This window comes from Erythrolamprus reginae, chromosome 1, assembly GCF_031021105.1.
Source record: "Erythrolamprus reginae isolate rEryReg1 chromosome 1, rEryReg1.hap1, whole genome shotgun sequence".
In the NCBI taxonomy this organism is placed as follows: Eukaryota; Metazoa; Chordata; class Lepidosauria; order Squamata; family Dipsadidae; genus Erythrolamprus; species Erythrolamprus reginae.
This window is the reverse complement of record NC_091950.1, coordinates 9805331-9875034: the sequence shown is the minus strand read 5'-3', so window position 1 is coordinate 9875034 and position 69704 is coordinate 9805331. Positions and strand designations below refer to the sequence as shown.

General features: G+C 42.4%; 3 protein-coding genes and 1 pseudogene across 8 annotated transcripts in view; 1 reads left to right on the top strand and 3 right to left on the bottom strand.

Moving 5' to 3' along the window:
• The window catches only part of TNFAIP8L1 (TNF alpha induced protein 8 like 1), a 23682-nt gene extending 2519 nt beyond the window's left edge, over window positions 1-21163 (top strand). Inside the window, exons 1-3 of one of the 4 annotated variants that reach the window (XM_070744433.1) lie at window positions 10002-10019; window positions 16715-16748; window positions 20375-21163. In XM_070744433.1, coding sequence (XP_070600534.1) covers window positions 20380-20940 — 561 coding nt within the window. In that variant the 5' untranslated portion in view covers window positions 10002-10019; window positions 16715-16748; window positions 20375-20379 and the 3' untranslated portion in view covers window positions 20941-21163. Of the gene's footprint in view, window positions 1-10001; window positions 10020-16714; window positions 16749-20374 lie in introns of those variants that run through there. The other 3 variants (XM_070744443.1, XM_070744459.1, XM_070744450.1) reach the window with 3 other exon arrangements.
• LOC139158033 (dynein heavy chain-like) lies at window positions 10103-20367 on the bottom strand (annotated as a pseudogene).
• A 16728-nt stretch (window positions 21164-37891) lies between the features above and the next one.
• Window positions 37892-51827, bottom strand: MYDGF (myeloid derived growth factor). Its single transcript, XM_070732091.1, has 6 exons — window positions 51575-51827; window positions 47943-47993; window positions 46931-46992; window positions 41334-41415; window positions 39389-39461; window positions 37892-38471 (listed from the first exon to the last, which is right to left on the bottom strand). The coding sequence occupies exons 1-6, from the start codon at window positions 51740-51742 to the stop codon at window positions 38392-38394; spliced, it is 516 nt and encodes a 171-aa protein (XP_070588192.1). The 5' UTR covers window positions 51743-51827; the 3' UTR covers window positions 37892-38391.
• A 3916-nt stretch (window positions 51828-55743) lies between these two features.
• On the bottom strand, window positions 55744-68735 carry LOC139156447 (cathepsin L2-like). Of its 3 annotated transcripts, none has more exons than XM_070732061.1 (8): window positions 68569-68735; window positions 68057-68194; window positions 66685-66810; window positions 63567-63725; window positions 62045-62269; window positions 59931-60099; window positions 57725-57839; window positions 55744-55972 (listed from the first exon to the last, which is right to left on the bottom strand). In XM_070732061.1, exons 2-8 carry the CDS (start codon window positions 68183-68185, stop codon window positions 55876-55878), a joined length of 1020 nt encoding a protein of 339 aa, XP_070588162.1. In that variant the 5' UTR covers window positions 68186-68194; window positions 68569-68735; the 3' UTR covers window positions 55744-55875. The 3 variants fall into 3 exon arrangements, with proteins under 3 accessions (XP_070588162.1, XP_070588170.1, XP_070588179.1); XM_070732069.1 differs by having other exon boundaries at window positions 68529-68599; XM_070732078.1 differs by lacking the exon at window positions 68569-68735 and adding an exon at window positions 68410-68427.
• Window positions 68736-69704: the final 969 nt, after the last annotated feature.

Here is a 69704-nt window from a genome sequence, read left to right as displayed (position 1 = left end):
ACCCACCCCCGTGGAGCCCAACATTTCTGTCACTAAGCAAGACCTTTTGTGAAGTTAAGTTTGCCCCGCTTCACAAGTCTTTGGAGAGGGGGCGGCATATTCATTAACTTATTTATTTATTTATTTATTATTAATTGGATTTATATGCTGCCTCTCTCCGAAGACTCGGCCGCATGATTCGCTTAACGACCACAGCCTAATCAAATAAATAAATAAACAAACAAACTTTGCCGCTGTTGTTAAGTGAATCCCCGCTGTTCAGAAGTGAGTCACATGGGTTGTTATAAGGACTTGGTGATCAGGTTGCAAAATGAGATTGGGCGACACACACACCGTCATAAATTCGAGTCAGTGTCCAAGCGTCCAAATTTTGATCACAGGATGGTGGGGATGATGCCGTGACAGTCAATAAGTCGTGAAAAAAACGGTCGTACATCTCTTTTTCCGGTGTTGTCGTGACTTCAGACGGTCACTAAGCGAACTTTTGTAATTAGGCATCCGTTTGTGAGTCCTGATTATTATTTTTTTAAAAAAATATTAGAAAACAGTAAATTTATATACAAATATAAATAGCACACAAAAATATATACACAACTTTAAAAACAAAAGAGATGACGTTGCTCTCTCTTTCCTTACGTGTTTTTACTTATACATTTCTAAATTGTTTGCAGATTTTCATATTGTTATCGTACATGCTTATACAATTTAACTCTATTCATTGTAATAGTAGAGATAATAACTTTAATTCATAATACTTAATTGTTAGCAGCAGATAAAAATCATTCTAAATCAAATAAATGTGTCTTCCCTAACCTTGGAATGTCTATCATGTAACTTAATCTTACCTATCGATATTCTAGCATATCTAAAAAACCTTTTCATCTTTATTTTCATAAGATCTCCTGTATTTAAGTTAGTTATTGTCCTTCTTGTTCTTTTTTACAACCAATTGTACCATTTATCCCAAATTTTGTAGAAGACTGCGTCTTCTTTCTCTTTTATATGCATAGTTAATCTATTCATTTCTGCCAATTGCATTATTTTGTTTTTAATATGTACACTGGTGGGTGTGGAGTCTTTCTTCCAATTTTGGGCGTAACGAATTCTTGCAGCTGTAATCAAATATATAATTAAAAATCTATTGTCTTTTTAAAATTTTGTTAGTCCTGATGGTCCAGCCTCACTCCCCTCACACACACACACTTTTAAATGCATGAATATCCAGAACCCTCATCCCCAGCAAAAGATGGGAACTGTAGTTTAATCTCCTGGTGCACCAGTTGCGGCCCTATCTGGACCGGGATTCACTGCTCACAGTCACTCATGCCCTCATCACCTCGAGGCTCGACTACTGTAATGCTCTCTACATGGGGCTACCTTTGAAAAGTGTTCGGAAACTTCAGATCGTGCAGAATGCAGCTGCGAGAGCAATCATGGGCTTCCCAAGGCATGCCCATGTTACTCCAACACTCCGCAGTCTGCATTGGTTGCCGATCAGTTTCCGGTCACAATTCAAAGTGTTGGTTATGACCTATAAAGCCCTTCATGGCACCGGACCAGAATATCTCCAGGACCGCACGAATCCCAGCGACCGGTTAGGTCCCACAGAGTTGGCCTTCTCCGGGTCCCGTCGACTAAACAATGTTGTTTGGCGGGACCTAGGAGAAGAGCCTCCTCTGTGGCGGCCCCGACCCTCTGGAACCAGCTCCCCCCAGATATCAGAGTTGCCCCCACCCTCCTTGCCTTTCGCAAGTTCCTTAAAACCCACCTCTGTTGTCAGGCATGGGAGAATTGAAAATTTTTTCTCCCTTCCCCCTAGGCTTATAGAATTTATACATGGTATGTTTGTTGGTATGATTGGTCTCTTAAATTGGGGTTTTTAGATTACTTTTTAATATTAGATTTGTTACATTGTTTTTTTTAATTGTTGTTAGCCACCCCGAGACTTCGGAGAGGGGCGGCATACAAATCTAAATAAACTAAACTAAACTAAACTTTTTCTATGGGAACCAGCTCAGTCAAAAAATCTTCTTTGCAACAAACGCTAAAGAGGGAGAACCCGCTGGGGGTTTTTTCTCTTACCGGGAAATGAGAGAGAACGAAAATCAGCCAAACAATAAAAACTGCAGCAGGATTCAAACTTGTTAAAACATGCATGAAATTCTTTGGAACCGGAGCCGTAGGGGTCACGGATCAAAAGTAGACGCCCTTTGGATATGAATTCTTTCGCAGCCTAGGAACGACCTGTTCCAATGTACCACAATCAATCAGTGAGAACCGAGCTGGAAGTGGGACCTTGAAGGTCTTCTAGTCCAGCCTCCAACCCTATACAATTTTTAAAAAATTTAATAAATTTTATTATTTTTTAATAATAACAGATACACACTACGTAAAAGACCCCACCACCCAACATCATTCTTTCAGACCCTTCCACCAAAATGAGGGTGTACTTTTTTATATTTTAAAACAAGAACATTACCCGATTTACAGATAGAAACATAGAAGATTGACGGCAGAAAAAGACCTCCTGGTCCATCTAGTCTGCCCTTATCCTATTTCCTGTATTTTATTTTAGGATGGATCTATGTTTATCCTAGACATGTTTCAAAATGTTAACTAACACATGTTTTTGCTAACACATGTTTTAGCAAAATGTTTTTGCTAACCCATGTTTTGTGTTAGCAAAAACTTCAGAAGAAAAGGATTTAGGGGTAGTGATTTCTGACAGTCTCAAAATGGGTGAACAGTGCAGTCAGGTGGTAGGTAGGTGGTTGGGGTAGGGAAAGCAAGTAGGATGCTTGGCTGCATAGCTAGAGGTACTGTATAACAAGCAGGAAGAGGGAGCTTATGATCCCGCTATATAGAGCGCTGGTGAGACCACATTTGGAATACTGTGTTCAGTTCTGGAGACCTCACTTACAAAAAGATATTGACAAAATTAAACGGGTCCAAAGACGGGCTACAAGAATGGTGGAAGGTCTTAGGCATAAAACGTATCAGGAAAGACTTCATGAACTCCATCTGAATAGTCTGGAGGACAGAAGGAAATGAGGGGACATGATCGAAACATTTAAATATGTTAAAGGGTTGAATAAGGTCCAGGAGGGAAGTGTTTTTAATTGGAAAGTGAACACAAGAACAAGGGGACACAATCTGAAGTTAGTTGGGGGAAAGATCCAAAGCAACATGAGAAAATATTATTTTACTGAAAGAGTAGTAGATCCTTGGAACAAACTTCCAGCAGACGTGGTAGATAAATCCACAGTAACTGAATTTAAACATGCCTGGGATAAACATATATCCATCCTAAGATAAAATACAGAAAATAGTATAAGGGCAGACTAGATGGACCAGGAGGGGTTTTTCTGCTGTCAGACTTCTATGTTTCTATGTAATTCAGTGACTGTAGATTTACCAACCACTTCTGCTGGAAGTTTGTTCCAAGCATCTACTACTCTCATTCAAATAATATTTTCTCATGTTGCTTCTGATCTTTCCCCCAACTAACCTCAGATTGTGCCCCCTTGTTCTTGTGTTCACTTTCCTATTAAAGACACTTCCCTCCTGAACCTCATTTAACCCTTTAACATATTTAAATGTTTAAATCAGGTCCCCCCTTTTCCTTCTGTCCTCCAGACTATATAGATTGAGTTCATGAAGTCTTTCCTGATAAAGCTTTGTGCTTAAGACCTTCTGCCATTTTTGTAGCCCGTCTTTGGATCACTGTTTAGCCACAGTGAGGGTTGTTTAGACACTAATTATGTCCCTCAATGCAAACCGCAGAGCCATGTTGAGCACAGCTGGTCCTTGACTTACGATGGCTCATTTATTGACCGTTCAAAATAGTCCGTACTATCACATGGATGGCTTTGTAAAGAAGCGAATATATTTTTGGAATAAGATCAAGAGGTGGCTAGAAGAGATACCAGTCTGGGATACAGAAATGGAACCAGAACTGTTCCTACTCAGAATTACTAATTAAAAATTATGGGAATACATTTAATAACTGCAGCAAGATTGATGATGATGATGATGATAATAATAATAATAATAATAATAATAACAACAACAACAACAACAACAACAACAACAACAACAACAACAGAGTTGGAAGGGACCTTGGAGGTCTTCTAGTCCAACCCCCTGCTTAGGCAGGAAACCCTACACTACTTCAGACAGATGGTTATCCAACATCTTCTTAAAAACTTCCAGTGTTGGAGCATTCACAACTTCTGGAGGCAAGCAGTTCCACGGATTAATTGTTCTGTCAGGAAATTTTTCCTTAGTTCTAAGTTGCTTCTCTCCTTATTTAGTTTCCAACCATTGCTTCTTATTCTACCGTCAGGTGCTTTGGAGAATAGCTTGACTCCCTCTTCTTTGTGGCAATCACTGAGATATTGGAAGGCTGCTATCATGTCTCCCCTGGTCCTTCTTTTCATTAAACTAGCCATGCCCAGTTCCTGCAACCGTTCTTCATGTATCTTAGCCTCCAGTCCCCTAATCATCTTTGTTGGTCTTCTCTGCACTTTTGCATCGTGGTGACCAAAACTGAATGCAGTATTCCAAGTGTGGCCTTACCAAGGCTTTTTAAAGTGGTATTAACACTCTTGATTCTATCCCTCTGTTAATGCAGCCTAGAACTGTGTTGGCTTTTTTTGGCAGCTGCTGCACAGGGCTGGCTCATATTCAAATGGTTGTCCATTGATATACATACAATATTGGAAAACCAAAAAAATCCCCAATGGAAGAAGAAATAATAGAAAAAATATTGATATGTACAGAAATGGTGAAATTAACACTAGAATTGAAACACAAAGGAGAAACTGAATACTGTACTATGTAACATGGGACAATTTTTTACCAATAGATAGAAAGGAAAAAACAGTCAAATAAGTTAAGAGCAAAAATGAGGGGAAAGGATGGGAGACAATTTGGATGATGTTGAATAATGACAAGGGAGGCACGTGTATGATTTTTAAAAAGCAATGCTTTCTGAAAAATAATGCTATTTACCATTATGGAAATATTATGTAATGGAATGATGCACCAGGATGGTCACAAAGCGCCCAATGTTTTTTAAATATTTGTCAATTGTTTGTTTTTATGTAAATAAAAGAATGTTTTATTTTTTTAAAAAATAGAACCCCACTAGAATGTGATTAATAACACATATAAATGTGCAGAAAGAAATAGATTAATAGTTGGCTATAACCGGAGAAAGAACAAATTGAATATTATAAGACATGGGAGCTATTTTATGGATGGTTGGAGAACAAAAACAGAAGTTAGAGATAAATGGAGATGAATGATATATATAGAAAATATGTTAAGGCAGAGAGGTAAACAATATGATGATTCTTATAATTACAACAGACTATTGTGTTTAATTTTGCTATTACAGTATATTCTTATTGGAAGATATGTAAAGAGGGAGAATGAATAGGTTTTTTATTATGCTGATTATTATTATTATTGTAAGATTAGATAATTAATATCAATTTAATGAACGCTGTAAATTCCGATTGCAGACGTATTCGTACCCAGACGACACACTCTTTAAATGGAAGATGAAATGTTTAAATTAAAACGAAACAAAATTAGAATGGCACTGAAAAATGGGATTTGCAATCGTTTTTCACAACCGTTCCAACCGTTTCCTGTGGTCATGTGATCAAAATTTGGTTGCTTGGCAACCGATTTGTATTTATGATGGCTGCAGCATCTCTGGGTTTGCTTGATTCCCTATTGCGATGTTCCAATAATTAAAATAACGGATGGAGGGGGAGCCGGATTCACTTTATGACCAGGTGACTAGCTTAAAAATTGCAGCGATTTGTTTAATGAGGGCGGCAGGAAGGGTCGTTAAAATGGGACAATGTTCTTGGCAGCCTTTGATTTAGAACAGTTTATTTAGTGATCTTTCAAAGTTACAGCAGCAGAGGGGGGAAAATAAAGGGACGTTCAACCATTTTTTGACATGCCACATCACGTGATCAAATCCAGGTGCTCTGGAAACTGGCATGTACTTATGACTGTTGTAATGTGAATTATTTTTCTTCCAACCGGGGGAAGCCAGATTCATTGAACAACTATGTTATGAGCTTCCCAACAGCGGTGATTCGCTTAACAATGGTGGCAAGAAAGGTCATAAAAACAAAAATTTGTGGCTTGATTGTGGCAGTAAGACGAGGACTACCTATATCCCAAGGAGCCTTCTCTGTGGCGGCCCTGGCCCTCTGGACCTCCCCCCGGAGATTAGAATTGCCCCCACCCTCCTTGCCTTTCGTAAGCTCCTTAAAACCCACCTCTGCTGCCAGGCATGGGGGAACTGAGATATTCTTTCCCCCTAGGCCTTTACAATTTATGCATGGTATGTTTGTTTGTATGTATGTTTGGTTTTACAAATAAGGGTTTTTTAATTGTTTTAGTATTAGTTTTTAGTATTGGATTTACATGATGTTTTCTACTATTGTTGTTAGCCGCCCCGAGTCTACAGAGAAGGGCGGCATACAAATCCAATAAATAAATAAAATAAATAAATTGTCTTACTACACTGGGGAGGGGAGAATTTTTGTGTTCCCCCACCATCTGCCCCTGAGGAGAATTTCCTAGTACACAGATGGCGGAACTTTTTCCCCCTCAGGCGCTGATAGCGCATGCGCATGCTATTACGCATGTGCGAGTTCCCACACTCATGAAAATGGCCTCCCCTGCCTCGGCAGAGGCCCTCTGGAGGCCAGAAACTACCCATTTCCTGAGTTCCTGTGGGCCTGGTCAGCCTGTTTTTCGCCCTCCCCAGGCTCCAGAGGTTTCTCCTGCCCACCCAGAGGCTCCCTGGAGGCTGGAAACACCCTCTCAGATCCTCCACTGGGGAGGAGATAATTTCTGTGTCCCCCACCACCTTAACCTGAGGAGAATTTCCTAGTACAGAGATGGTGAACCTTTTTCCCCTCAGGTGCTGAAAGTGCATGCATGTGCACTATCATCATCATTATTATTATTATTATTATTATTATTATTATTATTATTATTATTTATTGGATTTGTATGCCGCCCCTCTCCATATGTCCGAGTTCCCACATCCATAATTCAATGCCTGAGGAGGGTGAAAATTGCCTCACGTGCCATTTTCCGACTTCCGGTGGGCCTGGTAGGCCCGTTTCTCCTGCCCCCCCCCCAGAGGCCCCCTGGAGGCTGAAAACACTCTCCCAGAGAGTCGCTGGGTAGGGGAGAATTTTTGTGTCCCCCACCTCTTTAACCTGAGGAGAATTTCCTAGTACAAAGATGGCAAAGCTTTTTTTCCCTCAGGTGCTGAAAGCGCACGCATGTACACTATCACACACGTCCGAATTCCCACACCCATAATCCAATGCCTGAAGAGAGTGAAAATGGCCTCCCCCACCCCAATAGTGGCCCTCTGAAGGCCAGAAATGACCCATTTCATAGAAACAAAGAAACATAGAAGACTGACGGCAGAAAAAGACCTCATGGTCCATCTAGTCTGCCCTTATACTATTTCCTGTATTTTATCTTAGGATGGATATATGTTTATCTCAGGCATGTTTAAATTCAGTTACTGTGGATTTACCAACCACGTCTGCTGGAAGTTTGTTCCAAGGATCTACTACTCTTTCAGTAAAATAATATTTTCTCATATTGCTTTTGATCTTTCCCCCAACTAACTTTCATTTCACGACTTCCGATGGACCTGGTAGGCCCGTTTTTCATCCTCCCCATGCCCCAAGGCTTCTCTTGTCCCTTCAGAAGTCCCTTACCAACTTATAGATATCTGGACTTCAATTCCCAGAATTCCCCAGCCAGCATTCGCTGCCTGGGGAATTCTGGGAGTTGAAGTCCAAATACCTTCAATTTGCCAAGGTTGGGAAACACTGCTATGGAGGCCGTAAACACTCCCCCAGAGCCTCCACATGAGCTGAAAATCAGTTGGCTGACACGCAGATACGCGCTGGAGCTGAGCTAGGGCAATGGCTCGCATGCCAGCAGATATGGCTCCCCGTGCCACCTGTGGCACACGTGCCATAGGTTTGCCATCGCGGCCTGGTAGGAGGAATCTGGCCTCAGAGAAGTTGTGACCGGACATAACCGCAACTGGCAAAACCACCTGGCATCTCCACCCAGCAAATAAAGGGTGGAGAAAAACCCAAAGTTTACTTACCCACACGGAGTTTTAGGGCGGTCGTGTAATTTCAGGCGTGCCGTTCCAGAGTCACAATTAAAAAAGATGAAGAGTGATAGGCAAACAAATGCAGGCAAACAATAATTATGACTTTTGAAATGAAAGAAAGGCAGAAGGAACATCAGAAATAAATCCTGAGCTTACGACTATTTCGTTTAGTGACTCTTGCAGAGGACATAGGGCTGGTTTCCAAGGCTTAATGACTGTGGTCACGGGATCGAAATTCAGACACTTGGCAACTGGCATGGACTTATGACAGTTGCAGCACCCTGGGGGAGGATTTTTGTGATCTTCTAACTTGCAAAGTCCATGGTGGAGGATTCCCTTTAACAGCTGCATGACTATGGAAATGACGGCAGCGGTTCGTTCAACCAGGGTGGCCAGAAATGGCATAATATGAGTCCAAACTCAGATTCCTGCAGAAATTCTGGGTTCAATTGGGGTCATAAATCAAGGACTACCTATAGAAGTTACAAAATAAATGTGAAAGAATCGTAATGGGTGGGTAAGTGGGTGGGGTGTGTGTGAACGGATAGATGAAAGATAGATGGATGGATAGATAGATAGATAGATAGATAGATAGATAGATAGATAGATAGATAGATAGATAGATAGATATTCATTCATTCATTCATTCATTCATTTATTTATTGGATTTGTATGCCGCCCCTCTCCGCAAACTCAGGGCGGCTAACAGTGATAAAAACAGAATGTAAAAATCAAATATTAAAACAGCTAAAAAACCCTTGTTATAAAGCCAATCATACATACAAACATACCGTGCATAAATTGTAGAAGCCTAGGGGGAAAAGAATGTCTTAGTTCCCCCATGCCTGACGGCAGAGGTGGGTTTTGAGGAGCTTACGAAAGGCAAGGAGGGTGGGGGCTGTTCTAATCTATGGGGGGAATTGGTTCCAGAGGGCCGGGGCCGCCACAGAGAAGGCTCTTCATCTGGGCCCCGCCAAACGACATTGTTTAGTTGACGGGACCCGGAGAAGGCCCACTCTGTGGGACCTAACTGGTCGCTGGGATTCGTGCAGCAGAAGGCGGTGCCGGAGATAATCTGGCCCGGTGCCATGAAGGGCTTTATAGGTCATAACCAACACTTTGAATTGTGACCGGAAACTGATCGGCAACCAATGCAGACTGCATAGACAGATAGATAGATAGATAGATAGATAGATAGATAGATAGATAGATAGATAGATAGATAGATAGATAGATAGAGACTGACAGACAGACAGACAGACAGACAGACAGACAAACAGACAGACAGATAGATTTAGACAATAAGTTTAATAGACAGATCAATGAATGATAAACAATGTTTAATGGTTGCCCATCTTAAATTTAATGCTTTTGTAGGGATGGATTTTTTAAAAAAAAAAAATAGTCAGTTGCCCAGAGTCCTACATAGATGGCATGTAAATTTAATGAACAAATTGTTTAATAAATTTCGGAGACCACAACCCAGTTGGGAATTTAGCCTTAGAATTTCAAATCAAGTTGTGAATCTTTGCATGCATGGCTGGCTGGGGAATTCTGGGAGTTGAAGTCCACCCATTCTTTCCACGGCCAAGGTTGGAAAAATTGCTTTCGGACTCCTCCGAGTTCTCTTCTCCCTCCCCCAGGCAGGTCTGTAAATTATTAAGAGAATGTTTTGCTATGTCTCCATGAAAAATTCATTCCGTCGGTGAGGCCGTGCTGCAGGGTTTATGTTTCGCAGGGACCAGAGCTGGGGGGGGGGGCTGTTTTGCAAAAACTTGGAGAAAGTGGTCGATCGATGTGTAAAACTCAGGAGGATGGAATTAGGGAAAGGGAGGTGAGGAGATGGGATGGAAGAAAGGGGAAGGGACCTGCAGAATAAAAAAAAGATTTGTGGGTCATTATGAAAGGTTCACCGGTTCAATGCCTGAGGGAGAAAGAGGGAAGGGAGGGAGGGAAACAAAGAAATTGTAGATAGGCAGAAGATGTAGGTAGGTAGGTAGATGATAACGATAGAGAGAGAGAGAGAGATGATACAAAGATGATAGGATAGGAGAGATAGATGATATATAGATGACATAGATGATAGATAGATAGATAGATAGATAGATAGATAGATAGATAGATAGATAGATAGATAGATAGATAGATAGATAGATAGATAGATAGATAGATAGATTAGATAGATAATGTGGATGGAGAGAGATAGATGGATGGAGAGAGAGAGATGATAGATAGATGGAAAGATGGATATATAGATAGATGGATGGATGGATAGATAGATAATATGGATGGAGAGAGATGGATGGATAAATAGACAGTAGATAGATAGATAGATAGATAGATAGATAGATAGATAGATAGATAGATAGATAGATAGATAGATAGATAGATAGATAATATGGATGGAGAGAGAGATGGATAGAGAGAGAGAGATGATAGATGTATGGATGGATAGATGTATGGATGGATAGATGTATGGATGGTTAGATAGATAGATAGATAGATAGATAGATAGATAGATAGATAGATAGATAGATAGAGAGAGAGAGAGAGAGAGAGAGAGAGATAGATAGATAGATAGATAGATAGATAGATAGATAGATAGATAGATAGATAGATAGATAGATAGATAGATGGATAATATGGATGGAGAGAGATAGATGGATGGAGAGAGATGATAGATGGAGAGATGGCTGCCTGGCTAGATGGATGGATGGATAGATAGATAATATGGATGGAGAGAGATGGATGGATAGATGGATAGATAGATAGATAGATAGATAGATAGATAGATAGATAGATAGATAGATAGATAGATAGATAATATGGATGGAGAGAGATAGATGGATGGAGAGAGAGAGAGATGATAGATAGATGGAAGGATGGATGGATGGATAGATAATATGGATGGAGAGGGATGGATAGTTAGAGAGAGAGAGAGAGAGAGAGAGAGAGATAATATGGATGGAGAGAGATGGATGGATGGATAGATAGATAGACAGTAGATAGACAGATAGATCCCTTTCTCCTTCTCTTTTCTTTCCTTTTTTCCAATAACTAAGGGGTTGCTCCAAAGAAGAAGGGGTCAACTGATTATCCCTGAGAACGATGCAGGCTCTCCTGCTTGAACAAGTGGCTTGGCTAGAAGACCTCCGAGGTCCCTTCCAATTCTGTCATTCTGAGATGGGCCGATGCTTTGGCAAGAAGCAGCACTGATGCCCAGCTGAATTCTGGATCCAGCCAAATTGCAGTCTGACCACGACCGCTATAATTATCGGGTGGTTCAGATCAGAGCAGAATCTGAGTGCTGGGAATTGGGTTTGTTTGCTTATTTTTAAGCATGCAATTATCTAGCGGATGCCAGACTGAGTCAAACTGATTGCCCGTTTGAGGAAACCTCAGCTGGTTTGGATCCTCGCTGGGCTGGGTGAGCTCATCAGATCGTGGCTTTTATTTCACGGAACCCGGGCTGACCACAACGCGCATCCCTGTGGGTTGAAAAATGTTGGTCGGCTTCTCCTTTGCAAGGCGATCTCTAAGCCCTGCGGTGGTCAGAAGGTAGTATTGCAGGCTAATTCTGCCCTCTGTCAGCTGTTCGATCCTGACGGGTTCAAGGTGGACTCAGTCTTCCGTCCTTCTGGTAAAATGGGGACCTGGATCGTTGGAGGAAACAGGCTGACTCTGTAAACGGCTTAGAGAGGGCTGTAAAACACTGTGCAGTGGTGTATAAGTAAGTTCTATCTATCTATCTATCTATCTATCTATCTAATCTACCTACCTACCTACCTATCTACCTATCTACCTATCTACAGCATCTATCTATCTATCTATCTATCTATCTAATCTACCTACCTACCTAGCTATCTATCTACCTATCTACAGCATCTATCTATCTATCTATCTATCTAATCTACCTACCTACCTATCTATCTATCTATCTACCTATCTACAGCATCTATCTATCTATCTATCTAATCTACCTACCTACCTATCTATCTATCTATCTATCTATCTATCTAATCTACCTACCTACCTATCTATCTACCTATCTACAGCATCTATCTATCTATCTATCTATCTATCTATCTAATCTACCTACCTACCTACCTACCTATCTATCTATCTACCTATCTACAGCATCTATCTATCTATCTAATCTACCTACCTACCTACCTATCTACCTATCTACAGCATCTATCTATCTATCTATCTATCTATCTATCTCTACCTACCTATCTATCTACCTACCTATCTACCTATCTATCTATCTATCTATCTATCTATCTACAGCATCTCTCTCTCTCTCTCTCTATCTATCTATCTATCTATTTATCCATCCATCCATCCACCCACCCACCCACCCTTATTTTTTTAATTTTATTTATTTGTTTGGTCAAGTACATATTGGTGGTATACAAAGATATAGCATTGTTTATATACATGATACTAGTAAGCGGGGGTGGGCTACTGCCCGGAGGGGGGGGGGCAACTCAGTGGGGTAGCGAAAATGGAGCTCCACCCCAGAGCCCCCAATTTGCACTGAAAGAGGTTGAAAGAAAATACAGGGCGTCCTGCATAAGCCACGCCCACAATGTAGTGGTCAAAATGTACGTAGCCCTTCACTGCTAGTAAGAGAGAAAAAATAGGACAGGGGACGGTAGGTGCACTTATGCACGCCCCTTACTGACCTCTTAGGAATCGGGTGAGGTCAACAGTGGATAGTCTAAGGGTAAAGTTTTGGGGGCTAGGTGATGATACTACAGAGTCAGTTCCATGCATTAATTACTAAAGTCATATTTCCTGCAGTCGAGTTTGGAGCAGTTTACTTTACGTTTGTGTCTGTTGTGTGCTTGTGTATTGTTGTGGTAGAAGCTGAAATAGAAGGATGTTGTAGTAGCAGATGATTTTATGGGCTACGCTTAGGTTGTGTTTAAGGTGATGTAGTTCTAAGCTTTCTAAACCTAGGATTGTAAGTCTAGTTGCGTAGTCCCAGAGTATTTTAGCTTATTCATTTTCAATTTTTTTATGGTCCCGCCAGATTGCCAGCAGACAAATATTATTTCTTGCAGATCGTCCAATGCACCATTTTTGCTACTTTGTCCCGCCGTTGTTTGTGCAAACTTCTTCCAGGGGGATAACCAGTCAATCCCCCTTTTTCTTCAGTTTCTTTACAGCAATACTTAGCCCTATTGTCATCTTTTCAACCCTGGCTTGGCGTGCATTTTATTTATTTATTTTATTTATTTTGTCCAATACACAATGAGGGTTTTAGTGGGTATATATATATATATATACACACATAGTAAAATACATGATGAAGGTTATAAAGGAGATACTCATACTAAAATATATCTAAGAAATAATAGAAAAGAAGATATAGTAATAGAACATATCAATGAAAGAATAGAAGAAGAGACATAGGAATAGAAGAAAGGTATAGGAGATATAGGGGAGCAATAGGACTAGTGTACTTGTACTCGCCCCTTACTGACCTCTTAGGAATCTGGATAGGTCAGCCGTAGATAATCTAAGGGTAAAGTGTTGGGGGTTTGGGGATGACACTATGGAGTTCCACGCTTCGACAACTCAGTTACTGAAGTCATTTTTTTTTACAGTCAAGTTTGAAGCGGTTAATATTAAGTTTAAATCTGTTGTGTGCTCTTGTGTTGTTGTGGTTGAAGCTGAAGTAGTCGCCGACAGGCAGGACGTTGCAGCATATGATCTTGTGGGCAATACTTAGATCTTGTTTAAGGCGTCTTAGTTCTAAACTTTCTAGGCCCAGGATTGAAAGTCTAGTCTCGTAGGGTATTCTGTTTCGAGTGGAGGAGTGAAGGGCTCTTCCGGCTGGATGCCCAACAGGGGGGTGAAAAAGGGGTTTTGATATGTGTGTAACGCGCCATTTTTCTTCAGACTTTGCTTAATGTCAAGGCTGCCAGTCAGAATTCAGACAAGTAAAACTCAGAGTCCTTTGATAAAGTTCAAAAGTGAATTTATCAAAATCAGAACTTGAAGCATCGAAAGAAAAGTGTGCAATAGGGTTGATATTCTTGGAGGGGTCTGTAATATGGTAAATGATTTAGCTTTACTAGATAAATGGTCAAAGCAATGGAAACTGCAGTTTAATGTTTCCAAATGTAAAATAATGCACTTGGGGAAAAGGAATCCTCAATCTGAGTATTGCATTGGCAGTTCTGTGTTAGCAAAAAATTCAGAAGAGAAGGATTTAGAGGTAGTGATTTCTGACAGTCTCAAAATGGGTGAACAGTGTGGTTGGGCGGTAAGAAAAGCAAGTAGGATGCTTGGCTGCATAGTTAGAGGTATAACAAGCAGGAAGAGGGAGATTGTGATCCCCTTATATAGAGCGCTGGTGAGACCACATTTGGAAACCTGTGTTCAGTTCTGGAGACCTCACCTACAAAAAGATATTGACAAAATTGAACGGGTCCAAAGACGGGCTACAAGAATGGTGGAAGGTCTTAAGCATAAAACGTATCAGGAAAGACTTCATGAACTCAATCTGTATAGTCTGGAGGACAGAAGAGAAAGGGGGGACATGATTGAAACATTTAAATATGTTAAAGGGTTAAATAAGGTCCAGGAGGGAAGTGTTTTTAATAGGAAAGTGAACACAAGAACAAGGGGACACAATCTGAAGTTAGTTGGGGGAAAGATCAAAAGCAACGTGAGAAAATATTATTTCACTGAAAGAGTAGTAGATCCTTGGAACAAACTTCCAGCAGACGTGGTTGGTAAATCCACAGTAACTGAATTTAAACATGCCTGGGATAAACATAGATCCATTGGAAGATAAAATTCAGGAAATAGTATAAAGGCAGACTAGATGGACCATGAGGTCTTTTTCTGCCGTCAGTCTTCTATGTTTCTATGTTTCTAAAAGCAAAGTCTGAAGGAAAATGGCAGGTTACACACATATCAAAACCCCTTTTTCACACACCCCCGTTGGACATTCGCCCAATCTCCATTGTCCAGATGCATCAGGTGGCCCAAATTGCTCCTCCCGGACTCTTCAGGAATTTTCCATCTAACGGTCTCCGCCTGGCACCTGGGAAATCCAAACTTACTCTCCTCCTGCACACTTCCCAAACACCCCCCCCCCCCGATCTCTACCCCTCCCCGTCTCTATGACAACCAAACGAAAGAATGCAGCAGGATAGCGAAGGTTGACAGTATCTTTGGACATTTTCAAGGGTGTTGATGTCTGAGATGCGATATGGGTTCCAAACGGATGAGCTGTATTCGAGGATGGGTCTGGCAAAAGTATTATTTATTATTAAAGTACAGTGATACCTTGTCTTACAAACTTAATTGGTTCCGGGACGAGGTTCTTAAGGTGAAAAGTTTGTAAGACGAAACAATGTTTCCCATAGGAATCAATGGAAAAATGATTAATGCGTGCAAACCCAAATTTCACCCCTTTTGCCAGCCGAAGCACTCGTTTTTGTGCTGCTGGGATTCCCCTGAGGTTCCCCTCCATGGGAAACCCCACCTCTGGACTTCTGTGTTTTTGCGATGCTGCAGGGGAATCCCAGCATCGCAAAAATGACCGCTTTGCTGGCAATGGAAGTCTGGAGGTGGGGTTTCCCAGCGAAGGGAGCATCAGTGAAATCGCAGCATTGCAAAAACACTGAAGTCCTCGAAACCCCACCTCCAGACCTCTGTGTTTTTGCGATGCTGCAATTTCACTGAGGCTCCCCTCGCTGGGAAACCCCACCTCCGGACTTCTGTTGCCAGAGAAGCGCCCATTTTTGCACTGCTGGGATTCCCCTGCAGCATCACAAAAACACGGAAGTCCAGAGGTGGGGTTTCCCATGGAGGGGAGCCTTAGGCGAATCCCAGCAGTGCAAAAACGGGTGCTTCGCTGGCAATGGAAGTCTGGAGGCGGGGCATCCCAGCGGTGGCGGTGGGTTTGTAAGGTGAAAATAGTTTGTAAGAAGAGGCAAAAAAATCTTAAACCCCGGGTTTGTATCTTGAAAAGTTTGTATGATGAGGCGTTTGTAAGACGAGGTATCACTGTATTATTAATTATTCTTAGCCGCTCCGAAATTGTTGCTAACTTTTCTCGCCAACAGAACAGCAGATCTGTTGGTCTTCAAGTGTTATTTTTTACAAGAATTCTTGAGGGGGTGGGGGAGAGAGAAAAACAGCAAGATAAGCTGACAGCAGGACAAGAGTTTTGGTTAATCTTTAGAAAGAGAGAGGAATTTGCAATATGAGGCTGCCAAAAATATTTCATTCTCTCTCTATCTCTCCCTCTCGCTCCCTCTTTCCCTCTTCCTTCCTCTACCTTTCCTTTCTCCTCCCTCCCTCCTTTCTTACTGCCTTTAAATCAAACTTGACACCTGGCAAGAATAAAAATGAGGTTTGAGGTATCTTTCCACTTTGGGGTATGTTTGTAGACTTAACCCTCTGGGGGACATGCCAGTAGAAAATTCACTGATGCCGAACAAACCCTTTTTCTCTGAATTTCTGCCGTTTTTCACTGTCTAATCTTACATTTTTGTTTCCTAGGAAGATTTGCAACTTCCTGGGGAGAAAGAAATAGGCAAGTGTTTTTTCTTAACGTATCCATTTTGGAACAAAAATGACACCTCGATATAAGTAGCTCCCAAGACAGGATCAATGCCTAGCTTAGAAACGTACATTCATTAAGAGCCTTGCTTTGGCATGTTTCAGATGTGTGGACTTCAACTCCCAGAATTCCCTAGCCAACGTATGCTGCATATGTAGAATTTATTATTATTATTATTATGTCAACACAATACAGCAAACGAGATCACTATGCTGGATTTCGTATTTCATCACCAGTCGGGTGCTTCCCAAGCATTATTATTATTATTATTATTATTATTATTATTATTATTATATAATTTTTTGCACTCTGGGGCTTCAGGAAGCTTCCCTGAAGGCTCCGGAGGGCGAAAAACAGCACAATGGACAAACCGGAAGTCAATTTTTCTGAACTTCCTGTTTGCCCATTGGGCCATTTTTTGCACCTCTGTGGCTTCAGGAAGCTTCTCTGAAGCCCTCAGAGGGCAAAACGGCTTTTCCCAAGGCTGAAAATCAGCTGGTTACTGGACACATGCACACTGGAGCTGACACAGGGCAACACCTCGCGTGCCCTCCAATATGGCTCCGTATGCCACCTGTGGCACGTGGACCATAGGTTTGCCCTCACAAGCATAGGAAGAATAGTTGCAGGAATTGGGTTTAGCTAGTCTACATAAAAGGAGGATTAGGGGTGACATGATAGCAGTATTCTAGTACACTGGTACCTCATCTTACGAACGCCTCTTCTAACAAACTTTTCGAGATACAAACCCGGTGTTTAAGATTTTTTTGCCTTCCAAACTATTTTCACCTTACGAACCCAAGCCATTGCTGCTGGGATGAAGGGGTTTCTTTTTTTTTCCTTTTTTGAAGAAAGAAAAGGGAGGGGCGGCTTGGAGGGGGAAAGAGTTTGCATTTTAAAAAGTAGGAGAACAGTGTGCTTGAACAGGCACTGAAAGGGTGTCTTTTGAAGAAAGAAAAGGGAGGGGCGCCCCCCTTGCCTTTCTTCCTTCCCACTCACCCTTTAGCCTAGCCTTGCTTCTTCCACCCGCCCCCTTTAGCTGCTCCGCCCTTTCCTCTGTTCGCCTCCCTTCTACAATTTGGGATTTTCCTGAAGGATTTGCAGGCATTATTTGCTTTTACATTGATTCCTATGGGAAACATTGTTTCGTCTTACGAACTTTTCGCCTTACGAACCTTGTCCTGGAACCAATTAAGTTCGTAAGACAAGGTATCACTGTATTTGAGGGGTGGTCATAAAGAAGAGGAAGGGGTCGGCTTATTTTCCAAAGGACCAAAAGGCAAAACAAACCATGGATGGAAACTCATCATGGAGGGAAGCAACCTGGAACTGAGGAGACATTTCCTAATGGTGGGGATGATTAGCCAGTGGGACAGCTTGCCACCAGAAGTTGTGGCTGCTCTATCACTAGAGGTTTTTAAGAAGAAACTGGATAGCCACTTGTCCGAAATGGGATAGGGCAGGGTAGGCAAAGTTGGTAGACCTCAACTCCTAGAATTCCTGAGCTAGCATGATTGGCTCAGGAATTCTGGGAGTTGAAGTCCACAAGTCATAGAAGAGCCAACTTTGCCTACCCCTGGTATAGGGTCTCCTGCTTGAACAGGGGGCTGGACTAGAAGACCTCCAAGGTCCCTTCCAGCTCTATTATAGTTGGTTGGTTGGTTGGTTGGTTGGTTGGTTGGTTGGTTGGTTGGTTGGTTGGTTGGTTGGTTGGTTGGTTGGTTGGTTGGTTAATAATAATAATAATAATAATAATAATAATAACAACAACAACAACAACAACAACAACAACTCTCTTCGGAGAGGGGCGGCATATAAATCTAATAATAAATAATAATAACAGTTGGAAGGGACCTTGGAGGTCTTCTAGTCCAACCCCCTGCTCAGGCAGGAAACCCTACACTACTTCAGACAGATGGTTATCCAACATCTTCTTAAAAACTTCCAGTGTTGGAGCATTCACAACTTCTGGAGGCAAGTAGTTCCACGGATTAATTGTTCTGTCAGGAAATTTCTCCTTAGTTCTAAGTTGCTTCTCTCCTTGTTTAGCTTCCACCCATTGCTTCTTGTTCTACCCTCAGGTGCTTTGGAGAATAGGTTGACTCCTCCTTCTTTGTGGCAACCCCTGAGATATTGGAAGTCTGCTATCATGTCTCCCCTGGTCCTTCTTTGCATTAAACTACCCATGCCCAGTTCCTGCAACTGTTCTTCATATGTTTTAGCCTCCAGTCCCCTAATCATCTTTGTCGCTTTTCTCTGCACTCTTTGCAGAGTCTCAACATCCTTTCTGCATTGGGGCGACTAAAACTGAATGCAGTATTGCCTTAACAAGGCCTTATAAATTAGTATTAACACTTCACTTGATCTTGATTCTATCCCCCTTTTAATGCAGTCTAGAACCGTGTTGGTTTTTATGGCAGCTGCTGCACACGGCTGGCTCATATTTAAATGGTTGTCCACTAGGGCTCCAAGATCCCTCTCAGAGTTACCACTGTTGAGTAAGGTGCCACCTAATGTACCATTGCTAATGCACTATGGTATTTTATTATTGTAAGCCGCCCTGAGTCCCAGTTGTTTGTTTGTTTGTTTGTTTGTTTGTTTGTTTGTTTGTTTATTGATTGATTGATTGGATTTGTAGGCCACCCCTCTCCGTAGACTTGGGGCGGCTAACAACAGTAATAAAGACAGCATATAACAATCCAATATTAGAACAGTTAAAAACCCTTATTATAAAACCAAACATACATACAGACATACCATGCATAGAATTGTAAAGGCCTAGGGGGAAAGAGTATCTCAGTTCCCCCATGCCTGGCGGCAGAGGTGGGTTTTAAGAAGCTTTCGAAAGGCAAGGAGGGTGGGGGCAATTCTAATCTCTGGGGGGAGTTGGTTCCAGAGGGCCCGGGCTGCCACAGAGAAGGCTCTTCCCCTGGGTCCCGCCAAGCGACATTGTTAAGTTGACGGGACCCGGAGAAGACCCACTCTGTGGGACCTAACTGGTCGCTGGGATTCGTGTGGCAGAAGGCGGTCCCTGAGATAGTCTGGTCCAGTGCCATGTTTGTTTGTTTGTTTGTTTATTTGTTTGTTTGTTTATTTGTTTGTTTGATTGATTGATTGATTGATTGATTGATTGATTGATTGATTAATTGATTTTTTTAATGCCACCCTTCTCCTTAGACTCAGAGCGGCTTATAACATGTTAGCAATAGCACTTTTTAACAGAGCCATCATGTTGCCCCCAACAATCCGGGTCCTCATTTGACCCACCTCGGAAGGATGGAAGGCTGAGTCAACCTTGAGCCGGTGACGAGATTTGAACCACAGATCTAGCAGTCAGCTTTAGTGCCCTGCAGTACTGCACTCTGCCCTCAGCTCATCACCCATGGGGTTGGGTGGCATATAAATCAAATAAATTAAAAATAAAATTTAAATTTAAAAAATTATTAAAATTATGTAAAGCCCACCTCTGCTCTCAGGTGACATCCCAACCTGCTTGCCTCGATGCTGTTGATGATGCAATAATAAGAGGGTGTATGATGAGGATGGGGATGATAATGATGCTGGTGATGACAACAGATGCTTTCTCTCCCATCTCTCAGGGAAGATGGATACCTTCAGCACTAAGAATTTGGCTCTCCAAGCTCAGAAGAAGCTGCTGAGCAAGATGGCCTCCAAGAGCATGGTCAGCATCTTCATCGATGACACCAGCAGCGACATCCTGGACGAGCTCTACCGGGTCACCAAGGAATTCACCCACAACCGCAAAGAAGCCCAGAAGGTCATCAAGAACCTGATCAAGATCGTGGTGAAGCTGGGCGTCCTCTACCGCAACACGCAGTTCGGCGTCGAAGAGTTGGTATTGCTGGACCGCTTCCGCAAGAAGCTCCACACTTTGGCCATGACCGCCGTCAGCTTCTACCAGGTAGACTTCACCTTTGACCGCCGGGTCATGTCCAACATGCTCAACGAATGCCGGGACCTGCTCCACCAAGCCGTCAACACCCACCTGACTAGCAAGTCCCATTCTCGCATCAACTACGTCTTCAACCACTTTGCGGACTACGAGTTCCTCTCTGCGCTCTACAGCTCTTCGGAGCCCTACCAGACCCACCTGCAACGGATCTGCGAAGGGCTGAACCAAATGTTGGACGAAGGCAACATCTGAAAACCAAAAGCGTCTCTCCAAAAGACTCAGCTGTGGGACTCCTTGGCTTTGGTTACACCAGCTCCGGATCTACTTTTGATGTATTGGAGTGGTTATTTTAAGAATGAGATTTCGGGGTGCGGCTGTTGTTCTTGTTGTTTTTAGTTGTGGATGGCTTCGCTTTGGGTTTTTCCACTGTCTTGTGTTAACATTCACCAAAGAATGAAAGCGGGTTTATAAAGGGTATAGAGTTCTGTAATGTCTGTATAGAGCGCTGGTGAGACCATATTTGGAATCTTGTGTCCAGTTCTGGAGACCTCACCTACAAAAAGATATGGATCAAATAGAACGGTTCCAAAGATGGGCTATAAAAATGGTGGAAGGTCTTAAGCATAAAACCTATCAGGAAAGATTTCATGAACTCAATCTGTATAGTCAGGAGAACAAAAGGGAAAGGGGGGAGTAGTAGATGCTTGGAACAAACTTCCAGCAGACGTGGTTGGTGAATCCACAGGAACTGAATTTAAACATGCCTAGGATAAACATAGATCCATCCTAAGAGAAAATACAGGAAATAGTATAAGGGCAGACTAGATGGACCAGGTCTTTTTCTGCTGTCTATCTTCTATGTTTCTATGAATGAAAGCGGGTTTATAAAGGGTTTTGGCGGTGTTCTGTCTCACATGGCAACCAACCAGCAATTAGCTTCCAATTAAGGCTCAGACACAAGGTTTCGAAATGAAAGTATTTACAACAAAGTTTGTTGAGAAGCACAAATTAGAACCAAGGAATGTCTTTCACCTGCCAAAGTTCAAGCGGGAGGCAGAGCTGATAAGCTACATTTTCCAGGCAAATGGTTTCAAAGCCAAAATTACTCACAGGATTCCTTAACCCTGTAACTGTCCAGAATTGCAGCAAGGTGTGTCTAAACAACAAACAAAAACTCTTAACATGCTCTTTTCCTTCAAAGGATCAAACATTGATTTTTTGAAAAGGGAATTTCCAAACTCCTCTCCCTTATGTACACCCTGGGAGAAGAGACTGCACAAGTCCTCCTCCTGAGTCTGCGTAACTGTTCTTACCTCCCCTGCATCCTTCTCACTCTTGCATCTAGGATCGGATCCCTCATCTCCTCTTCCTCGTCAGACCCAGGCAAAGCACCAGTTGGGGGTTCTATAGCCTCTGCAGAACCCTCACACCCAATCTCTCCCTCCTCCTCACTGTCCGAATCCTCTGATAGCCACACAGTCTGACCATGCCCAGATGGACCCAGTTCGTCTGGCTCAAAGTATGTTATCAGAGGGCTTGGCTGCGATCCAACCTCAACAAATGGAAGGCAACCAGGGCCAACTCTGATGAAGACCACAATTGAACGCCATCTCCAGATTTGCTTCTGAACAGAATGGCAGATTTGGAAGGGATCTTGGAGGTCTTCTAGTCCAACCTCCCCTTGTGACCAAACCCCTGGATTTTTATCTTAAATAATGAGGGTGTTTGTCTCCAACCCGAGTTATCGCTTCACCCTGAAAAAGCTGAAAAGGTGGGGTTACACAGCAAGCTATTTCCAGACCCACATATTGCCTTGGTCTCTTCAGCCTTGAAAGATGGCGTTTAAAGAGGTGATTTGATCAGACTGTATAAAATCATGCACGGGATAGAAAAGGTGGATAGAGAAAAATTCTTTTCTCTATCACACAATACTAGGATGAGGGGGCACTCCCTAAAACTTATAAGAAAGTGAGGACAAATAAAGGGGAATATTTCTTCACCCAGAGGGTCCTTGGTTTATGGAATTCGCTTCCAGAATAGGTCGTGACAGCTGTCAGCCTGGATAGCTTCAAGGCAGGATTGGACAGATTCACAGATTCAATTCAGTTCAATTTATTAGATTTGTATGCAGCCCCTCTCCGAAGACTTGGGGCGGCTCACAACAACAATAAAAACAATATTGTAGTGAAAACAAATCTAATATTAAAAAGAACATAAAAACCCTATCATATTAAAAAAGCAAACAACACATACATATCCAAACATAAATATAAAAAAGCCTGGGGGAAAGGTGTCTCAACTCCCCCATGCCTGGCGGTTTAGATGGGTCTTGAGTAATTTACGAAAGACAAGGAGGGTGGGGGCAGTTCTAATCTCCGGGTGGAGTTGATTCCAGAGGGCCAGGGCCGCCACAGAGAAGGCTCTTCCCCTGGGGCCCGCCAAACGACATTGTTTAGTCGACGGGACCCAGATAAGGCCAACTCTGTGGGACCTTATCGGCCGCTGGGATTCGTGGTCTTCTAGTCCAACCCCCTACTCAGGCAGGAAATGCCAAGTGTATCGGTGGTTATTGAAATGGATGTTCAAGTGCTGCCTCTATGTTGGTTGAGGCAGGCAGGGTTCCCTTGGGTACCATTTGTTGGGGGTCAAGGGAAAGGGAGGGTCTTGCCTTCTCTTTCTGCTCAAGATCCCCATGTACACCTGGTGGGCCACTATGTGGCACAGAATGCTGGACTCGATGGGCTTTGGCCTGATTCAGCATGGCTCTTCTTATGTTCTTGCTAATAAAGCATAACAAAATAGGAAGGGACCTTGGAGGTCTTCTAGTCCAACCCCCTACTCAGGCAGGAAATCCTCTACCATAGCAGACAAATATGTTGTACAACCTTTAAAACTTCCAGGTTTTGGATCATTCACAACTTCTGGAGGCAAGTAGTTCCACTGATTGATTGTTCTCACTGCTAGGAAGTTTCTCTGCAAGTGTTTTGAGCCCGCTTGTTAGCTCTTAATGATAAACAAATCCCCCCCCTTTCCCCCCCCCCCCTAAAAAGACATGGAGATCTTGGCAAAACTCTCTCAACGGTTTTTCTCCCAATTTGGTAATCCTGAAAAAAGCGCCACCAAAAAACCATATTTTTCTCTCCGAGTTGACTCCATTTCCTTGAAAGGCTGGAAGGGAAGGGCGGGTGTTTGGTTGGTTGGTGAATGTTTTATTTTTTGATTCTTTGCAGAAATTAGCGCGAAGGGCAGATGGGGCTGGTTTTCGTGTCGTTGTTTAAACAGTTACAACCCTGCTCCTCCAAGCTATTCAGCTTATTTGTTTGAAGTGCAAACTTATTGCCAAGAGACAGAATGCCAGATCTCGTAACGTTCCCGACTCCACCCACACGCTGGAAGAGAGGAGGAGGAGGAGGAAAGGAATGTGTGTCTAAGGATTTAATCTCTGTAGTAGATCCCTCTGGTCTGGAATCGTCTCTGCACGTGGTAAACCGGATTCTGTGTTTGCTCGGAGCACGGAAATAAAATCGGGAGGGATTTGGAAGCATCATATTTTTTTGGAACGAATTTTCTTCCGACTTCACATTAGAACCACTAAATCGGAGGCATATTTAGCGATAAAGGGGGTCCTCGGCTTACCACCAGGAATTTCTGTCCTTAAGCAAGGCGGTCATTAAGTGAGTTTTGCCCCTGTGTACGATGATCCTAAAATAAAATACATGAAATAGTATAAGGGCAGACTGGATGGACCGTGAGGTCTTTTTCTGCCGTCAATCTTCTATGTTTATGTTTCTATGACAGTGTTTCCCAACCTTGGCAACTTGAAGATATTTGGACTTCAACTCCCAGAATTCCCCAGCACTGTTCTATGACACTGGTGTTTGTTTGTTTGTTTTCCTCTGGTTTACCAGGTTTTATAAGTAGCCCAAACTTGCTCTCGTTAAGCGAGGCACTTGTCCAGTGGTGTTTTTGCCCAATTTTATGACAATGCTTGCCACAGTCCACATTCAGTCTAGAACTATGATGACTTGCCACAGTCCACCTGAAGCCCTGGAGGCAAAAAAAATTCCCCAACGGACAAACCGGAACTTTAAAAAAACGCACTTCCGGTTTGCCGTTGTGCGCAGCACAATGGGCAAACCGGAAGTGTGTTTTCCGATCTTCCGGTTTGCCTCTTGTGCTGTTTTGTGCACTCCCGAAGCTTCCCTGAACCTTTCAAAGTGCAAAAAACCAGCACAACGGCAAACCAGAAATGCATTTTACTGAACTTCCGGTTTGCCCATTGTGCTGTTTTTTGCACCCACCAGGCTTTAGAAAGGCCTGTGCTGGTTTTTTGCACTTTGAAGGGTTCAGGGAAGCTTTCTGAAGCCCCAGAGTGCAAAAAAAAACAGCACAATGGGCAAATCGGAAAACACACTTCCGGTTTGCCCATTGTGCTGCTTTTTTTGCACTCTGGGGCTTCAGGTGGACTGTGGCAAGTCATCATAGTTCTAGAGTGAATGTGGACTGTGGCAAGCAATGTCATAAAATTGGGCGAAAACACCACTGGAGAAGTGTCTCGCTTAATGAGAGCAGGTTTGGGTTCTATTGTTGTCATAAGTTGAGGGCTACTTATAAAACCTGGTAAGCCAGAGGAAAACAAACAAACAAACACCAGTGTCATAGAACAGTGATCCCAGTTTATTCTTGATACCTTGCTCTTGAATTCTACTAGCTGTATAACTTCTAACCCTGTCCCATCATCCCATTAGTTTCTGCATTTTATTTTCATTAATCATATTCATCTTTTATCCATAATTTGACACCCCCTCTTCTTTGGGGCAGCCCCTCAAACCCTGGAATATTGCTCTCATGTCTCCCCTAATCCTCCTTTTCTCTAGAGCAGTGTTTCCCAACCTTGGCGACTCGGAGATATCTGGACTTCAACTCCCAGAATTCCCCAGCCAGCATTCGCTGGCTGGGGAATTCTGGGAGTTGAAGTCCAGATATCTCCGAGTCGCCAAGGTTGGGAAACACTGCTCTAGACCAGCCAAACTGAAATCCTGCAACCGTTCCTCTTATGTTTTAATCTCTTTGCCTTTAATCGTCTTGGTTGCTCTTCTTCTAAGAAACTGGTGTTTTGTGCACCCAGCCAGCCAATTTTTGCAGGCCCAAACTATTAAGAGCAACCAGGAAAGCCCGCAGGATGTGGCTTTAAGGAAAGGCAATACATGAAAATTGCAAACCTGGATGGTTATGATGGAGGCTCTCCCTGGTTTTGTGTTGTTTTGTTTTTAATCTTCATGTATATAATTACATCCTTTCTTGGTTGATTTGATCGCCCTTGTGTAGATACCTCTGGCAACAACCACAACACCGGATCTAATTCTGGTTTGTTTGCTTCTGTTTTTCTATCATCCCTGGATCTGGCTTAGCCGTGATGGAGACAAGCCTCATTCCTGAGGTTTACAGGCAGTGATGGGCTACCAAAATTTTTACTACCACACTGTGGGCGTGACTTATGCATTTTGTTTCAACATCTTTCAGTGGAAATTGGGAGCTCTGGTGTGGAGCTCCAAATTTCGCTACCGGAACTGCATTCCTGACCGTTCCCGTAAGAGCCCATCACTGTTTACAGGTAGTCCATTCAATTAGTGAGCGTTCGAAGTTACGACAGCATGGAAAAGGGGATTTAGGACCACGTTTCACACTTACGACCATGGTAGCATGGCATTCCATGTGGTCATGTGATCCAAATTCAGACGCTTGGCAATCGCAGTAAATCTTTGACTTACGATGACAATCAAGCCTCAAATTTCTGTAGCTAAATGAACGAAGGAAAGAGGAAGGAAGGAAGGAAAGAAAAATGAAAAAGGAAGGAAAGAGGAAAGAAGGAAAGAAGAGAAGGAAGGAAAGAAAGAAAAAGGAAAGAAGGAGAAAGAGGAAAGAAGGAAAAAAGAGAAGGAAGGAAGGAAGCAGGTAGAAGGGAAGAAAGGAAAAGGGAAAGAAGAAGTGAAATAGAAAGGAAGGAAAGAAAATGAAAAAGGAAGAAAAAATGAACAAAGGGAGGGAAGAAAGGAAGGGAAAAATGAAAAGGGAAGGATGGAAGGAGAAAGAGAAAAGAAATAAGAAAGAAAAAAGAAAGGGAAAAGAAAGAGGGAAGGAAGTAGGGAGAAAGGAAAGGAAGGAATGTAAGAAAAGAAGGAAAAAGGAAGGAAAGAAAAATGAAATAGAAAGAAAGGAAGGAATGAAAAATGAAGGAAGGGACACATCACAGTGCTTTTACAGCCCTCTCTAAGCGGTTTACAGAATCATCCTCTTGCCCCCAACAATCTGGGTCTTCGTTTTATCCACTTCGGAAAGGCGGAAGGCTGAGTCAACCTTGAGCCTGGTGAGATTTGAACTGCCAAATTGCAGGTAGCCGGAAGTCAGCCGAAGTAGTCCTGCAATACTGCACAGTCTCTAACCACTGTGCCACCACAGCTCTTAAGTGAGTTTTGCCTCATTTTACAACCTTTTCTTGCCACTGTTGATAAGTGTTAAGGGAAGCGCTTCACTTGTTAAACTCATCAACACAGCTGTTAAGTGAAGCTTGGTCCCCTCGTGGACTTGGCCTGATGTGTATGGGAGGGGTGATTTTCATGAGGGAGCGGATGCAGCCACAAAGCATTCTTTCGAGAAGTTCAAGGCTATCCTATGCCCATCCACCTGGGCGGAAGTGGAAGGAGGACTTGCCACGCTGGCACAACCTGAGTGGGCAATGCGACAAGTTTGTGGGTGGCGGGCAAGGCATGTGAACTTTCAACTGGGTGGATGAGATTCGGGTTAATTGTCATTAAGGGAAAGAAACAGCGAGGGAGACAGAGAGAGAGAAGGGAAAAAAAGAAAGAAAGAACAGAGGGAGGAAAGAAAGAACAGAGGGATGAAAGAAAGAAAAAAGAAAGTAAGAAAGAGAAAGAATGAATGAAAGAAAGAAAGAGAAAAAACAGGGAGGAAAGAAAGAAAAAAGAAAAAGAAAGAAAGAACAGAGGGAGGAAAGAAAGGAAGAGGAAAGAAAGAGAGAAAAGAAAAAGAAAGTAAGAAAGAGAAAGAAAGAAAGAAAAGGGACGGAGGGAGGAAAGAAAGAGAAAAAAGAAAGAGAAAAAGAGAAAGAAAGAAAAGGGAGGGAGGGAGGAAAGAAAGAGAAAGGGAGAGGAAAGAAAGAGAAAAGAGAAAAAGAAGAAAGAAAAAGAAAGATAGAAAGAAAGAAAGAAAGAGGAAGGAAGGAATGAAGGAAAGGAAGGAATGAAGGAAAGGAAGGAATGAAGGAAGGAAAGAAGAAAGAAAGGAGGGAGGAAAGAAAGAGAAAGGGAGAGGAAAGAAAGAGAAAAGAGAAAAAGAAGAAAGAAAAAGAAAGATAGAAAGAAAGAAAGAGGAAGGAAGGAAGGAAAGGAAGGAATGAAGGAAAGGAAGGAATGAAGGAAGGAAAGAAGAAAGAAAGGAGGGAGGGAGGAAAGAAATAGAAAGGGAGAGGGAAGAAAGAGAAAAAAGAAAGAAAGAGAGAAAGAAAAGGGAGGGAGGAAAGAAAGAAAGGGAGAGGAAAGAAAGAGAAAAAGAGAGAAGAAAGAAAGATAGAAAGAAAGAAAGAACAGAGGGAGGGAGGGAGGAAAGAAAGAAAGAAAAAAAAGAGAAAAAGAAAGAAAGAAATGTAAAAGAAGGTCAAAACATTGAATGGGCACTCAGCCAAGCCCAGCTGGTGTAGGCTGTCTTGGCACGCTGTCCGTTCAGAGAAGGGCTTGCTTTCGTCGGCAAACAAGCATTCCTGCAATCCCACATCGGAACACAATCGTGACATTAAAGCGGTGGAAACAGAAGACCCTCCAGTGGGTAGCTGTAGGCATTCAGACATGCAGTGGTTTTGATGATGGTCAAATGCAGGCTGGGAGTTGAACCAGCCTGAACCACATCTGGTTGGGGACTCAGTTCATAAATTGTGCCTAGCTATAATGCTACGAAACGTAGTTTACTGCACTAAATCACAATTAATTAGGTTTCTACTTTGCATTAAACTGACATCTAAAGAATGATAAACATTCTTGGGTAATTCTTAGGCTAAACCATACTAGTTTCCTGAATAATCTATAATTACCGTAGCTGTGTTTCTGTTTCACATTAAGCCAATATCTGGAAAAGACACAATGTGGCTTAGCCTGATGGATAATTTTGGGGGTAAGACATACTAGTTTAATCAACTCTCATTAGCTTTGTTCTGTTTCCCATTAAGCCAACATCTGGAGAAGACACAACATGTCTTAGTGTGATGGATAATTTTGGGGTAAACCATACCAGTTTACCGCATTAAAGCATAATTTGATGTGTTTCTACTTTGCACTAAACTAACATCTAAAAAAGACACTATGTGGCTTAGCCACATTGGATAATTCTTAGGCTAAGCCATGCTAGTTTCCTGCATAATTTAAAATTAGTTGTGTTTTTTTCTGTTTCACATTAAGCAACATCTGGAGAAGGCACAACATAGGTGTGATGGACAACTGTTGGGCTACATTTACTGCATAAACTATCATTATCTGTGTTGGTTTCACATTAAACCAACATGCGGAGAAGACACGAAATGACTTAGGGTGATGGATGTTATGCTAAACTATGCTAGTTTATTGCACAAACTACAATTAACTATGTTTGTTTTGCATTAAGCCGACATATGAAGATGAAATGTGGTTTGCAGTTATACATCTCCACCCCATGTCCAGTCAACGAAGCAGTGGAAGTGATGTGCCGGTGCCTGGAGGCTGTTGGGGCCTGGATGGGTGTCAACAAACTCAAACTCAATCCAGACAAGACGGAGTGGCTGTGGGTCTTGCCTCCCAAGGACAATTCTATCTGTCCATCCATTACCCTGGGGGGGGAATTATTGACCCCCTCAGAGAGGGTCCGCAACTTGGGCCTCCTCCTCGATCCACAGCTCACATTAGAGAAACATCTTTCAGCTGTGGCGAGGGGGGCCTTTGCCCAGGTTCGCCTGGTGCGCCAGTTGCGGCCCTATTTGGACCGGGAGTCATTGCTCACAGTCACTCATGCCTTCATCACCTCGAGGCTCGACTACTGTAACGCTCTCTACATGGAGCTACCTTTGAAAAGTGTTCGGAAACTTCAGATCGTGCAGAATGCAGCTGCGAGAGCAATCATAGGCTTCTCTAAGTATGCTCATATCACTCCAACACTCCGCAGTCTGCATTGGTTGCCAATCAGTTTTCGGTCACAATTCAAAGTGTTGGTTATGACCTATAAAGCCCTTCATGGCACCGGACCAGAATATCTCCGGGACCGCCTTCTGCCGCACGAATCCCAGCGACCGGTTCGGTCCCACAGAGTTGGCCTTCTCCGAGTCCCGTCAACTAAACAATGTCGTCTGGCGGGACCCAGGGGAAGAGCCTTCTCTGTGGTGGCTCCGACCCTCTGGAACCAGCTCCCCCCTGAGATTAGGATTGCCCCCACCCTCCTTGCCTTTTGCAAACTCCTTAAAACCCACCTCTGCCGTCAGGCATGGGGGAACTGAAACATCTCCCCCTTGCCCATGTTGTTCTTGTGTTAGATTGATTGTGTGCTTGTTTTTTTAATATTCTGGGGTTGTTTTTTATGAATTTTTTAGCTTAACATTGTAATTGGATTGGTGGGTATTGGATTTGTTATTATGTATTGTTTTTACCTTGCTGTGAGCCGCCCCGAGTTTGCGGAGAGGGGCGGCATATAAATCTAATCTAATCTTTTAGCGTTATGCGTAACTGTAGGAGAGAGGGCGGGAAATATAATTTGATTAAGTGATTTCCAAGATAAATTCAATTCTTTCTGTCCTCCAGAATTTTTTGATAACCAGGCAGCAGTCCAATTCTCACATTGTGCTAAGCTATGGTTTAGTTCGAGTTTACTGGTTCAAGCCAAAACTAGCTAAATTCACACAATGTGCTAAGCGACGTGAGCCCACCGTTTATAAAAGAAGGCCTACTACGGTATGGTTTGGGTTAAAGCCCAAGCAAACCACAGCTTGGTTTAGCACAAGCCAACTTTCTATCTGTTGGGGCTGTGCTGCCTGAGAAGTCCTGGATTGTGGAGCAGACTCGGGAACGCTGGCGTCTTGCAATTTGCTAACTCCGTCTCTGTGTCTGGGGTTTGCAAATTAGATGCCATGCAAAGAAGATTAGGCAACGAGAGGCGTCTACCGTAATTACTCCCAAGGAGCCTCCATATTCAAGAGCATTTGGCCTTAACAATGATTAGAATCGCATTTCCCAACCTTGTCATTGTAAAGCAGGGTGGACTTCAAACAATGTTGTTTGGCGGGCCCCAGGGGAAGAGCCTTCTCTGTGGTGGCTCCAGCCCTCTGGAACCAACTCCCCCCGGAGATTAGAACTGCCCCCACCCTCCCTGTCTTTCGTAAACTACTCAAAACTCATTTATACAGTCAGGCATGGGGGAGTTGAGATAGCTCTTCCCCCTAGGCCATTTCAAGTTATGCATGGTATGTTTGTGTGTATGTTTGGTTTTATAATAGGGGTTTTTAGTTGTTTTTAATTATTGGATTGTACATGTTGTGTTTATTATTGTTGTTAGCCGCCCCGAGTCTGTGGAGAGGGGCGGCATACAAATCCAATAAATTATTATTATTATTATTATTATTATTATTATTATTATTATTATTAACTCCCAGAATCCCCTAAGCAGCATTGAATGACCTCTAATGAGTCTCCATATTCAAGAGCATTCAGCCTTAAGAATAGAGTAGAGTAGAATAGAATAGAATAGAATAGAATAGAATAGAATTCCTTATTGGCCAAGTGTGATTGGACGCACAAGGAATTTGTCTAGGTGGAGATGCTCTCAGTGTACGTAAAAGAAAATATAGATTTGTCAAGAATCAATGTGGTACAACACTTAATGATTGTCATGGAGGTCAAATAAGCAATGAAGAAACAATATTAATAACAAAAAATCTTAGGATACAAGCAACAAGTTACAGTTATAAGTGGGAGGAGATCGGTGATAGGAACGATGAGAAAACTAGTAGTAACAGTGCAGACTTAGTTTGACAATGTTGAGGGAATTATTTGCTTAGTAAAGTGATGGAGTTTGGGGAAAAAAACTGTTCTTGTGTCCAGTTGTCTTGGTGTGCAGTGCTCTGTAGCGACGTTTCGAGAGTAGGAATTGAAACAGTTTGTGTCCAGGATGCGAGGGGTCAGTAAATATTTTCACCGCCCTCTTTTTGACTCGTGGGGTAAAAAGGTCCTCAATGGAAGGCAGGTTGGCAGCCATTGTTCGACTAAACAATGTTGTCTGGAGGGGCCCAGGGGAAGAGCCTTCTCTGTGGCGGCCCCGGCCCTCTGGAACCAGCTCCCCCCGGAGATTAGAACTGCCCCCACCCTCCTTGCCTTCTGTAAACTCCTTAAAACTCATCCCTGCCATCAGGCATGGGGGAATTGAGGCATTCCCCCTCCCACCCCCAGGCCTATATACGTATGGTGTGACTGGTTTAATAATGGGGTTTTTTAATGTTTTTTAAATTTATTAGATTTGTTGTGAATTGTCTTATTGTATGCTGTGAGCCGCCCTACGGAGAGGGGCGGCATACAAATCTAATAAATAAATAAATAAATAAATTGTTCTGATTCTCTTCTGAAGTTGGTGTCAGTCTTGTTGGGTTGCAGAATTAAACCAGACAGTTATGGAGGTGCGAATGACAGACTCAATGATGCCTCTGTAGAACTGGATCAGCAGCTCCTTGGGCAGTTTGAGGTTCCAGAGTATAAGATGCAGCCAAATTATCAGCTTCTTTTAAGGAGGAAAAAGGTGCATCTTATATTCTGAAAAATACGGTAGGTCATTAGATATGAGTATTTTTATTTATTTATTTATTTAGTCCAATACACAATGAGGGTTTTAGTGGGTATATATCTATATACACATAGTAAAACACACGATGAAGGTTATAGAGGAGATACTCATAGTAAAATATATCTAAGAAAGAATAGAAAAGAAGGTATAGTAATAGAACATATCAATGAAAGAATAGAAGAAGAGATATAGGAATAGAAGAAAGGCATAGGAGATATAGGAGAGCAATAGGACAGAGGACGGAAGGCACTCTAGTGGACTTGAACTCGCCCCTTACTGACCTCTTAGGAATCTGGATAGGTCAACCGTAGATAATCTAAGGGTAAAGTGTTGGGGGTTTTGGTGATGACACTATGGAGTCCGGTAATGAGTTCCACGCTTCGACAACTCAGTTACTGAAGTCATATTTTTTACGGTCAAGTTTGAAGCGGTTAATATTAAGTTTAAATCTGTTGTGTGCTCTTGCGTTGTTGTGGTTGAAGCTGAAGTAGTCGCCGACAGGCAGGACATTGCAGCATATGATCTTGTGGGCAATACTTAGATCATGTTTAAGGTGTCTTAGTTCTAGGCTTTCTAGGCCCAGGATTGAAAGTCTAGTCTCATAGGGTATTCTATTTCGAGTGGTGGAGTGAAGGGCTCTTCTGGTGAAGTATCTTTGGACATTTTCAAGGGTGTTAATGTCTGAGATGCGATATGGGTTCCAGAGTGAGGGTTTGTCTTCCAGTTTAAACATGGAAATACGTGAGACCAGCTGCAGGAAATCCAACTCCCCCCCCCTAGCTGCCGGAAGGAGGCTTTTGTAGGAAGGAGCAGATGGCAGCCCAGCTGGTGTCACAACCCTTGTGATGAGCCACAACTACGCTGCAGGTGAAGGACTCTGCCAAACCAGGGGCAGAAACTCGGACAGGGAGGGACGCTCGGTTGTAGAGCCGTCCGACTTGTTTGTCAACCTCTGGAAAGACTTATTATTCACGACGCCGTCCGTGAAACTGAGCCAGGTTGGCTGGCGTCATCGAAAACACACAGGGCAGGAAATGTTTTGCTACGATGTTGACAGGTGTGTGTGTTGTTTCCCCTTTGTGAGGTCTTCCAGGCCTGCTACTCAAGAGTTGCGTAAGAGAGAAAAAGAAACATTGGAGTAGGATTCACGTTTTCTTCTTACAGAAGATTCTTAAAGTGAAAGTTTGTTGGTCCTCGACATCGGACCACAACCGTTGCTAAGTGAGAGTCGGCAAGTGAGGTTTTCATCATGTTACAACCGTTCTTGCCACGGTCGTTAAGTGAATCACTGGAATTGTTAAGCAATGGACGCTACTTGACATCAATTGATTTGATTGTATTGGCAGTTCTGTGTTAGCAAAAACTTCAGAAGAGAAGGATTTAGGGGTCGTGATTTCTGACAGTCTTAAAATGGGTGAACAGTGCAGTCAGGCGGTAGGGAAAGTGAGTAGAAGGCTTGGCTGCATAGCTAGAGGTATAACAAGCAGGAAGAGGGAGATTGTGATCCCGCTGTATAGAGCGCTGGTGAGACCACATTTGGAATACTGTGTCCAGTTTTGGAGACCTCACCTACAAAAGATATTGACAAAATTGAACGGGTCCAAAGACGGGCTACAAGAATGGTGGAAGGTCTTAAGCATAAAATGTATCAGGAAAGACTTCATGAACTCAATCTGTATAGTCTGGAGGACAGAAGGAAAAGGGGGGACATGATCGAAACATTTAAATATGTTAAAGGATTAAATAAGGTTCAGGAGGGAAGTGTTTTTAATAGGAAAGTGAACACAAGAACAAGGGGGCACAATATGAGGTTAGTTGGGGAAAAGATCAGAAGCAACATGAGGCAATATTAGAGTAGATGCTTGGAACAAACATCCAGCAGATATGGTTGGTAAATCCACAGTAACTGAATTTAAACCTGCCTGGGATAAACATAGATCCATCCGAAGATAAAATACAGGAAATAGTATAAGGGCAGACTTGATGGACTATGAGGTCATCTATGTTTCTAAGAAAATAACACATTTTTGTTTCAACTCGGAAACCATTCCTGGACTTTTTGCTTGGGATGGGGAAACCCCCTCCCCGCCGAAACTTGGATTTTGAGTTCTGCAGATTCGGTGTGTAGTTACAGAAATGGCTAGTATAGAATCCCAGCGACCAGTTAGGTCCCACAGAGTGGGTCTTCTCCGGGTCTCGTCAACTAAACAATGTCGCTTGGCGGGACCCAGGGCAAGAGCCTTCTCTGTGGCGGCCCCGGCCCTCTGGAACCAACTCCCCCCAGAGATTAGAATTGCCCCCACCGTCCTTGCCTTTCGTAAGCTTCTTAAAACCCACCTCTGCCGCCAGGCATGGGGGAATTGAGATCCTCTTTCCCCCTAGGCCTTTACAATTCTATGCATGGTATGTCTGTATGTATGTTTGGATTTTATAATAATGGGTTTTTAAACTGTTTTTAGTATTGGATTATTATTATATGCTGTTTTATTATTGCTGTTAGCCGCCCCGAGTCTCTGGAGAGGGGCGGCATACAAATCCAATCAATCAATCAATCAATCAATCAATCAATCAATAATATCAAAGTAAAAAGTTGAAGAGGTATATTATTACTTTATTCTGTTGTGCCAGAAAACCAGGTCAATGCTTTTTTCTTATTCTCGGCTCCTTTCCCTCCTTTCCTGTTATGTATAAGTTGGCAAACTAAGCTAAATTTGGGACAAAAGAATGTTGCATGAGAGAGGACGGATTAAATTTACTGGCTGGGTTTGTGCGTCACACCTCTGAGAATTCCCCCAAATGAACTGAGTATATATGTTGCAGCAAGCAGCTGTGAAATTGGTCATTAAGTGAAGCCGAGGGGGGGGGAGACAGGGAGGGTCTCTTGGATATTGTGAGCCCGGACACCACCGCTGCCTGTTGTGTGAGCTTCAGTATTGGAGCACCCACAACTTCTGAAGGCATGTTGTTCCACTGTTTGATTGTTCTAATTGTTCTGCGTGGACTTCCACTCCCAGAATTCCCCAGCCAGGATGCTTTAAGATGGGTGGACTTCAACTCTCTGAATTCCCAGCTGTCATTATTATTATTATTATTATTATTATTATTATTATTATTATTATTATTTATTAGATTTGTATGCCGCCCCTCTCCGAAGACTCGGGGCGGCTCACAACAGTCATAGAAACAATATAACAGTGAAACAAATCTAATATTAAAATAAAACATATCTAAAACCCCAGCAATTTAAAACCATACAACACATACATACCAAACATAAAATATAAAAGCCTGGGGGAGGTGTCTCAGTTCCCCCATGCCTGGCGATAAAGGTGGGTCTTGAGTAATTTGCGAAAGACAAGGAGGGTGGGGGGGCGTTCTGATCTCTGGGGGGAGTTGATTCCAGAGGGCTGGGGCCGCCACAGAGAAGGCTCTTCCCCTGGGGCCCGCCAAACGACATTGTTTGGTCGACAGGACCCGGAGAAGGCCAACTCTGTGGGACCTTATCGGCCGCTGGGATTCGTGCGGTAGAAGGGGGTTCCGGAGGTCATGCTTCAAGATGGGTGGGCAATATTGGAGAAATGAAACTATACCCCACCCCCCTGCAGCCAGGTCACCAAGCCACAAAAGTTAGGGACCCTTGTGTTAAATCAGGAAATTTCTCTTGATTTTGAAGCTGGGTCCACCTGCTGTAGCTTCCTGCCTCAGCCTCAAGAGTAATAAATCCCTCTACCTTTACAGGGAGTCCTTGGTTCACTTAGTGACTGTTGAAAGATATAATGGCACTGAAAAAAAGTGACTTAACACGCCTTTTCATATTTATGACTGTTGCAACATCCCTGTAGTCATGTAATCCATGTAACTACCGTATTTTTTGGAGTATGAGATGCACCGGAGTATAAGAAGCACCTTTGTTTTGGGGGAGGAAAATAGGAGGGGAAAAAAGGTATTCATGTGGTTAGCATCCCTTAGCCTGGTCAGCTTCAGCACATTATTTTATCCCCTGGTTAGGGCTGGAAAACACCTTATTTGGAGGGAGTAGCAATGAAAACAAGCCTGCAAAGACTTAGGGCTGGGGGAAAAAATCTTCCTGGGGGAGCAGCAATGAAAACAAGCTTGCAAAGGGCTGGAAAAAACCTTACTGGGGGAGCAGCAGTGAAAACCAGCCTGTAAAGACTTAGGGCTAGAAAAAACACCTTAGAAACAAAGAAGACTGACAGCAGAAAAAGACCTCATGGTCCATCTAGTCTGCCCTTATACTATTTACTGTATTTTATCTTAGGATGGATATATGTTTATCCCAGGCATGTTTAAATTCAGTTACTGTGGATTTACCAACCACGTCTGCTGGAAGTTTGTTCCAAGCATCTACTACTCTTTCAGTAAAATAATATTTTCTCATGCTGCTTTTGATCTTTCCCCCAACTAACTTCAGATTGTGTCCCCTTGTTCTTGTGTCCATCTTCCTATTAAAAACACTTCCCTCCTGAACCTTATTTAACCCTTTAACATATTTAAATGTTTCGATCATGTCCCCCCTTTTCCTTCTGTCCTCCAGACTATACAGATTGAGTTCATGAAGTCTTTCCTGATACGTTTTATGCTTAAGACCTTCCACCATTCTTGTAGCCCGTCTTTGGACCCGTTCAATTTTGTCAATATCTTTTTGTAGGTGAGGTCTCCAGAACTGGACACAGTATTCCAAATGTGGTCTCACCAGCATTCTATATAGCGGGATCATAATCTCCCTCTTCCTGCTTGTTATACCTCTAGCTATGCAGCCAAGCATCCTACTTGCTTTCCCTACCGCCTGACTGCATTGTTCACCCATTTTGAGACTGTCAGAAATCACTACCCCTAAATCCTTTTCTTCTGAAGCTTACTGGGGGAATAACAATGAAAACAAGCCTGCAAAGAGCTGGAAAAAGCCTTATTGGGGGAGTAGCAATGAAAACCAGCCTGCAAAGACTTAGGGCTGGAAAAAAACCTTCTTCAGAGGCAGTAGCAATGAAAACAAGCCTGCTAGCCTGGAAGAGCCAAGAAGATTGTTAGGGCTGGGGGGAAAATAACCTTTGAAAAATCTACATTCACAGTATAAGACACACCCAAATTTTCAGCCTCTTTTAGGGAGGAAAAAGGTTTGTCTTATACACCAAAAATACAATAAATTCACTTAACAACGGTGCCAAAGCAGGCCATAAAATGGGCAAAAACTCCCTTAAGAAATGTCTCGCTTAGCAACAGAAATTCTGGGCTCGATGAGTCGTAACTTGAGGACTTGCTGTTATGTTCTCCTCTTGGGTGAGGGAAGCAAGGCAGAAAGGCAGGCGGAAACTCAATGGCGTTGAGGATATAAATCTGTTTTTATTCATACAATTGCTCCATTTCCACGGGTGGGGGGAATTTAGGGGGGGGTGACCGTTTGACCAATATATGGAGAATAGGTGTGGGAGAAGGAAGGAAACTTTTTGGAGGGGATTTTACACACATACGCAACCCCGCACACACCAAGTTCTGCAAAAGGGGTGGACTTTCGGCAAGTCTTTTGGGCTAAATCCTTCTCCAAGAGGATGCAGCCAGATCCTATAAAATCAGTTTTTGCAACACTGGATCCGAGATGCAATAATCCTGCCTCCGATTCTCAGGATGCTCCTGATGCCACGGAAGACCGCCGTAAAAGGGAGCTCTTGGGTCCAAGGGTCATACGTGTGGCTTCCCCAAAATGTGTTATCCTTAAAGGTGCGCTCAAGTGGACCTCGGGATCTGCAAAAAAAGAAGAGTCCCCACCAAGAGCGACCCGAGGTGCCACCGCGTGTCTTCTCCAAGGCCAAGAATGGACGGTGCTCACAGTTCGTCGTGAGATTTTTCGGCCACGATCATCAGCTTGGAGAGTTCGGAGTGGAATTTTCCCTCGCGGTGAGACACTAGGAGTGGAGGGCAGGAAGATTAGAAATAGAATGGAAATGGGATAGGGATAGAAGAATTAGAATTAAAATTAGAATGAGAGAATTCAAATTAGAAAATTAGAATTAGAAAATTAGAACTAGAGAATTAAAATTAGAGAATTAGAATGGGAGAATTAGAATTAGAATTAAAATCAGAATGAGAGAATTAGAATTAGAAAAATAGAATTAGAGAGAATTAGAAAGAATTTAAATTAGGGAATTAGAAGGAGAGAATTAGAAGTAGAGTTAGAGAATCAGAATTAGAGAATTAGAATTAGAATTGATTAGAATTAAAAATGAGAAAGAATTAGAATGAGAGAATTGGAAAGAATTAAAATTAGGGAATTAGAAAATTAGAATTAGAGAATTAGAACTAGAGAATTAAAATTAGAGAATTAGAATGGGAGAATTAGAAATAGAATTAATTAGATTAAAATCAGAATGAGAGAATTAGAATTAGAAAAATAGAATTAGAGAGAATTAGAAAGAATTAAAATTAGGGAATTAGAAGGAGAGAATTAGAAGTAGAATTAGAGAATCAGAATTAGAGAATTAGAGAATTAAAAATGAGAAAGAATTAGAATGAGAGAATTAGAAAGAATTAAAATTAGGGAATTAGAGAATTAGAATTAAAATTAGAATGAGAGAATTAGAAGTAGAATTAGAGAAGTAGAATTAGAGAAATAGAATTAGAGAATTAGAGAAATAGAATTAGAGAATTAAAATTAGAGAATTAAATGAGGGAATTAGAGAATCAGAATTAGAGAACTAGAATTAATTGGAAATAGAATAGAAATCAAATAGAGTTGGAATGGACCTTGGAGGTCTTTTATTTCAGTTGGTTGAAAGAAGAGCAGCTGTCTAGAAGTCACAAGCAAACAAATAAACAAACTCACCTGCCCGTTCTGTGAACATGAATTCCTCCTCCTTTAATGGGATGTCGTTCTGTCCTCCAAGGCTAGCCGAGGACTGAAAGAAACAAACCCATCAGTCAGGAATGCGCAAAGGGCTCAACCCCAGCCCTATTTTAATGGCCTGTCACTGAGACGAGAGTGAAGTGGGCGCAAGGTTTTGGCAGCATTCAAAAAAATCAAGATGGCAGCCCCAACAACATGGGTGGACTTCAACTCCCATAATTCCCCAGGCAGCAAGCTGGCTGATGAATTCTGGGAATTGAAGTCCATTGATCCTCATGTTGTCCAGGTTGACAATCTCCGCTCTGGAGGCTGTGAGTGTGACTTGTCTGAGGGAAAAGGGAACCAAGCAGATGTAATTGTAACTGTGAGGGGATATGTCAATTGTGTGTCCATCTTTAATAATAATAACAACAGAGTTGGAAGGGACCTTGGAGGTTCTCTAGTCCAACCCCCTGCTTAGGCAGGAAACCTTACCCCACTTCAGACACGTGCTGCCCCTGCGCACAACCCCTCCCCGGGCCCCTGCACATGCGCACAGGCCTCACTGAAGCCTGGGAGAGTGAAAAAACAGCCAAACCGGAAGTTCGGAAAAATGCACTTCCGTTTTGCCCGTTGTGCTGTTTTTTACACTCCGGGACTTCAGGCAGCTTCCCTGAACCCTCCAGAGTGCAAAAAACAGCACAACGGGCAAAACGGAAGTGCATTTTTTGGACAATATAAACATTTTTGCTTCCAGAGCTTCGGGGAAACTTCTCTGAAGCATCCGGAGGTTCGACTGCTGTAATGCTCTCTACATGGGGCTACCTCTAAAGAGTGTTCGGAAACTTCAGATCGTGCAGAATGCAGCTGTGAGAGCAATCATGGGCTTTCCAAAATATGCCCATGTTACACCAACACTCCGCAGTCTGCATTGGTTGCCGATCAATTTCCGGTCACAATTCAAAGTGTTGGTTATGACCTATAAAGCCCTTCATGGCATCGGACCAGAATACCTCCGGGACTACCTTCTGCCGCACGAATCCCAGCGCCCGGTTAGGTCCCACAGAATTGGCCTTCTCCGGGTCCTGTCAACTAAACAATGTCGTTTGGCGGGACCCAGGAGAAGAGCCTTCTCTGTGGCGGCCCCGACCCTCTGTAACCAGCTCCCCCCAGAGATCAGAATTGCCCCCACCCTCCTTGCCTTTCGTAAAGTTCTTAAGACCCATCTCTGCCGTCAGGCATGGGGGAACTGACATATCTCCCCCGGGCCTATACAGTTTATACATGGTATGTTTGTGTGTTTGATTGCTTTTAATAATGGGGGTTTTAGTGTTTTTAAATTATTAGATTTGTTCTTACATTGTTCTTGTTATTGTTGTAAGCCGCCCCGCGTCTACGGAGAGGGGCGGCATACAAATCTAATTAAATTAAGTTAAGTTAAGTTAAGTTAAGTTAAATTAAATTAAATTAAATTAAATTAAATTAAATTAAATTAAATTAAATTAAATTAAATTAAATTAAATTAAATTAAATTAAATTAAATTAAATTAAATTAAATTAAATTAAATTAAATTAAATTAAATTAAATTAATAAAGAAAGAATGAATGAATGCATGCCAAGGCTGAAAATCAGCTAGCCAGCACGTGCAGGAACGCTGGAGCTGAAACATGGCAAAGTCTTGCGTGCCCTCCAATATGGCTCCGTTTGCCACCTGTGGCACATGTGCCCCAGGTTCGCCATTAGGAGTAAAAATCTATGTACCTCACCAGTCCTGATATAAGGGTGAAGCTGGTTGGGTGGTGCCCCCTGGCGGCCAGCAGAAAATATAGGAAGGGCCAAGGATTTTGTAGTAAGCAAACCCACGAACTGAGCTTGAGAAAGAGACTTTCCTCAACTCAAACTGGCATGTAACCTTCCCACCAGCCTCATTCAGATGGGACTCACGTAAGCCATGGCGTGCTGGATCTTGGCGCCTTTCATCTCGGCTTTAAACTGGGTGAAGAAGAGGTAAGATTTTCCTTGGGGCCTGAAAGAGAAGGGAAAAAAGAGGAGGGAGGAGGGGGGGGAAGAGAGGAAGAAAAGAAGAAGGAAGGAGAAGGGAAGAAGGAGGAGAAGAGGAAGGAGGAGGAAGAGAAGGAGGAGAGGAGAAAGAGGAGAAGAGGAAGGAGAAAAAGAAGGAGGAGGAGAGAAAGAAGAGGAAGGAGAGAAGAAAAGAAGGAGAGGGGAAAGAGGAGTAGGAGAAGAGGAAGGAGAAAAAGAAGGAGGAGGAGAGGAAGAAGAGGAAGGAGAGAGGAAGAAAAGGAGAGGGGAAAGAGGAGGAGAAGAGGAAGGAGAAAAAGAAGGAGGAGAGGAAGAAGAGAAGAGGAAGGAGAGAGGAAGAAAAGAAGGAGAGGGGAAAGAGGAGGAGGAGAAGAGGAAGGAGAAAAAGGAGGAGGAGGAGAGGAAGAAGAGGAAGGAGAGAGGAAGAAAAGAAGAAGAGAGGAAAGAGGAGGAGAAGAGGAAGGAGAAAAAGAAGGAGGAGGAGAGGAAGAAGGAGAGAGGAAGAGAAGAAGGAGAGGGGGAAAGAGGAGGAGGAGAAGAGGAAGGAGAAAAAGAAGGAGGAGGAGAGGAAGAAGAGGAAGGAGAGAGGAAGAAAAAGAGGAGAGGGGAAAGAGGAGGGGGAGAAGAGGAAGGAGAAAAAGAAGGAGGAGGAGAGGAAGAAGAGAAGAGGAAGAAGAGAGGAAGAGAAGAAGGGAGGAAGGAGAGGGGAAAGAGGAGGAGAAGAGGAAGGAGAAAAAGAAGGAGAGGAAGAAGAGGAGAGGAAGAGGAGAAGGGAGGAAGGAGAGGGGAAAGAGGAGGAGGAGAAGAGGAAGGAGAAAAAGGAGAAGAGGAAGAGAAGAAAGAGGAAGAGAAGAAGAGGAAGGAGAAGGCGAAGAGAAGGAGGAGGAGAGTAAAGATGAGAAAGAGAAAGGGGAGAAGGAGAAGAAGAGGAAGAAGAGAGGAAGAGAATAAGGGAGGAAGAAGGGAAGAAGGAGAAGGAAAAGAAGGAGAAGGAGGAGAAGAGGGGAAAGGGGAAGGAATAGAGGAGGAGGAAGGGAGGAAAAGGTAAGGAAACAAAATGAATTCAATTGAATTGCAAGTTTTATTTGGCCATCAGATTAGACACCAAAGGAGTTTCTCTCCAGCACAGAAACACTGATGTGTACTTTAAACATACCTGGGTTAAACATACCGTATTTTTCGGTGTATAAGATGCACCTTTTTCCTCCCTAAAAGAGGCTGATAATTAGGGTGTGTCTTATACTTTGCATGTAAGGGGGGGGGGATTTCAAGCCCTAACTAGCTCCTAATGATCTTCCCAGCTTTTACCTTTTTACTGTCTGCAAATAATGTTTTTCAAGCCCTAAGTCTTTGCAGGTTTTTTTTTTCATTGCTCTAACTAGCTCTGAGTAAGTTTCTGTCCAGCCCTCACCAGGTGCTAATGATGTTCCCAGCTCTTACCTGCTTGCAAGCTCTTTCATTGTTACTCTCTCTGAATAAGGTTTTTTTTAAGCCCTTAACCAGGGGATGAAATAATATGCTGAAGCTGACCAGACTAAGGAGGCTATCCAGATGAATACCCAATCTCCGAGACCGCCTTCTGCCGCACGAATCCCAGCGACCGGTGAGGTCTCATAGAGTTGGCCTCCTTAGGGTCCCGTCGACCAAACAATGTCACTTGGCGGGACCTAGGGGAAGAGCCTTCTCTGTGGGAGCCCCGGCCCTCTGGAATCAACTCCCCCCAGAGATTCGCACTGCCCCCTCCCTCCTTGCCTTCCGAAAGAGCTTAAAATCTCATCTTTGCCGCCAGGCTTAGGACTTTTAGATCTTCCCCTGACCACTGAATGCCTTAGTATGACTGCTGAATGTTTGGTTAATAAGTTAATTGTTTGGTTAATCTTCTCTTTTAATTGTTTTTAAATTGTAGTATTAATTGGATTACATTATTGTTCTGCTTTTATATATGCTGTGAGCCGCCCCGAGTCCTCGGAGAGGGGCAGCATACAAATCCAATTAATTAATGAAATGAATGAATGAATAAATAAATAAATAAATAAATAAATATTATTTTCCCTATTTTCCTCCCCAAAAACTAAGGTGTGTCTTATACTCCGAAAAATACGGTATATCCATCCAAAGATAAAATACAGGAAACAGTATAAAGGCAGACTAGATCAGTGTTTTTCAACCAGTGTGCCGTGGCACACTAGTGTGCCGTGAGACATGGTCAGGTGTGCCGCGAAGCTCAGAGAGAAAGAAAGAGAGAAAGAAAGAGTGAGAGAGAAAGAGAACAAGAGAGAAAGAAAGAGAGAGAGAGAACAAGAGAAAGAAAGAGAGAAAGAGAGAGAGAGAGCAAGAGAGAGAAAGAAAGCAAGAGAGAGAGAGAAAGACATAGAGGGGGGTAGGGAGGGGGAGAGAAAGAGAGCAAAAAAGAGAGGAAAGAAGGAAGAGAAAGAAAGGGATGGAGAGAGAGAGAAAGAAAGAGGAAGGAGAGAGAAAGAAAGAGGAAGGGAGAGAAAGAGGGAGGGAGAAAGAAATAGAGTGAAAGGGAGGAAGAGAGAGAGAGAGAATTCTTTTGTCCAAACTTTTTTTAGTCGCCCCCCACCACCACCACTCAATGTGCCCCAGGGTTTCATAAATGTAAAAAATGTGCCGCGGCTCAAAAAAGGTTGAAAATCACTGGACTAGATGGACCACGTAGTCTTGTTCTGCCGTCAATCTTCTATGTTTCTATGTTTCTACTTGCAAAGCCACAGAGGATGGTGATCACAATAATAACAACAATACCAGGAAGATTGAAAGAAGAGGATAGAAAGCATAAATATGAACGCAGGTAAAGCCCTCGACTTACAACCCCCAAAGGAACCCAAAATTTATGGCGCTGAGTGGGAAATGTGTCAGGTGAGGTTTTGCCCCACTTTATGACTCCACTTGCCATGTTTGTGAAGTGTGGCTGATCCGATTGTTCTTTCTGGGGAAGACAGGTGGTCCTCAACTTACAACCTTTCGTTTAGCGACTGCCCAAAGTTACCTTGGAAAAAAATGACTCAGGGTCGCTTTTCACACCTTAACCGCCATGTGCGGCAACCCCATGGGCCCGGGAGCAAAATTCAGGCAGTGGACACAGCTGACCCAGACTTATGATGGCTTAAGACCGGTATTGATTTGCTTGGGAGGAGAAATGTCATAAAATGAAGCAAATTCTAAGTCTAGTCCTAAGGCAGTGATGGCAAACCTTTCTTTCCTCAGGTGCCGAAAGAGCATGCACCTATGCTATTGTGCATGCGTGAGTGCCCACACCCATAACTACTGTAACGCTCTCTACATGGGGCTACCTTTGAAAAGTGTTCGGAAACTTCAGATCGTGCAGAATGCAGCTGCGAGAGCTGTCATGGGCTTCCCTAAATATGCCCATGTCACACCAACACTCTGCAGTCTGCATTGGTTGCCGATCAGTTTCCGGTCACAATTCAAAGTGTTGGTTATGACCTATAAAGCCCTTCATGGCATCGGACCAGAATATCTCCGAGACCGCCTTCTGCCGCACGAATCCCAGCGACTGATTAGGTCCCACAGAGTTGGTCTCCCCCAGGTCCCGTCGACTAAACAATGTTGTTTGGCAGGTCCCAGGGGAAGAGCCTTCTCTGTGGCGGCCCCAACCCTCTGGAACCAGCTCCCCCCTGAGATTAGAACTGCCCCCACCCTCCTTGCCTTCCGCAAACTCCTTAAAACCCACCTCTGCCGTCAGGCATGGGGGAACTGAAATATCTTCCCCAGGCCTATACTGTTTATGTATGGTATGTTGTGTGCATGTTTTTTTTAAAATTATGGGTTTTTAGCTTTCTAATTATTGAATTTGTATTATATATTGTTTTCTGTTGCTGGTGTGAGCCGCCCCGAGTCTGCGGAGAGGAGCGGCATACAAATTTAATAAATAAATAAATAAATAACTCAATGCCTGGGGATGGCGAAAACACCTTCTCCCACACATGAACACCTGCTGGAGGCCAGAAACGGCCTGTTTTCCAAATTCTGATGGGCCAAGTAGGCTCGTGTTTCATTCTCCCAGGCTCCAAAGGCTTCCCTGGAGCTGGGAGGATAAAAATGCCCTCCTCATCCCCCCAAAGGCTCTCTGGAAGCCAAAAATGCCCTCCCAGAGCCTCTGCGCGAGCCAAAAATCAGCTGGCCAGCACACACATGCACATCCATCCTCCCTCCATTATTCTAGTGCCGCCCCCGGAATCCAGGAAGTGATCACCTTGGCGTGCTTAGCAACCTGCCTGTATATGTGACATCAAAGCTCCGCCCCGGAATCTCTTTGTGGGATTCCCCAGCTCCTTTTGCTTGCGGCACCGCAAGTAAAGGGAGGTCTTTTCATGTAAACATTTTTTTTAAAGTTTTTACGTGAAAGGACGCCGCAGCGGTGCCACAAGCAAAGGGAGGTCCTTTCACGTAAAAATTTAAAAAAATATTTTTACACGGAAAGACCTCCCTTTGCTTGCAGCGCCACTGCAGCATCCTTTTTCGTAAAAATAAAAATAAATAAAAATAAAAAACGATGGGATTCCGGGGGCGGAGCTTTGACGGCATGGACCGTTTGGGTTTGGGCGAACTTTGCGTGACGTTTGTCCGAACTCACTGAACCTGAACACCGTTGGGTTCGCCCGTCACTTGTTGTGGTTAGCTCTGGCCCTGCTCCTGCCCCAAGGACTGTGGATGTGGGGGAGACATCCACATGCTGCAGGCCTGTTTTGCCCCCGATGGAATCTGCTGGTGAAGACTCCTCTGACCAAGAAGACATGAGTGACAGGGAGGAGGAGAGTGGGGCAGACAGCTCAGAAGGAGATCACTTATCTAGCTCCTCCTTGGATTCAGAACAAGAGTTAATGATACAGCCACGCATGCGGAGAGCGATGCATAGGCAGCAACAACTGAGAGATTATTATCAAAGAAAATGAGGCCACCTGTGGTTGGGTGGGGCTGTGGTAATTAGTGAGGCTGCTATAAATAGCAGCCTGTGGGTTCGGCCATTGTGGAGGATTATCTGATCGTTGCGTTTCGTGCCTGCTTTACTGACTTTGACCTTTTGTGTGCTGATTTTTCCCCGTTTGAAACTAAACCAGAGCAAAGTGTGTTTCACTTTGTGAAAGAAGAAGGACTGTGAATTGCCTCACAGCTGCAAGCTAAGTATCACAGAACTGATAAGGGACTTGTACAAATTACCAGTTTGTTTAGAGACGAGTGCTCTTGGCTATACCAAAAGAGGGCTTAGTTAAAGTGAATTTTCATTATAAAGAACATTGTTTTGAATTTTCAAATGTGTATGTGTCTGAAATTTGTACCTGTGAATTTTTGGGAGGAGTCTACCAGAGAGGCCGACAGAACATCACTACTTGTGTGCCAGTAGATATGGCTCTACATGCCACCTGTGGCACCCGTGGCATAGGTTCGCCATCACTGTCCTAAGGCAAGGAACTACTTGTAAAGCTTACGCAATAACAGGGTGGAAAAAGAAGACATACCTCCAGATTGAACAGGAAAATAACTTCGTGTCTTCGCTGACCCCAATAATCATTTCCCATTGCTGAAATCAGACAGAAGGGCAAAGGTCAATAAATGAATAGAACAGAATAGAAAATAGAATTGAATTGAATTACAAAATAGAATAGAATTACAGAACAGAGAATTCCAGAATAGAATAAATAGGGCATATAGAGAATAGAATATATAGAAAATAGAATATATAGAAAAAAGAATAGAATATATAGAATAGAAAAAATAGAATATAGAATTACATAACAGACTATAGAATAGAATTCTAACAGTATAGTTCTAATAGAACTAACACTGGAAATTTTAAAAAAAAATCAGAATACTATAAATGTTGGGACATTGTTGTGGTTAGCTCTGGCCCAGCTCCTGCCCCAAGGAATGTGCAGGTGGATGTGGGGGAGACATCCACATGCCGCAGGCCTGTTTTGCTCCCGGTGGAATCTGCCGACGAAGCCTCCTCTGACCAAGGAAGCGTGAGTGACAGGGAAGAGGGGAGTTTGGCAGACAGCCCAGGAGAAGATCAATCATCTGTATCATCCCTGGATTCTGAACAAGAATTAATGACCCACGCATGCGTAGAGTGATGCATAGGAGAAAACAACTGAAGGATTATTACAAGAGAAAATGAGGCTACCTGTGGTTGGGTGGAGCTGCTGTAATTAGTGCTACAGATAAAAGAACAGCGTGCTGGTTTAGCCTTGTGGCAGTTTATCCGATTCATTGTTTCGTCAAGATCGTGGTTTGTGTGCTGTTCAAGATTGTGTGTGGACTTTCTGGACTTTAGAATTGGACTCAATTTCCCAGTTATTGGGTGAGAAATTGGATTGCATTTAACCTGTGCCTTGTGTGTACCAGCAAATCCCTTTGACATTTAAAAAGGGAGCTGTTTTATGGGAGTTCAGTTTTGCAAAATGCGGACGTCTCGTCTAGATCCACACAGAATGGATCACAAGGATTGATTGAAAGAAAAAAGAAAGTCACCTCGTTCGTCCCACCTTGAGCTGCGTAGGTAAAAGTGCAGGTAACATCTCCCTGCAGATAATAAAAACACAAGAAATGGTAAGGAAGCAAAAACACAAATGCCCAATTAGAGGCAATCCTTGGTTTACGACCACAATTTCCGCCATTTAAAGTGAGAACATGGGTTCAGGGAGTTTTGCCTAATTTTACCACCCTTGCTTGCCGCAGCGGTTTGGTGAATCATTGCCATGGTTTAAGTTCGTAACATGGTCGTTAAGTGAATCTTGGCTCCCCGGTGGACTTTGCTGGTCAGATCGCAAAATGGGATCGTGTGGCTTTCACGGTTAAGGAAGAACTAGAATTCATGTAATCTCCTGAACTGGAATTCAGTCTGCTGGTGATTGGCCCAAAGTCACCTAGCCAGCTTTCATGGCTAAGGAAGAACTAGAATTCACAGTCTGCTGGAGATTGGCCCAATGCCTTAATCGCTAAACCCATATTCCAGTGTTTCCCAACCTTGGCAACTTGAAGATATTTGGACTTCAACTCCCAGAATTCCCCAGCCAGTGAATGCTGGCTGGGGAATGCTGGGACTTGAAGTCCAAATATCTTCAAGTTGCCAAGTTTGGACGGTAAGATTCAGGCTCTCTTAAATCTCGACCCATCTTCGGAATAGTAATGATTTCTGAAAGCTTCCATGTCTGCGGGATATCACGATTTAACAATATATTATTGAACAATTTCCCCAAAGGCGGCAACAATACATTCACATAAGTTTTATAGAATTCCCCTGTAAACCGATCCAGCCCCGGTGCTTTGGCTTGTTTTAACCCTTTAATTACTCTAGCAATTTCATCTTGTGTAATTTCTGCGTTCAAAATTCGTTTGTCTTCTTCACTATTTTCCCAACTTCTTTATACAAATCTTCATAATATTTCCTCATTATCTCCTCTAACTGCTCATTACCATATCTAACCACTCCACTAGTGTCTCTCAATGCTAAAATACATGATTTTTCTTTCCTCTTCTTCAGATATCTCACCATTTACTGCCATATTCAATTTCTTGCTGTAAGCTACACTAGCAGCAATGAACATTGATGTAGATATATTTAACAAATACATATTTCTATCAATAATAACCCATTTCCCGTATTGCACAACAATTTCCAGACATACTACCGTGTTTTCCCCAAAAATAAAACTATATGCCTTATATTTCTTTTTTGAACCCTGAATAAGTGCTTGGCCTTATTTCCATGCACTTGAAATCCCATCACAGTTCTCCTAAAGGCTTGGGGGGAGGGGGGGTAAAAGTAGCCAAGCAACTTTGCAGTGTCCTTAGAATCCTCCCGTCTCCAGCCACCTTCCTCCTAAAAGCTCTGGGTAAGGGAAGTAAAAAGTGACCGAGCAACTTTGCAGTGTCCTTAGAAACCTCGTTTCTCCAGCCAGGGTTCTCCTAAAGGCTCTGGGGAGGAGGGGGGAAAGTAGCCGAGCAACCTTGCAGTGTCCTTAGAATCATCCAGTCTCCAGACAGCATCCTCCTAAAGACTTGGGGGGGGGGCACTTCATGAACTCAATCTGTCTAGTCTGGAGGACAGAAGGGAAAGTGGGGAACATGATTGAAACATTAAAATATGTAAAAGGTTTAAATAAGGTTCAGGAGGGAAGTGTTTTTAATAGGAAAGTGAACACAAGAACAAGGGGGCACAATCTGGGGTTAGTTGGGGGAAAGATCAGAAGCAACGTGATAAAATATTACTTGACTGAAAGAGTAGTAGATGCTTGGAACAACCTTCCAGCAAGATGTGGTTGGTAAATCCACAGTAACTGAATTTAAACATGCCTGGGATAAACATAGATCCATCCTAAGATAAAATACAGGAAATAGAATAAGGGCAGACTAGATGGACCATGAGGTCTTTTTCTGCCATCAGTCTTCTATGTTTCTATATTTCTATCAGAAAAGGAATTTTTTCACAGAGAAACAGAGAATTCAGACAACCAAAGACTCAACTTTGAGTTCAGACAACCAAAGACTCAACTTTGGCGGTATCTACGAGACCGCCTTCTGCCGCACGAATCCTAGCAACCGGTTAGGTCCCACAGAGTTGGTCTCCTCTGGGTCCCGTCAACTAAATAATGTCGTTTGTCGGGACCCAGGGGAAGAGCCTTCTCTGTGGCGGCTCCGAGCCTCTTGAATCAGCTCCCTCCAGAGATTAGAACTGCCCCCACCCTCCTTGCCTTTCGTAAACTCCTTAAAACCCACCTCTGTCGGGGAACTGAAACATCACCCCCTGCCTATGTAGTTTTTTGTGTATGATATGATTGTATGTATGTTTTCATATATTGGGGTTTCTTGCTTTTTTTAAAGAATTTTTAAATGTATTATTGTTATTTTAGATTCTAACTACAGTATTAGATTTGTCATTATATATTGTTTTTATCATTGCTGTAAGCCGCCCCAAGTCTACGGAGAGGGGCGGCATAAAAATCTAATTAATTAATTAATTAATTAATAAATAATAATAATAATAATAATAACAACTTTTGTCACTAGTCAAGGACCACCTGGTAATCACAGGGAGTTCAGATCCTCGACTTATAACCGTTCCTTTACTGACCATCTGAAGTTATAACAGCACTGAACCCCACCCCCCTTTCCACACTTAACAATGGTGTTATTAACTTAATGGCTGCAACCATTCACTTAACTGTAACAGGAGAGATCGTAAAATGGGGCAAAACCTAACTTAACAAAATGTCTCTCTTAGCAACATCAATTCTGGGATCAATCATGGTCTTAAGTTGAAGACCACCTGTACTTTATATCAGGGGTCTCCAACCTTGGCAACTTTTAAGACTTGTGGACTTAAACTTGCAGAATTCCTCGGCCAGCTTTGTTTTAAAGTTGCCAAGGTTGGAGACCCCTGCTTTATATAATATTTTTTAGAAGTTGTAAGATGCTGTAGTTTTGTATGTGTGTTTGTGTTTGTTTGTTTGTGTGTGTGTGTATTTGCGGTTTTTTCTTGTTGTTTTTTTCTAGGTATTGTTTTCCTTTTTTTTGTATATGTCATAAGCACCAGCTTTTTTAAAAAAAAATCAATAAAAATCCTTTTTAAATTTTTTTTAAAACTTCAGCAATAACCCTGAGGAGAAAAAATAAGTGCAATTAATATGCTATTAGTATACAATAAGAATAAAATAAATAAATACAATAAAAAAGAAATTATAATAGAAATGTTGGAAATTATTCGAAAAGAACTTTAAAGGGGCAGCCACATAAATGTGAAAAATTAAGAGGAGAAGACCACAGCATAAATGGAGCCAATGGCAAGGGCCTTCGTCTTATAGGCAGGAGGAAAACCGTAGCAGAGGCTCTAACCACCCATTTACCGCGGGGTAAGTTTGGGGCACCCACTAAAAACTACAATTCTGCATTTAGTTCCACTTTCTACGGAATCTTGGCCGGGACATGCCAAAACGCTCCGTCTCTCTCCGCCTTCGGCTCCTAACAGACCAATCACTGCACCAGAAAAAAGACCCTCCTTTCCCTTCCACCAATCCGAAGCTATCTTTTCGGGGCGCAAGACTCAAGCCATCCAATCAGCAGGCGCCACCTGATTCTCTGCCCCCCGTTTCGTTCGCTCTCACCAGATTTTGAGAATACGAATGAACCATCCCGCCTGGTCTGACATCGAAGTCGGCCGAGATGGGCTCCTGCTTTGCCCCGACCGACGAGAGAAGGAGTTGCAGGAGGAAGAAGAAGGACGCCCAACTGTCCCAAAGCCTCTGGTTGCCGAGTAACCTGGGCGCCACCATCTTGGAAAAAGAAACGAAAAAAAAACCGTAGCCAGCTGATTGAACTACGGAATGCTGGAGCAGCCAAAGCGCGTTTTAACTGTTCAGCGCAGGCGCCTCTGTTTCCGGAAAGTCAAGGCGGCCATCTTATAAGGGGGCGCCGGCGGATATTCAGTGGGAGTTACCAAATCTGGGCTGCAAAGTACGGAGAACCTGTAGAGGGCGGCAAAGAATGCCAAAATCAGGGCCTAGCTGCTGCCATTGGCTAGCAGGAGGATTCTGGGAGTTGGAGTTCACACAGCTTCACTTGGCCTAAATTGCATAAGCTACTTGCACAGCAGTAGAAAATCTCGTTATTTGCAAATTTGTCTGAATAATTGTTGCATTGACTTATCTCCCTGTGTATAAACAACCGGTACTGGATGCAACATCAGCAGGACAAGTGAGATGAGGCGACAGCTACATTAAATAAAATATTTTAAAATAAGAAGCGGGCGGTAGCTGTATTACTATTAGGACCCAATGAAACCGCTACAAAAGCTAGAAAATTCAGAAGATCGGGAAGGAGGAACAAAGAGCCAATTTGGTCTAGGCCAGTGATGGCGAACCTTTTTTCCCTTGAATGTGTGTGCACGCTATTGTGTATGCACGAGTGCCCACACCCATAATTCAATGCCTGGGGAGGGCAAAAACAACTTTCCCCACCCTTGTTTCTTGTTTTTCTGTACATGCTGTGATTCGCCCCGAGTCCTTGGAGAGGGGCGGCATGCAAATCCAATTAAATCTAAATCTAAAATTTTTTTCTTCAGTTGATGCAGAACAAAAGATGACCTTGGGCTCTGAGAAAGGAATTTGTTGTGGCTAGTAAATTCCCTCTCATTCACTACCCCTCCCAATTCCCCTAATACTGGCAGGCCAAAGCCTCTAACTCCACATGATGGCTTTCGGCCTGACAAGGCTATTAGAATTATTTCCAACCTTTTAGAATAAGCAACTATAATAACCATGAATGTTCGTCCATGAAATGGACCACAAGATCGATATGGGTTCATGACCATGGGGCCCTGGGTTGTTCCCACTCACATACCGGGGATCTGGGAGGAGCAGATCTAGACTCCAGGCATGGAATACATCCTGCAACTCATTCCTCCACCTGCTTGTTCATATGTGTCCACCAAATATAGCTTCATGCCAAAGCTTTCATTTTAACTACCCCTGGGTGCCCTTCATGCAAAGCCCCCAGAATTGCCGCTCGTAGTGATGGGGGTACAATGATGTATTCACCCCACAATAGGAAACCCCCTTTGTTTGATATTTCATGCTGCCTCGTTAGGTATAAATTGCAACCAAACAGGTACTCATGGAATCTTTTCATTCTGGTAAAAGCAGCTATGGCTTCTCGGTTGAGTTGAATTATAGACACGCTTCACCATAGAAAGAGTGTTGGAAAAGTGTGCCATAGGGCGTATAGAGTGCTGAAAAAGTGTATGTATATGCACTCTTGTATGTGCAAGTGCCCACACCTGTAATTCAATGCCTCGGGAGGGTGAAAACAGCTCCCACGCCTGGAGGCCCTCTGGAGGCTGGAAACGGCCTGTTTCCAAACTTCTGGTGGGCCCAGTAGGCTCATGTTTCGCCCTTCCCAAGCTGCAAAGGCTTGCCTGGAGCTGGGGGAGGGTAAAAACATCCTTCCCCATTCCCCCTGGATGTTCTATGGAAGCCAAAAATGTCCTCCCAGAGCCTAAAATCAGTCTGAGCCTAAAATCAGTTGGCCAGCACACACATGCATATTGGAGATGAGCTAGGAAAACAGCTCACGTGCCAGCAGATATGGCTCCATGTGCCGTATTTATTCCTATTTCTCTTCTATTTTTTCTTAGATATTATTATTATTATTATTATTATTATTATTATTATTATTATTATTATCATTATCATTATCATTATCATTATCATTATCATTATCATTATCATTATCATTATCATTATCATTATCATTATCATTATCATTATCATTATCATTATCATTATCATTATCATTATTATTATTATTATTATTATTATTATTAAAATTTGTATGCCGCCCCTCTCCGTAGACTCGGGGCGGCTCACAACAATAGTGGCAAAACAATGTAATACAAATCTAATAATTTAAACTAAAAACCTATAATTTAAAAACATGCACACAACACACCGTACATAAACAATATAGGCCTGGTGAAGTTATTTCAGTTTCCCCATGCTTGACGGCAGAGGTGGGTTTTAAGGAGTTTACGAAAGGCAAGGAGGGTGGGGGGGCAATTCTAATCTCAGGGGGAAGCTGTTTCCAGAGGGTCGGGGCCGCCACAGAGAAGGCTCTTCCCCTGGGACCCGCCAGACGACATTGATATATTTCTCAATGAGTAAATCCTCTATAATCTTCATTATGTATTTACTATATGTATACCCAATATAACCTTCATTGTGTAATAGACAAAATCAATCAATCAATCAATCAATCAATCAATGAGCCAGAGTGACACATGTTGCTCTGAGTCTCCGGAGAGGGGCGGCATACAAATCTAATTAATAATAATAATAATGATGATGATGATGATGATGATGATGATGATGATGATGATGATGATGTGCCATCCCATAGGATGAAAATGATATCTGGACATAGAGGTTGTTACTTACGTGTTGCAGGTAGTTATCGCAGATGGTAAATGAGAATCAAGCGACACTTAACAATTAGCTTGTTAAAAGTTGCCTGAAACTGGATTTGTATGACAGCTCCATATCTAACCTTGGCAACTTTAAGACCTGTGGAATGTGGCGAATTCCAGGAGTTGAAGCCCACATGTTCTCAAGTTGCCAAGGTGGGATACTCCTGCTCTATACCTTTACAGTGACATGGGGAAATGGTTGGATCTTTCCATTTTTAGGTGCTTATTAAAACCATCCGATATTCTGAATTCTCTGAGAAGATGTACCAGCATTGATAATATCGTGGTGTTTATTTATTTATTTATTTATTTTTATTTATTAGATTTGTATGCCGCCCCTCTCCGAAGACTCGGGCCGGCTAACAACAATGAAAAGACAATGAAAACAAATCTAATATGAAAAATAATCTAAAAAACACGAATTTAAAGAACCACCATGTATAAATTCTATAAGCCTAGGGGGAAGTGAAATTTCAATTCCCCCATGCCTGACGACAGAGGTGGGTTTTAAGGAGCTTGCGAAAGGCAAGGAGGGTGGGGGCAACTCTGATATCTGGGGGGAGCTGGTTCCAGAAGGCTCTTCTCCTGGGTCCCACCAAACGACATTGCTTAGTCGATGGGACCCGGAGAAGGCCCACTCTGTGGGACCTAACCGGTCGTTGGGATTCGTGCGGCAGAAGGCGGTCCCGGAGATATTCTGGTCCGATGCCATGAAGGGCTTTGTAGGTCATAACCAACACTTTAAATTGTGACTGGAAATTGATCGGCAACCAATGCAGACTGCGGAGTGTTGGTGTAACATGGGCATACCTTGGGAAGCCCATGATTGCTCTCGCAACTGCATTCTGCACGATCTGGAATTTCCGAACACTTTTCAAAGGTAGCCCCATGTAGAGAGCATTATAGTAGTCGAACTTCGAGGTGATGAGGGCATGAGTGACTGTGAGCAGTGAGTCCCGGTTCAGATAGGGCCGCAACTGGTGCACCAGGCGAACCTGGGCAAACGCCCCCCTCGGGATGTTTCTCTAATGTGAGCTGTGGATCGAGGAGGACGCCCAAGTTGCGGACCCTCTCTGAGGGGGTCAATAATTCCCCCCCCAGGGTTATGGACGGACAGATGGAATTGTCTTTGGGAGGCAGAACCCACAGCCACTCCATCTTATCCGGGTTGAGTTTGAGTCTGTTGACACCCATCCAGACCCCAACAGCCTCCAGGCACCAGCACATCACTTCCACTGGTTCGTTGACTGGACATTCAAACACAGACACATCATAAAACAAACACTCAGGTGCCGGATTAGATAATAGGCTGCATTGCATCAAAAGCATTTATAGATTTTTAGCTGATATATATATATACTGTGTATATATTCCTGATTCTCCAGGAGCTTCGGAAACTGCAGATTATTGCTGGTGGCCTTTTCGTCCTCCTTCTCAAAGGGCTGGTTATGCAATTGGATACGAAGCCATGTTGGCGATGCCGCATTGATTCGACCCTTCTTCCAAGAGCATGTATCCGTTGTCCCCCCAAAAGCGAGACCAACTGAGAAGAGAAGCATGCAAGACATTTATTTCAAAACAGTGTAGGGCAGGGGTCCCCAAACCCCGGGAAATTGGGTCGCGCAAGCGGTGGGTGAGCACATGGAGCACGCCTGAAACCATTCTCCCCACCCCCTGGCCACTGTTGCCGGTCCATGGAACTAAAATTGTTGGGGAAGGCTGATACCTCTACTTACGAACTTAATTCGTTTCACGACCAGGTTCTTAAGTAGAAAAGTTTGTAAAAAGAAGCAATTTTTCCCATAGGAATCAATGTAAAAGCAAATAATGTGTGCGATTGGGGAAACTACAGGGAGGGTGGAGGCCCTGTTTCCTCCCGGGAGATTCCTAGAGAGGCCCCACAGAGGCTTCTTCCCGCCTTTTCCGGCCCAGTTTCCTCCCAGGAGATTTATTTATTTATTTATTTATTCATTCATTCATTCATTCATTCATTTATTCATTAGATTTGTATGCTGCCCCTCTCCGTAGACTCGGGGCAGCTCACAACAACAATAAAACAATTTATGACAAATCTAATAATTTATTAAAGCAGACATACAAACATACCATACATGAATTGTATAGGCTTGGGGGAGATGTCTCAATTCCCCCATGCCTGACGGCAGAGGTGGGTTTTAAGGAGTTTACGAAAGGCAAGGAGGGTGGGGGCAGTTCTAATCTCCGGGGGGAGCTGGTTCCAGAGAGTCAGGCTCTTCCCTTGGGACCCGCCAAACGACATTGCTTAGTCGACGGGACCCGGAGAAGGCCAACTCTGTGGGACCTTATCAGTCGCTGGGATTCGTGCGGCCGATAAGGTCCGATGCCATGAAGAGCTTTATAGGTCATAACCAACACATTGAATTGTGACCGAAAATTGATCGGCAACCAATGCAGATTGCGGAGTGTTGGTGTAACATGGGCATACCTAGGGAAGCCCATGATTGCTCTCGCAGCTGCATTCTGCACGATCTGAAGTTTCCGAACACTCTTCAGAGGTAGCCCCATGTAGAGAGCATTACAGTAGTTAAATCTCGAGGTGATGAGGGCATGAGTGACTGTGAGCAGTAAGGCCCGGTCCAGATAGGGCCGCAACTGGTGCACCAGGCGAACCTGGGCAAACGCCCCCCTCAACACAGCTGAAAGATGTTTCTCTAATGTGAGCTGTGGATCGAGAAGGATGCCCAAGTTGCGGACCCTCTCTGAGGGAGTCAATAGTTTCCCCCCCCCCAGGGTTATGGACGGACAGATGGAATTGTCCTTGGGAGGCAAGACCCACAGCCACTCCATCTTATCCGGGTTGAGTTTGAGTCTGTTGACACAGATCCAGACCTCAACAGCCTCCAGGCACCGGCACATCACTTCCACTGCTTCGTTGACTGGACTTCGTCGACTGGAGATTCCTAGAGAGGCCTCACGGAGGCTTCTCCCCACCTTTTCCAGTCCTGTTTCCTCCCAGGAGATTCCTGGAAAGGCCCCACAGTGGCTTCTCCCTGCCTTTTCCAGTAACAGTTTTGGAGGCTCAGGTTTGTAAGTGGAAAATGGTTCTTGAGAAGAGGCAAAATAATCTTGAACACCCACAAAGTTCATAAGTAGAGGCTTTCTTAGGTAGAAATACCACTGCATAGGGAATCTTGTTAGCTGGGGAATTCTGGGAGTTGTGGTCCATGCATCTTCAAGTAGCCAAGGATGAGACAATCTGCAATAGTAGAAGTTCCCCTTGAGCATCTCCCGCCTGCATCCCCTTCCCTTCACTCACCTGTTCTTTAGAATCCAATACTTTGGGCTTTTGGTGCTGTTGGTGCTGTTATAACCAACCAACAGCATAGCATGAGTGATGTGAGGGTCTCCAGACCAGGGATTTTTATAGACACCTAGAGAAGAAGAATGAGGAAACGTTAGAGCACTGCACACCAAGACAATTATTATTATTATTATTATTATTATTATTATTATTATTATTATTATTATTATTAATTAGATTTGTATGCCACTCCTCTCTGAAGACTCGGAGCGGCTACAACAGCAAAGCACAGTACAAATCCAATGATTAAAAAACAGTTAACAACTAGACACAAGAACAGTTTTTCCCAGATGCCATCACTCTGTTAAACAAATAATTCCCTCCACTCTGTCAAACTATTCACTAAGTCTGCACTACTATTACTATTAGTTTTTCCCCCATCATTCCTATCACCCATCATCTACCAATTATGACTGTATGACTGTAACATGTTGCTTGTATCCTTAAGATTTTTATTAATATTGATTGTTTCCTCATTGCTTATTTGACTCCTATGACAATCTTTAAGTGTTGGACCTCATGATTCTTGACAAATGCAAAGACCAATTCCTCATGTGTTCAATCACACTTGGCCAATAAAGAATTGTTAGTACAAGGTACATGGTTGTTAGGATTTGCCATTGTAAACTACCTATTGTAGTCTCTTGTACTATCACTTTAAATATTTTGGGCTGGTTCGCCATAAGAGGGCGCCTGTACTCCTTCGCTCAATGATGCTTAAACAACACAATATAACTCCAAGTAAATCAAACTTCTGTGAAATCCAACTGTCCACTTAGGAAGCAACACTGATTGACAATCAATTTCACCTGCTGCTGTGCACATTCAACTTTGTACAGAACAAAATATTCAATGAGAATATTTCATTCATTCAGATCTAGAATGTGTTATTTGAGTGTTCCCTTTAATTTTTTTCAACAGTATACATTATCTACTATATAAACACATGCACGCACACTGTTCTAAAATTATTCAAGCTCATTTACTGTGAAAGGAAAAACATACCCAGAGCGCAGAAGGGGAAAAAAGAAAAAAAAAAGATTTTTTTTCCCTACCGGTTTTGCATATTTGACCAAAATTTGTCTACCGGTTCTGCGTACCTGACCGTACCCATAGGAGCCCATCACTGAATCAAGGTAATCAAATGAACATTGGTTATGTTGGTTATGACCTATAAAGCCCTTCATGGCATCAGACCAGAAAATCTCTGGGACCGCCTTCTGCCACACGAATCCCAGCGACCAGTTAGGTCCCACAGAGTTGGCCTTCTCTGGGTCCCCTCGACAAAACAATGTAATCTGGCGTGACCCAGGGGAAGAGCCTTCTCGGTGGTGGCCCCGATCCTCTGGAATCAACTCCCCCTGGAGATTAGGATGGCCCCCACCCTCCTTGCCTTTCGCAAACTCCTTAAAACCCACCTCTGTCATCAGGCATGGGGAAATTGATTCCCCCGGGCCGTTTCCATTTTATGTATGGTTTGTTTGGGATGTATGACTGTTTTTATGTTAAGGGTCTTAAATTGTTTTTTTAATCATTGGATTTGTACTGTGTTTTGTTGTTGTGAACCGCTCCGAGTCTTTGGAGAGAGGCGGCATGCATATTATTATAATAATAATAATAATAATAATAATAATAATAATAATAATAATCATCATCATCATCATCATCATCATCATCATCATCATCGCAATCCCAGGGGACAGCAGAATTGAGGAGAAGCAGCTAGAGAAATTAGTGAAATACGAAGATCTAAAAATCGAGCTGCAATGACTCTGGCATAAGCTAGTGAATGTGGTCCCAGTGGTACTTGGCACGCTGGGCGCAGTGCCAAAGGATCTCAGCTGACATTTGAAAGCCATCGGAATTGACAAAATCTCCATCTGTCAATTGCAAAAGGCCGCTTTACTGGGATTGGCACACATAATTCGCTGCTACATCACGCAGTCCAAGGTGCTTGGGAAGCGCCCGACTGGTGATGAAATACGAAATCCAGCATAGTTATATCGTTTGCTGTGTTGTAGTGACATAATAATAATAATAATAATAATAATAATAATAATAACAACAACAACAACAACAACAATAATAATAATAAGAACAACAACAACATTCGAAGTTGAGATGCAAGAGGCCCACCTTCCTATTCCGCAGTGAATCTTACCTGACTTGTAAAAGTGAAACCCAGAGCTCTGTGCATCCACTCCGATAGAAATTGGTCCAACCGTGGCCACCGCTTCCAGGAGGGCCTTTTCATCTCCAGTCAGGATACTTCCCATCGATGAACACTTGGTAATGGCATTCTCAGGATCATAACGACAACTATAGTCATCCTGCGGAAAAATAAAGAGCGACCACTGCTAGTCCCAAAGCAAGGGTGGGTTCTAAGTTACCTCACGGCCGGTTCACTTCCCCCCATGCTGTGTGTGTGTGCCTTGTCAGTGTACACAACATCACACACATGAGCTGTGCCAAAAATCCCCCTCCCAAAAAGCTGAAAATAAGATGGCGGCACATACAGAAGTTTTTTAAAAATTAATTTATTGAACAGATTTGCACCAGCACTTAAAATTCTTCAAAGTACTGTCCTTGGGCCTCTACGCATTTTTTCCAGTGACTCTGCCATGACCTGTACGTGCCCTAGAAGGCGTCTTTAGGGACCTCTCACAAGGTCTTTGTCACGGCTGATTGGATCTCTTCTATGGACAAAAAACACACCTGGCCACAACGCGCTATGAGTCCACGAGTTCCTGGCCAAACACTAAGTGCCGATGCTACCCCATCCCCCCTATAGTCCTGACATCGCCCCAGCAGACTTTTTGTTCCCAGCCCTGAGAGGAACCAGTTTTTCATCCATAGAACAGATCCAATCAGCTGTGACAAAGACCTTGTGAGAAATCCCCGACAATGACTTCAAGGGCGCGTACTGGTCATGGCAGAGTCGCTGGAAAAAAATGTGTAGAGGCCCAATGACAGTGAAGAATTTTAAGTGTTTGTGCAAATCTGTTCAATAAGTTACATTTTAAACAATTGCATTACTTTTGGAACACACCCTGTATGATGTGCTAGAAATAAAATTCCAAAAAAATTATGGCAGCATCCACGGACCGGCAACAATAAAACTGGCTCCATGATGTCATCAGCAGTTTGGTACTGGTTCTGTAGAACTGGTGTGAACCAGGAGGAACCCACCAAACAGAATACGGACTAACGGAGCTGGTATCAGCTCCGACTGATTGGGCTGCCTTTCCAACACCCTCCTCCCTCCAAAAAAGCCAAAAAATGGGATGGTGGCACATACGAAGTGCCGGAAATAATATTCCACAAAAAAAGATGGTGGCATCCAAAGAGCAGCATCAACAGAACCGCCTCTGTGATGTCATCAGTGATTTGGTACCGGTTCTATAGAACCAGTGCAAACCGGGAAGAAGCCACCTAAAGAGAATACAGTAATACCTCTAGATACGAGTTTAATTCGTTCCAGAGGGGAGCTTTTATGTCGAACAACTCGTATCTGTACAAATGGCTTTAGACTTTGTTTTTCCCCTCCAAGATAACCAGAAGCAAGGATTCTTGCGCCACCTAGTGGACGCTCGGCTGGTATCCCAAATTTGAGCTCGGGTCTCGAAAAGAAATTTCTCTCCCCTCGTGGCTCGTATCTTGGAATACTCGCATGTGGAGCAGCTCGTATCTAAAGGTACTACTGTACAGACTAACAGAGTTGGAAGGGAGTTTGGAGGTCATCTAGCCCAACTCCTTGCTCAGGCAGGAGACCCTATATCAGTGATGACGAACCATTTTTTTCCTCGGGTGCTGAAAGAGTGTATGCACGCTATTGTGTGCTCACAAGTGCTCACACCCATTATTCAATGCCTGAGGAGGGCAAAAACAGCTTCCCCCACTGCCCGGAGGCCCCCTGGAGGGTGAAACAGCCTGTTTCCCAACTTCTGATGTTTCTCCATCCCAAGTAGCTCATGTTTCTCCCTCCCAAGACTCCAAAGGATTCCCTGGAGCTGTGGGAGCATAAAATGCCCCTCCCCATCCCCCGGAGGCTTTCTGGAAGCCAAAAATGCCCCCCCCAGAGCCTCTGTGTGAGCCAAAAATCAGCTGGCTGGCACACACATGCATATCAGGGCTGAGCTAGGGCATCGGCTCACGTGCCAGTACATTTGGCTCTGCATGCCACCTGTAACAGGTTATGGCTTGAAAATATTTTCAGCAAGCCAAAGCCAAAGCAGCTATTGTTTGAAGCATGCACAGATACGCATAGAGAATTACCTTTCCATCATATGGGTAGCTTTCCTCTGAATTGATCCCTTCTAGCTCGTGCACAGATGCAAAAGCTTGCGGCATAAGTCCCCCCTGGCAGCCTCCACTCCCCATGTCCTTAGAACAGTCAATAAGGTTTTGTTCGCTCAGCGAGATCAGCTTCTTCGTCTTCTTGAAATGCATGCCCTCCAGAGCTCCGGTGGCACTGAAGGACCAGCAAGAGCCACAGTCACCCTGTGTGAAAACAAAGCTGCAATGACGCACAGAGCAACCCAATTTATGTGTCAAGCTGGTGTGCAGAAACATAGAAACATAGAAGACTGACGGCAGAAAAAGACCTCATGGTCCATCTAGTCTGCCCTTACACTATTTCCTCTATTTTATCTTAGGATGGATATATGTTTATCCCAGGCATGTTTAAATTCAGTTACTGTGGATTTACCAACCACGTCTGCTGGAAATTTGTTCCAAGAATCAAAACCACCAAACAAACTACAATCCTATACTTGTTCAACAAAATAAATGAATACATGAATAAATGAATAATAAATAAATAAATAAACAAACAAATAAATAAATAAATGTGTTTTAACAAGATTGAACATTGTAGTTAGAAACATAGAAACATAGAAGACTGACAGCAGAAAAAGACCTCATGGTCCATCTAGTCTGCCCTTATACTATTTCCTGTATTTTATTTTAGGATGGATATATGTTTATCCCAGGCATCTTTAAATTCAGTCACTGTGCATTTACCAACCACATCTGCTGGACGTTTGTTCCAAGTATCTACTTCTCTTTCAGTCAAATAATATTTTCTCATGTTGCTTCTGATCTTTCTCCCTTGTTCTTGTGCTCACTTTCTTATGAAAAACACTTCCTTTCTGAACCTTATTTAACCCTTTAACATATTTAAATGTTTCGATCATGTCCCCCCTTTTCCTTCTGTCCTCCAGACTATACAGATTGAGTTCATGAAGTCTTTCCTGATACGTTTTATGCTTAAGACCTTCCACCATTCTTGTAGCCCTTCTTTGGACCTGTTCAATTTTGTCAATATCTTTTTGTAGGTGAGGTCTCCAGAACTGAACACAGTATTCCAAATGTGGTCTCACCAGCACTCTATACAGCAGGATCACAATCTCCCTCTTCCTGCTTGTTATACCTCTAGCTATGCAGCCAAGCATCCTACTTGCTTTCTCTACCGCCTGACTGCACTGTTCACCCATTTTGAGACTGCATAAGCATAAAACGTATCAGGAAAGACTTCATGAACTCAATCCGCATAGTCTGGAGGACAGAAGGGAAAGGGGGGGGGGGGACCATGATTGAAACATTTAAACATTTAGATATGTCAAATACCCGTTCAATTTCATCAGTTTAGTTGAGAGGGGAAATAACTTTTATCTACAAGTTCTCATGAATCCACTAAATTTTGACTTGGGTGCAAATGAGACGATCCTCGTACCTTTGTTTTCTTTCAAAGCATCTCTACGTCAGAACCCATCCACCCAAAATATTCAGCACTCACCTGATCTTTGACTTCAGTCACAAAGCCTTTGGCTCGCCAGTCCACCCCAGGGGGAAGCTTCGGATTTTTTGAGGATTTGAAGAGGACCATGTTCTTTTGAGTAGCAAGACTCAGGTCAGGAAGCAGGCAGTAAAGTTTCTTGTTAATCTCTTCATTAGTCTGATGATTGCAAAGAGTGTGAAATTCAAACATGTTAATTAGCAGGGGCAGTTTGGTCTAGTGGCTAAAGTGCTAGGCTAGAAGTAAGAAAGTTGTGAGTTCTAGTCCTGCCTTATATATGAAAACTAGCTGGGAGATTTTGGGACAATCAGTAGGAGACTGTGAGTTCTAGTCATAGAAACATAGAAGACTGACGGCAGAAAAAGACCTCATGGTCCATCTAGTCTGCCCTTATACTATTTCCTGTATTTTATCTTACAATGGATATACAGTATGTTTATCCCAGGTATGTTTAAATTTAAATACCAACCACATCTGCTGGAAGTTTGTTCCAAGGATCTACTACTCGTTCAGTAAAATAATATTTTCTCACGTTGCTTTTGATCTTTCCCCCAACTAACTTCAGATTGTGTCCCCTTGTTCTTGTGTTCACTTTCCTATTAAAAACACTTCCCTCCTGGATCTTATTTAACTTTTTAACATATTTAAATGTTTTGATCATGTCCCCCCTTTTCCTTTTTTCCTCCAGACTATACAGATTGAGTTCTTTCCTGATACGTTTTATGCTTAAGACCTTCCACCATTCTTGTAGCCTGTCTTTGGACCCGTTCAATTTTGTCAATATCTTTTTGTAGGTGAGGTCTCCAGAACTGAACACAGTACTCCAAATGTGGTCTCACCAGCACTCTATATAAGGGGATCACAATCTCCCTCTTCCTGCTTGTTATACCTCTAGCTATGCAGCCAAGCACCCTACTTGCTTTTCCTACTGCCCGACCACACTGTTCACCCATTTTCAGACTGTCAGAAATCACTACCCCTAAATCCTTCTCTTCTGAGGTTTTTGCTAACACAGAACTGCCAATGCAATACTCAGATTGAGGATTCCTTTTCCCCAAGTGCATTATTTTACATTTGGAAACATTAAACTACAGTTTCCATTGCTTTGACCATTTATCAAGTAAAGCTAAATCATTTACCATATTACAGACCCCTCCAGGAATATCAACCCTATTGCACAGTTTAGTCCTGCTTTAGATATTATTATTATTATTATTATTATTATTATTATTATTATTATTATTTATTTATTAGATTTGTATGCCTCCCCTCTCCGTAGACTCGGGGCAGCATACAAATATATACAGATATGAAAGTCAGCTGGGTGACTTTGGGCAAATCACCAGGAGATAGTGAGTTCTAGTCTCACTTTAGGCATGAAAACTAGCTGTGTGATTTTGGGCCAGTCCCTCTCTCAGCCCCACCCACCTCACAGGGTTGTTGTCGGGAAAATTGGAAGAGGAAAGTATCTCGGATATGTTCACCACCTTGAATTATTTGCAAAAAAAAAAAAAAAAAGATGATGGCAGTATGTAAATTAATTGAATTAATGAACTGAAAACTCTCCTGAGATGGGCACCTCTAGAAATTGAGCATATACATTCATTTCTCATTTAACAATGAGAATGAAAGAGAAAGAAGATATGGATTATTTTAAAGTATGGGACAAATGGTATAACTAGTTCGACAAGAAGCAGAAAAACGAATCAACTACATTGCATAGAGGTGACTTTAAGGAGAATATATAGAGATAGGAAAATTGGTATAGACAATAAAAATTAGTATGTAAAGGTGGAAGGTAAATAAAAATTAGTATGTATTAATTATTTTTAGTATATGTTATTTAATAGTAATAACTTATTATTATTGTTGTTATTATTATTATTATTATTATTATTATTATTATTATTGAGATAGAACCATAATACACCAAAGACGAGAATGTAATTATGCTAAATGATATGAATAAATGCACATAATATAGAAAGTTATAAGTAAGAATTAGATAGTTAAGAGAGAATGGGGATTTCTCTCTTGTTTTTAATTATGTTATTGTTTGTATTTTTCTTTCTTTTTTCTTTTTTTCTTTCTTTGTTTTTGTCATGCTGTTCATTTTTATGTACAGTATACTCACACTTGTAAATATAATGCATGCATCTGATTTTAAACAATATATATATAGAGGAATGGGAATAGATTTGGAAGAGAAATATTAAATTAACAAAATCCACAATATATAAAGAAAACCAATATAAAATGCTATACCGTTGGCATCTTCCACCCAAATGACTAGCTAAAATGCACAAAAATTACAGCCCAATGTGTTGGAAATGTAAAAACACTCAAGGCACCTTCTTTCACCTATGGTGGTTATGTCCAGAGACAAGAAAATACTGGAAAAAAATAAATAATTGGTTGTGTCAAATAACAAATACAAAGATAGAATATACGCCAGATTTTTTTCTATTGGGTATTATGAGAGATAACTATTCTAAAACTGTAAAATATTTACGCTTGCATATTACAACAGCTGCAAGGATTGTATTTGCACAGAACTGGAAAAATCCGCAAATACCTGAAGACAATGAGATTATGAAGAAAATATACGACTGTGCAGAGATGGACAGATTGACAATGGAACTTAATAATCGAAAAGAATCGGACTATTATGAAACCTGGACAAAATGGGACCAATGGACAAAAAAAAGAAACTTAAAAGAAGCATTGGAATAAAATATCAAGAAATCTAAAAGTAATTAGAAGACAATGTCGATAGGAATGTATATACGATGTACATTCATCTGTAAATATGACTATGTACTTTTTTTAAAAAAAGGAAAAAATTAATAAATATATATTAAAAAAGAGAGAGATTGGGGATTTCTCTCTTATTATGTCATTGTGTTACTGTTCGTATTTTTCTTTCTTTCTTTTTTTCTTTCTTTGTTTTTGTTATGCTGTTCATTTTTATGTACAATATACTCACACTTGTAAATATAATGCATGCATCTGATTTTAAACAATAAACATTTATATTAAAAAAAGAAAAGAAATCAAACATATAAACATCTACTATATGCCTAGTAAATAAATAAAATTAGCCGTGATCCAGACTTACTAAATCTCCAAAATGATTCATCCCGAGCTTGTAGGTGTGTTTTCCCTGGTCAGCTTGGCTGTTGTGGCTTTGGATCATCTGAAAATTCCCCTCCCACACGGCTCTTCGATAGGATTCCTCCTCCTCCTGGGAAGCCAAACCAGGAAGACCTTTTAGTCCCATCTGCCTAAACAAGTGACACCTAGAAGATCTAGAACTAGTATCCTTCTCCTCCATAAGGCTAGAATTTAATCATCCAGGAATTGACCTGGATGACTCTAGAAAAAGCGCAGAGAAGAGCGGCAAAGATGATTAAGGGATTGGAGGCTAAAACATAGGAAGAACGGTTGCAGGAACTGGGCATGGCTAGTTTCATGAAAAGAGGGACCAGGGGAGACATGATAGCAGTGTTCCAATATCTCCGGGATTGCCACAAAGAAGAGGGAGTGAAACTATTCTCCAAAGCACCTGAGGGTAGAACAAGAAGCAATAGGTGAAAATAGGTGAAAACTAATCAAGGAGAGAAGCTATCTATCTATTTAATGGATTTTTATCCAATAAATGTTATCCAATAAAATTTAGATAGATGATAGATAGATAGATAGATAGATAGATAGATAGATAGATAGATAGATAGATAGATAGGTAGGTAGGTAGGTAGGTAGGTAGGTATGCAGATAGATAGATCTTTGTATACCACCAATATGTACTTGACAAAACAAACAAACACATCCATACATACATACATACATACATACATACATACATACATACATACATACATACATAAGACTCTGAGAACATCAATGGCGATAGCCAACTCAACTCCAAATGTGACAAAATTATTGAATTAAAATATAAGTTATAAGTTTAGTTTAGGGGGTTTTTGTTCTTGTTGCCCAACTTGTGTATTATGATTTAGCTATTGTATATTGTATTGTATTGTTTTGCATTATCAATTAAAATAAATAAATACAATATAAAAGTTTCATCTTTGGTATTAGGCATTACAGTATTAGGCTAGTCTAGAGAAAAAAAGGACTAGGGGTGACATGATAGCAGTATTCCAGTGTTTGAGGGGGCTGCCTCAAAGAAAAGGGAGTCAAGCTATTTTACAAAGCACCTGAATGCAGGAGAAGAAACAATGGATGAAAACTAACCAAGGAGAGAAGCAGCCTGGAACTAAGGAGAAATTTCCTAGAGAGAACAATTAATCAGTGAAACAGCCTGCTTTCAGAAATTGTAAGTCAACATTGGAGGTTTTTAAGGAAAGGCCATCAGCCACCTGTCTGAAATGGTACAGGGAAGGGGGGGGTTAGACTAGAAGACCTCAAAGGTCCCTTCTAGCTACATTCGGATGGGTTGATTTGACGTCTAGTAGAGGCAAACTCACCTGAGCATATTCTTTACCGTGAGTGGCCTTCCAGTCTCTCCATGTTGCCTCCAGGGTCGCATCCAGTGCTGTGGACAAGGTTTGCAAAGAGACCAAGCAGGTCAAGGCCAACACCGAGACGGGCAACATTGTCTTCTTCTAGGAGAAGGAAGAGGATTGGAGAACAGCATTAAAGGGGCATCACATTTTTAAGATTTGCAAGTCAGCTACAACTGGTGGGCTACATCACTGACCCAATAATAAAACAATTCTATATAAATTGCTGCCAGTAAATAAATACATGGACCTTGAAAATATTTGGAGAATCTAATCTAAATACTGTGAATCTAAGTAAATAAATACATACTGTATACCTTGAAAATATTTGGAGAGTCTAATCTAATGTGAGTCTACGGAGAGGGGCGGCATACAAATCTAATAAATAAATAAATAAATTTTTTAAATGGGGGAAAAAATTAAGTGCAAGAACTACCCAGAATGGACTACACAGAGCAAGAAAATGGAGATCTCACCTTCAAGCGAGCCTCCTATGAAGAGTGAAGAGGCAGTTGTTAAACTGAAGTGAAACTGGCCCCCTTTTTATATAAAGTGAGATATTATCAAATTGTCCCTCCCAGTTGCCTTTAACGGACTCTTGCAAGGGATTTCCTACTGTTATCTCTGGATGCTCTTTTACCTCTCTGTCTTGGGGGGGGGGGGCTCCTTATGATGGGGCGAAAGTGACCACAGCCAAACGGCTGCAACCAACCCATGGGTCAGATTGCTGATATGATTTGCATCTTGTATCTCTGAAAACTTTCCAAGCTTTCTGGGGTTGGAACCGTTTTAATGTCCTAAGGAGATAAATTTCAGATCTGATTTCTTCTATCTAGGTCTTCTGTCATATCTTGAGTCTTGTGAGAAACATGTGCTCCTCTGCCCTGCTTCTCCCCCCCCCACACATTACAATCAGGAGATTCAAAATCAACTGCAGTTGTTATTAACTACAGGGGAATATGTCAATTGTGGCTCCATCTTTATTGTTGCAACCGATGAATGTCTTTCTTTTTTTTTTTGTACTAAATCTTTATTTTAGTTTATAATGTACAAAAAATACCAATTTTAATGGAACTATGTGTTGTCTGGGTACACATCATTTTAGGCAATGATTAGTAAAGTGTTCACAACAATATTAATAATAATAATAATAATAATAATAATAATAATAATAATAATAATAATTATTATTATTATTATTTATTAGATTTGTATGCCGCCTCTCTCCGAAGACTCGGGGTGACTCACAACACGATAAAAACAGTATTATACAGGCACAAATCTAATATTAAAAAAACCTAAAAACCCTATCATAATTAAAAACCAAACAGCACATACATACCAAACATAAATTATAATAAGCCTGGGGGAAAGGTGTCTCAAATCCCCCATGCCTGGCGGTATAGGTGGGTCTTAAGTAGTTTACGGAAGACAAGGAGGGTGGGAGCAATTCTAATCTCCGGGGGGAGTTGATTCCAGAGGGCCGGGGCCGCCACAGAGAAGGCTCTTCCCCTGGGGCCCACCAGATGACATATTCCTTGCATTAATATCAATAATATAAATATATTAATATTATAGTTAATATTAATAGGAAAGTGAACACAAGAACAAG

Excerpts from the sequence above, each read along its gene's own strand:
- MYDGF (XM_070732091.1), bottom strand. The coding sequence starts at position 51,742 with ATGGTGGCGCCCAGGTTACTCGGCAACCAGAGGCTTTGGGACAGTTGG. Across the intron at positions 47,994-51,574 it reads ATTCGTATTCTCAAAATCTG|GGAGATGTTACCTGCACTTT; the intron begins GTGAGAGCGAAC and ends TATTATCTGCAG. Across the intron at positions 39,462-41,333 it reads TCCAGCACGCCATGGCTTAC|TCCTCGGCTAGCCTTGGAGG; the intron begins GTGAGTCCCATC and ends TGTTTCTTTCAG.
- LOC139156447 (XM_070732061.1), bottom strand. The coding sequence starts at position 68,185 with ATGTTGCCCGTCTCGGTGTTGGCCTTGACCTGCTTGGTCTCTTTGCAA. Across the intron at positions 63,726-66,684 it reads TGAATCATTTTGGAGATTTA|ACTAATGAAGAGATTAACAA; the intron begins GTAAGTCTGGAT and ends TGCAATCATCAG. Across the intron at positions 57,840-59,930 it reads GTTTCACTTTTACAAGTCAG|GTGTCTATAAAAATCCCTGG; the intron begins GTAAGATTCACT and ends CTTCTTCTCTAG.